The sequence below is a fragment of the Lathamus discolor genome, chromosome 5, assembly GCF_037157495.1.
Source record: "Lathamus discolor isolate bLatDis1 chromosome 5, bLatDis1.hap1, whole genome shotgun sequence".
Lineage (NCBI taxonomy): Eukaryota > Metazoa > Chordata > Aves > Psittaciformes > Psittacidae > Lathamus > Lathamus discolor.
This window is the reverse complement of record NC_088888.1, coordinates 13,238,663-13,310,751: the sequence shown is the minus strand read 5'-3', so window position 1 is coordinate 13,310,751 and position 72,089 is coordinate 13,238,663. Positions and strand designations below refer to the sequence as shown.

Here is a 72,089-nt window from a genome sequence, read left to right as displayed (position 1 = left end):
GAAAAGAGACAGGAAAAAAAGAAGGTCATAAGAGACATGGATTGAAGGCTCTGACTTTCCCCCATTCCCTGGTAGAAGAGTCCCTCAAGAAAATGTTTACCAGAAACAGCATGATGTTCCACAGTACATTTGTTAGTAATGAACAGGGGCATTAACAAAGAGACATTTGGCCTTGGCCAGATCATGTCTAAGCACTATCTTTATATCTACATTGGTTTTGAGAGAGGGAAGTGGAGAGGGGCACAGTCAGGGAGAAGAGCTTGGCAGAGCTCTGGAGACAGAGTCCCCACATGCCCCATGCTTCTGGTTTCAGCGGCACCACAGCCCCTACGTGGCTCCTGATGCCTGTCCCCATCAAGACCAGCTCTTGCTCATGGCACAGGATGTCATCTCACAAAATCTCTGCTTTTGGTATCAAGGTATTTTTGTCTTTCTAGGTCAAAGGCACATTGGAGGTTAGGCTCCCTGACTGTGCACCAGACGCCAAGCCCCCAGGTAGGACATGCAGTGCCAGCATTTTTGGGAACAGGTAACTTACCAGGGACTGAAGTTTGTGCCAGACTTATCCCCCAGCACAAACCACTTCCAGCACTCCCTGCTCCATTATACAACCTGGGAAAAGGTCTGTAGAGGGTCACCTTCATATGTGGTGCAGCAACAGGCAACTGAAACAGAGCTTTTCTCTTTTTTGTTCCAAATGCTGAATGCCTTGGGCTTTTTGGCATCATGACCCGTTGTAAGCAGCCATTTGAGTTACTTGGTTAGGCAATATGTTACTCCAGCCACGTACTTCTCAAGGAGAAAACTGTAATTAAGCCAAAACAAGTAAGTTTTACAGCAGTTTTACTGCTCTGTGAACCTATCTTATTTAAGGTAGAGGCTATTTAGGAAATATTTGTCTTTAAATGGAGAAATAAATAAATTCAAGCACATGTCTCTTCAATGCAAATATTGTTTCTATAGAAGACGGGAACCATCTCCAAATATTAGCCTCCATTTCCTGAAGACAGTGCAACTTTAGCATAATAATGGCTACACACATAGGCAGGAAATGTTTCTTCTCTGATTTGGAGTTAATCCTGTGCTTACTCCCATTCCTCAGCCTAACCCGTGTGCACACAAAAGGATTAACCTGTCAACCCACACCCATGGATGTGTGCGGGAAAAGAGCTGTATTCACACTGAGATCTGTTTTGCAGTGAGGTCATGGTTTTGTAGGAAAGGCAGAACATCCCACATGTTGACAGAGCTCTGCCTGTCATCCCTCCTGGTTCACCTAGTTCGTTGAGCCCAGCTGCAGCCAAAAAACATAAATGAATAAGTTAATGCAGTGAAGACCGGGAAGGATGCATCACCCATCCCTTCAGCCATGCATCATTCACACATTTTCAAAGGTGAGTGAATGGAACAAACCTATGTCCTCCTTCTGCCACTTGATTAAGCAGAATAAATACAGTGGATTGCCATAATGGAAACAAAATAGCACCTGCTTTTGAAATCAACCCCAGGAGATATAAACAACTGTTAAGCTAAATACACCGATCACATCGCACTCATCTGAATAAAATCTTGACTAATTTTTCCCCCTGTTTATGCAGCTGCCACCCCTTTCTCAAGCTCTTCCGTCCTGCTGGCAGGACTCAGGTGTCAGGAAGCCTACCAGGAGGATGCTTTTGACACCTCTCCAGCTGTAGAATGGGACCTATTTAAGGTTCTCTGGCCTTACACCTAAATAGTGTGTATGGCAGTGGTGGGGAAGCAGCACCTCAACACTTGAGCAGATCAGAATTTACTGCATGTGTGCCTTGCAAGTTGTCTCCTGGAGTACTGGCATAAATCAAGAGTAATTCATAGAATCCCAGACTGATTTGTGTTGGAAGGGACCTTAAAGCTCATCCAGTTCCAACCCCCTGCCATAGGCAAGGACACCTTCCACTAGACCAGGTTCCACCAAGCCCCTGTGTCCAACCTGGCCTTGAACACTGCCAGGGATGGGACAGGCAAAGCTTCTCTCGACAACCTGTTCTTCTTACAGCAACCTGTCAATTCCAGGCTCTTGCTGTACACCCTGGAGCAGTCTGCACAGGCAGAGAGCACTAGGAGGTAGAATAATGACTAATACTTTTAACAGACATAGGAAGGCAATGGATGACTGTTGCACCTTCCCCTCAACCATCCTTTCATTCATTCAGGAAGGCTGAGCTACAGCCTGCCCCTACAGTTTGCTTCATGCATTTAGCCTTACTGAAGTTTAGGACTAGCAACTTCATTCTCACTTTCCCCTCACCGGATTGTTGTGAAGGAGTTGAAAGAAAGCAAATTAAAAAACAACCCCAAAGATCTAATTAGGCGCATGGTGCATAGGGCCCAGGCAAAGACTCAAGAGGAATTTTTCTCATAAACTGGGTTATTCATCTTGTTATAACCAGATTATTTGCAAAACAAGGCTGTGTGAAGGCAAGTTTAGACTCTGGCAGGGAGAGCACAGTTGTGCAGAGACCTCCAGTGACGACTTGGCAGCTACAATAGGAGGTGAATAAGACTTCAGTACCTACAGGCTTTGCTGACCTCTCTGGACTGCAAGTTCCCTCATAAAATAGAAATGTCAGAACTTATTTGTATTTACTAAAGGCTGCAGGAGAAGTGCCCTTGTTTGGTCTCATGTTTTATTTAATTCAGAATGCCCTTTCCAACAGCAAAACGGTAATCTTTCACAGCTAGAGCTGTGAGACCTAATTAATAGCCTTGCTTTCAAATGTGTGAATAACTATGTACATGTCAGGTATAAGATGAGGCATGATCATTTTAGTACATTGCTAAAAGCATTTGGTGCTTACATCTGAAATGATCAACTGTTTATTGAACAGCCCAAAGAAGCAGGACAGATAGTCAAAAGCCCTCACCACTCTCTGGCTCAGCTTTTGTACTACCCTATGTGCCACTGCATGCACAACAAAAGCCCTGCCCTAAAGCTGCTATGGGAAATAGCAAGGATGGTAACAGCAGCAGAGCAGACAGAGCAGTGGCGGCTCCTGCAGAACTGACCCTGCAGCTGGGTCAGGGCAGGCACATGTGGGTGCTGGGCAGCCAGGATCTGAAAGTGCTCCTACCACAGCCCACAGTGAGTGCAGGGGCAGTGCTGAAGGTAACATGTTCATATTTGAAATGCAATGTCACTTTGAAGCTCCTTCACTAGAATGTCAAATTAAATTACAGCTCTGGGAAAATCCCTGCTTTGTAATTTACCAGGATGCCTAAAGGGACAAAACAGACAAATAATAAAGCACTTTTACCAAATTAAACACAATATTCTAACATCTCCTTTTCTTCTTTCCTTTTGTTGTTTTGTTTTAAGGGCATAGCTGTAAGATCTGTGGCTCTGAACATCCCTTTCTCTTCTTTACTCTGAGCAGAAAGACTGAAGTCAGTCTACTACAGCCTAGCCAGTTTCTCTAGGATGTATCCACAGCTTCCCAAGTCAAGGCTGTTATTTATTCTTTCCCCACTCAAAAATCTTGCAACTTCTGCAACATCCTCCAGTAAAAGGTAGCAACATTCTGCACACAAAACGTCTCTTTTAATTCCATATTTATTAACATTGGCTTAGCTGGGGAAAGCAATAAAACCCCACTGAAAATGAGACAGGATGTAAGCCATATGAAAGGAAAGAATCACTGCAAAAGAGTAGAGGAAAGCCATTTCCCTTATGCAGGTCAGACCAAAAAGTGATGGTCTAAAACTGCAGGAAGAAAGAAAGAAGCCAACTCTGAAGCTAAAGCCTTTTAAAGCCAAAGCATCATTGCAAGGATAGCAGCAGGAGGCTGCATCAGAACTCAAGGGCAGGTAAAACAATTGCTTTTCAAAGGTGGTCCTAAAACGCTAATCCCAGGCATGGGACAGGCAGGACATGACAAGTCAGAGTCCCTTCCACCTCCTTTCTTCTGATTTCTCTAACAGCTGCACTGAAATCAGTCATACTGGCTAAGGATCAGGCTTAAAAAGCTCTAAAACAACACTCCCCTAACTTCTCTGATGTGTAAAACCTCAGCCCGAAGCTCTGCTTCAGGCTTTGTTGTTCCTGTTACATCCACCCTGCACAGAACCCAAATTCTCACTCCAGCCCAAGGGCAGGTCCCACTTCTCTTATGTAAGCAAGAGAACAAGTCAGCTGCACCAGTGAGTGAGCAAAACCCACTTAACACTTCCCATTATGATACCCACCTGCTAGCGGTTTATGCCAGAACTGATAGCCTGCTATGACATTTTCCTAAACTAGAGTTTTCCTGCAGTAAAAATACCCCAGTGATGGCTCAGCATCACTTCCCCAAAGACTAAAGTATCTGCTTCAACACTACTGTACATCTGATATTCCGAAACTGTTTAAAACAGCCTCTTGAGAACTGAGTTCTGTAGGAATGTAGGGGGCTGTGCTCCTTCAGATTACAACACTCTGCAGCAGAGATGCTCCCAGCTGTGTGTGCCGCGCTCCGACACCAATCATGGACCTACAAGGCAGAGGCAAGAGCAGTTTCTGAAAAGGAAATGCAAATGTTGCAGCTTTCAAAGAGCCTGAAAGAGAATTCTTCATCTCAACTTCCTCTCCCAGCCCTTCCTCCTCGTCCCCTTGCTTTAAAATAAACAAATAGAGAAAAGCCTGAAACAGTGACTCAGTGCTAAACTGCGCTGTTTGTTTGCTGTTCCCTCTCCTTTCTAAGAGATGAGATGAGTGCTCAGTGATGGTGAGCCTCAGAAAGACTCAGCTGTGCTTATTTACTGATGAACAAATCTGGCAGCTCCACCACACTACTGCATGAAGAGATGTTCACCTTACATTACATCTGAACTCCGGAGAAAGGAAAGTTTAACCATAGTTCTGTGCTCACACAGAAGTGGCTATGTAGTCCAGTGTTTCAACAGCTCCTGAACACAAAACAGTGGTCCTGGATCTGGCCACTGCTGTTCAACCTATGGGGCATTCCAGCCTATGTGGTCCTACTCTTCTACCATCATTTCTCATGCTGGACATAGAAGAGTCATACAATGTGTATCACTTCCTATTTTGCTAGCTAAACATACAACTGGGGAAGCTCAAGAAAACACAGATTCCTTGGTTTAAGTCTTTGTTGAAAATGGCAACCGATCATTTAGCACCTGGGACAAAGAATTCAGGTGCCAGACTTTTATACTTCTCCAGAAATTCTAGTTTATTTCATGCTGATAGAGAGTACCAGTCACTAAATAGCAGCATTTACAAGATGGGTTTGAAGACCCATCTAGGGAAATTTTGGCCATGCTGTATATGCAAACCAGCATCTCCACAGCTGAATCACTAAACAACACTTCTTCATTTTTTAAAGAGTGACTATAGTAGTAATTACAGTCACTATGAATGCAGTTGGTGTCTGCAACAGAAAAAACCCTCCACTGGCAGGATGTTCCCCAACACCATCACTCTCAGCAGATTGCTGAAAATGCCACCCCATTTCCTCCTCAGTTCAGCAGTTACTTACACTTCTTGTATTCTTTTTCCCCAGTAACCCCAACAGTGCATTGCTGCAAAGGGTGCTGTAGAGAAGACGACTTGCCTTAGGGCAGCTTCACTGCTCATGGAGGAATATCAGCCATCCAGGTGGCTCAGTAGTGATATCAGTGGCAACAGCCCAGGCAGTCATTTGTCCATTCTAGCAGCCTGAAATAGAACTAGTTGTGACTTGGGATGCTCACAGAAATGGCAAGTTTCTGCTGATGGAAGAAAAGAATAATGCGTGATGGCTTGCTTCTCTTACTCATGAGTGACTACACACAATAACGAGGATGGCGCTCTTGGAAAAACGGCTTCAAGAGCCATAGAAGCTTGTAGTATGAGCATGAGTCTGCCTTTGATAGATCATCCAGGAGTAAAATAGACTAGGTATTCTTTAAAAGGACGTTGCTATGAAGCTGAGCATAGGACTGTTCATAGTATATTTGCCTGGGATACAATGAAAACTCAATACATGTTACATGCATAATATACACAGATAGACATTTACAAGCATATACTCACACATATATACCAACAAAACTGTATTCTATCACATACAGAAAGACTATCAGAACCAGGCAGAGTTAATGATGAGAAGAATAAATACTTCCAAGTTAATCATCTTTATATGTACAAGCACAGCAGCTGCAGACTCATTGGGCCACTGTAGAGGGATCCAGATGTTCCTCCTTCACAGAGTGAGGTGTGGGGGGACTGGAAGCAAACATCCGACAGGCTGTGATCACCAGCCAGTACATGATCACTACGTGTCAGCCCCGAAATCCTTTGCTACATTGCAATCCTTTACTTTGAGCAAATGCGTGGCAGAAAGGCAGTGAGGGTTAATCTAAGGGCTGCTGTGCCCTAAAAATTGCAACCCACTGTCTATTCTTACTCAGTCCTCAGTAACTGTAGTACTGTTGATCGCACTGCGCTTTAAGACTTGTGATTACACATAAAAAAAAACCTTATCTACTTGTCAAGTAACTCTATTTGATCTAGAAATCCCTAAGAGACCATGAAGGAAACCTCCATTCATGTTTTCTTTCTATACCACACTGATTTTACAAGAATGGTTTTAAAGCACTTCCAGGTCCAAAAACGCAGCTCCTATTCTCTGCTAGCTTTTATAATTCTAAATAATGCAGGATTTCCTATTTTGGTAGATACTTTAACCCCTTCTTGCTGAGGGAAATTCTGCAAATCTTGCTCTATGAAACAGGCAGTATCAGCAGGACTGGTTAGAGTTTCTCACTGACTGAAGGTCTCACTGGACATAAAAGAGAGAATGGAAGAACCCCTACGCTACCTACAGACAAAGTCTCAATATAGGTGCAAGGTAAAATGGGAAGTGAAAAATGGGAGCAGGGGGAAGTAATCAAGTTTCTTATGCTTAAAATAATGGGAGACAACAAGATGATTACCCAGTGGAACATGTTCACCCATTCCAGTGGTAGATCCATGTGTTATGTCTCAGTTCAGTAAGTGCCACAGTGAAGTACAAGGCACAGAAGATGGCCAAGGATACTTTTCAAGTATTCAATATGTAAAGATCATTAGGGAGCTCAGAGGAGTCATTGGAGAACATTTTGAAGGGTAAACTCATACCTGTCACATCTTTTACTGTCCGGCAAATCTATATACGAAATACTGGCAGCCTCTGCTCAATTCTTAGCCTACTTCAGCTTTTATTTCACTCTATGCTGCCTTTACCTGAGAGGTTTGGTTTAACTAAGGCCAGACCCCTCAAGCTCTCAGGCTATGTAAGGCACACTCATGCTGTCTTTCTGTGTGTGTCTGCTTTATCAGGACCTCTGGCTGCCAATTCTGCAATGAGGGCAGACCCCCTTGCTGGCACAGACAGAGTACTCATTGATGGCCAGGTCTTGTCACATTTGCTCAGCCTGATTAGTACATTGCTCTGCCAGTACCCTCACCAAACCCAAGAGGAATAGGGAAGAACTAGTAATAGAAGGCAGCAGAATTTGGCTCTAAAGAGGAGGCATACTTTGAAACAAGTGGTTTGTCACGTCTTCCATCAGACTAATCACTATACAAAGTCATCTACAAAGAAGGAACAGGCCAGCAGCAAACGAAGAACTGTTTCAAAACAGCAGAGATTAGAAAATAAATCAGGAAGTCTTGGGAAAAACTCTGCCTCCCTTATAGGGAATAAAAGGGGGAAAAAATGACAGTGCCTCATTTTCATTGAACAGATATCCTGTGTGCACGTCAGATGTAATTCTAGCTTGACTTTCCATCCCACATCATGCCGTTACAAGAAAGATCTATCACATACCGGTGCCACCTCACCCCTAGCTGAATCTGAGTGTACAGGTGCCCTGAAACGTTGAACTTCCACAATCAGTGCTGCTGATATTGCTATTTTACTCTTCTGGTCATCTATGACCCACTTATAAACCTTCCTGATAGCCAGCACTTCCAGCACCTTCTACATGTACACTATTTTTAGAAAGCACACTTTATACTTACACTTACATCTGTCATCAGGAGATCTATGGCCAACATCTTATTTATGCTACTGTACTTTGACACATTGTCAGGCCTGCATTTCAACTGAAGTTTGATGCTAATGCTGAAGGTCATGTCTTTGGTAGCATTTGGACAGACAGGCTGTGAACACCGAACCCACCCAGCTTCAAGTGCACTGTCTGGGGAAGGAGTCACTGCTATATTGCCACCTTCCCAGCACCAAAAGGACAGGTAAAGGAATAGACCAAGATCCCTCTTTTAAACAGTGAAATGTGGTGGGAAGGGCTGGAGCATGCTTTGAAAGAACCAGAACTGACCTTGGGTAGCCCTTGAACAGTTAGTGAGGACTGACCGGTCAGGAAGCTGTCTTTTTAATTAAAAGCATGTTTTAAAAATCCCAGAGCAAAAAATAAAACAAGCCTAAGGAAAAGTTACACAAAATTCATCAGTTTTAAGTAGAACATTTTCCTTTCAACAGAAAGTGCGGTCCTTCCCAGAAGTCTCACAAGAGGTGGAGGGGGCCACTCATCACAGCTTAGTGAGAGGCACAGATTCGACTTTCCTTCAAGTAAGACTGGTGCTATGTGGCTATCCATTGTTACTTGTACAATTCAGAGAGGATCTGTGCTCCTCCTTTAATGTTTTGCCTTAAGATTGATGTATAAGGCTAGGTGCCAGAAGGTTGTACAGAAAACCAAGAGGGGTCTTTCATTTGCTTCATCCCTGTAAGCAAAGCTGAGTGCTGCTTTGAGACAAAGAGATGCCTCCAGGAATGAGTTATGCCCTTGCTAGGAAAAATACGGTGTGCTGAGAGCAAACCCGGCTCCTGGCATGTCTGTCACAGCTATCACCTTCTTAGCCAAGAAAGCCCCAAATTCCTCCCGCGGTGTGATACATCCTTCATCCTGCGGCCACCACAGTGACAGCGCTGCCTTACCCCCTTTCTGAGGCCAGTGCAATATGTGACTGCTGCCCCATAAAACATGCAGACAAACCAGAGATATGTGAGCTCTGATGGGAAGACTTTATGCCCTTTGGGGTGAAGAGGAGCTCTTCCTACTCCTGGTTTGAGCATAATAGCTTGTGCCAGGCTATGCAGGCTGACTTCAGCTGAAGGGCTGGTTATCACAAAGCCTCTTGCCCCCACTTGCTAAGGACGTATGTTCTTACTTATAACTTCTCATGCTCTAATTTCCCTCCCAGTGAATATGAGATCAGCAACGCATTTGCTGAGCTATGTAACAGGATTGACACAATCAGATCTCCCCGGGATAGAAAGTGGAAACAGAAGTCACCTGAGCAGTGGACATACATGGGGACTGTAAACCCTGATGAAAACAGGCAAGTCAGCTTGCTTTGAGCATTAACCAGAATAGTGAGGACACAAAATTCCTACCGAGTCCATGGCCTGGCTGCATTTTAAATGAAACTGTATGTCTTCACTGAAACCGAACCCCCAGAAAGCAAAATGTTTTCAACGTGGATAATCTGTGTCTCCTGTACGAGTCTTCTGTTCATGACTCCTACTGCAGTATGGCCACTGAGGAGGGGGAGGATTACAGAAAATACCACAAAGTACATTATCTGTGTTGTTGCTTTTGGAGGAGGGAAAAGGCTAGTCTTTCACAGCTCCTTGTAGGTGTCACAGCCCCTTGTTTCAGGATCATCTGTCTGCTAGAGAGAACTGGAAAACCAGATCTCATATTTTCATGAAGAGCTAAAGCATCTCCTGGAGGAAAGACAACTGCTTGCATCTTCACAGATGGGCAGATGAGCCCAGGAGCTGCTCCAAGAACAGGAGAGCTGTCATTCTACGTTACAGACTACCAAGAGCACTAGCTGGACCTGATTTAGGGTGAGCCCGATATTTCCAGGGGCAGGCAGGGACTCCAGGTGTGCCCAGGCCATTGGAGTCTTTCTTAGGGCCTTTTTTAGGGAGCCCCAGTGCATTTACTAACAGAACTCTGACCTACTCTACACCAAAAGACAGAAGTCAAGCAGGTCCTGGGACAAGCCTGGACCCGGGACAAGGAGTGCAAGCACAGGTTAGCCAGTCCCAGGAGCCTCCTGTGACACATGGGGTGGCCAGAGCCACATACTTGGCTGCAAAGCAATTATAGCATTAGCCCCATTCCCAGGGGAGGAAAAAGAGGCAGAAAATGATGTTAAGAGCAGCCACCCTAGATCAGACCAGGCACCCATCTAATTTTCTTTGGTACCCCTTATGTTTTTGAGCTTTGGAATTGTAGGGCAGCAATAAACCTGCCCACAGGATTCTAAACCATACTGATAATTCCAATTAGAACTAGCAGGCTTAGAAATCAGTGCAGAAAGGACACCAAGAACTGCCTATACAAGACTAGTTCTGTTGCATTGCCCAGGATTTCATAAGTTCTGTAAAAACATACAGAATTAATGCCTGTTCATTTCTATGCTTTTTTAAAAATTGCTCTGTCCCGAGTGTAGAAACAAGTAGACAGCGTAACTCTAACCAACAGCATAAATCACAGCGCTGCTGCTGTCTGGCCATCAGTGCATTCGGCTGAAGGGAAGTGGCAAGATTTGCCTCTGAACAATTGGCCATTTTTCTGGTTGTTGCTGTTGAGCCCTCAGCTCCCCCTCGGATGACAGGCATTGGAAACTATCACGCCCAGGACCTTGCAGCCTGGGAGCTAATGCGCGTGGCTGCTCTCCTGGTAGGGAATCTGACAGCTGCGGGATTACACCATGATCTTCGTGGAAATCGCCCCATGTAAAAATAAGGGTGTTTCATCCAGTTTTTGGAAACAATGCAGCCCGTTTTAGCCATGACGACTGTTTGGATGGCTGAGAAGGTTTCTTGTGTCAGGCCTGTGGGTGGAAGTGTGGGCAGAGGTGGGATTACAGGGTATTGTTTCCATTGTTCCTGCCTGCAGCATAACCTCATCGTGGACATCCCCTCGTGCCTGGATGCTTGGCAGAGCAGCATCCCATATGGATCTCAGTTCAATCTCTCTGTGATGCTGATTAAATACAGCAAGTATGTGTGCTGGATCAAACCGCTTCTTCTTTGCTCCAGGTGGCTAGTCTTCATCAAAATCTATTCCCACCCCAAATTTAGAGTCAGCATCTGCACACAGCAAACCACGTCCATCCTCCACAAACATACCTCAAGCATTCAGCTCCCTGGGGACAGCTTTTCCCCATTTTCTAAAGGACAAAATGTTCAGGTGCCAGTAGACCAGCGGAAGATTAAGGAATGCATAAAATCGGTGTTAAATATCACCAAAACTGTTGCCCCTGCCCTTTCCATAGCATCCAGCACTGCAACGGCTGCATCGTCCCTCAAAGCGTTTTGCAGGCAGGAGAAATTCATGTTATTATAGCATCAGGCAGGTTCCCACGAATTATTGCCCTTTTATGACACAATGCAAATGACATCATTACATTTTCACAGATTCCTTTGTCTGTTTTGAAAGGCCAAACCACAAAAATACTCACTTGGAAGAGATGTCATGGGAGAGAAGGGCAAAATCTGCCTGCCTGGTTTAAAGCCTGGGTTTCCCTGGAGCTGGAAACTCTTTTTGAAGTGGAATTGCATCATGCTAGAAAACAAACACCAGGGGATTCAAACGCCAAGACAAAGGATTGTCAAATGGAGGTCTCTTTGTGAATCCCATAAACATCAAAGTGGGCAAAAGTTATTGTCCTCTCCTGCTGTACGGCATTTCATAGCTTTATTGCATCCCCAAACATCTACCAAAAGGCACTGAGGCTAAAAAGTCAAAACCTCAGAAAGTTCTTTGGAGGGAGAGATGAATCTTATCTACTATAACAGAGTCCTTAATTATATGACGTTATGCTATTTTTTCCTAGCCTCTGTTGCGCTCAGTAAGGAGCTATTGAGGAAATCTTCCTCTTCTCCCCATGCTGTGTCCCATATCTCAGCTACCGCATGCTGTGACAGTTTGCCTGCACCAGGTCTCTCCACTGAGATTCAGGAGGACGCAGATACCCAAGGAGATCTCTGCCCTTCAGTTACAGAGGGTCAGCCCATGACACTCAGCTAGCAAGGTCTTCACAGCAGGCTCTGCAGATGCTTTCTGGCAGTGCAGGGCAAAGGCTTAGCTCCATTTCAGATCCACGCTCCAGTGCTCAGGTCCTTCCTCCCTGCTCTTCCCCAGCCTCTTTCTAGAGCAGGTTTATTTATCTTCAGCCTCTCACTTGCTGACTCCTCGCTTATCTTGGCTCCTTTTCCAGTCTCAGTTTTGCCTCAACATGTCTGACTCCCTCCAATTCCTCCAAGTTCACCATTCCTGTGTCACTGTCCTTGCTCCACTGCATACCAGTCTCAACGCTTTCCCTGCCAGGTACTTGTCGCACACTACCTCCCCCAGCCTTCCTAGAGGAATTCTTTTCCTGCCCCACTTAGCCTGTAGCTTTGGTTTATAAAAAGAGAAATTAAAAAGCGTTATTTTAGAGTGGGTTTGAGAACCTTTTCTTGGGTAATATGGCAGGCACAGCTCAAAATAGCCTTCCCTCTATCCTCAAAGGTTCACATGGGGGATATCCTGTAAGCTGGCATACCTTCAAGTCACTACCAATAATAGGTGCAATGTATTCCCCTTCCCGTGGTGCTGCACATGGCCAGGCGTGATGGGTCTGCCTTCAACACAGGAGGCTGATCCAAGTCCAGCCTTTGCCAGACCAGAAGGGTTCTTATTTTATCATCACCAGCCAATACTCCCACTGACAGCAAGAGCTGCAGAACGAGCCCACAGGAGCTGCACAGAGCTCTGACAGGCATAATCAGCATCCCTCAGAGCACAGTGCTCTGCACTGCAATGCATATCCCAACCAATGCAAGGTCCATGATAGGTGAATGCTTACCATTTGAGGAATCTATCCCCACACAAAACTTGAGCATTTTCTAATCTGATTATATGGTATATCTCATCCCAGAAACCTATGAAATATTGGCTTTCCAACTAATCACTTTTAACCATCTCTGTTGCTGTGAAGCAGATGTGAAGGCATCTGGCTCGACTATGCAAGCCCCCTCATCAGCTTTGAATTTACAGACACAACATAAAAGCAGCAGTGGAAGATTAAAAGGAGCATATCACTGCAGACAACAGAATTTCCTCTAAGTGACCAGATCACATCCTTTTCTTTCTCCTACCACTCAGCTTCCTCATGCAGACAGAGCAAAATAAACCCCTCATCTCTCCAAGCACCAGTCTCATTTGCTTCTGGATTTGGCAGAATATGTAACCCCACAAGCAAACAGTCCACGCTTCCCCCCCCTGCCCCTCCAAGACTGATTTTGTCAGTTTGACTTTCAAAGCCCCATATATCCTCCCTGTAGTCTAGATTGTCTTGGGAAAAATATTTTCTTTTTGAGAAACTCATATAAGCATCTACAAAGCATCTCTGTTGCAGTGCTCTCTTGCCAAGTTACCCACAGAGAACCTGACAGCTTGCAGGTTGCCAGCTGCCCTAGATCCTCTGTTCATGGTGCTGACTAGCATCATTTTGTTATTTCCTTGTCGTCTACTTCATGTCTTGGGCTATATCGTCTCAGATTGTGGGGTTTCTTGTGGGGGGAAACGGGTTTCATCCACACAGCACCCAGCACTGCTATGGTATCAGAAAGAAGCAGGCACTGACGCTAGATCTCCCCAGGTTTTGCATGGAAAACACTATAAGGGAACATTGCAACTGTTCGTTACTGCAAAGTGACACTTCTCCATCAATATATTTCAGATTTTATGTTCAGTTCCATCTGAGAGCTCACTGACACGGAGGAGCAGGTAACAAACCGCTACCTTCTTAATCTCTAACAATGCAGTGGAGCCGCCTGGCTCCCAGGAGAGAGCATTATGCGAAGCAGCTCCCACCTTACCTGAGCTTTGCTGTCAGAGCTGTGTGCTGACACTGCACCTGCTGCTTCTCAAAAGTGGTAGAGGAAATCTTATAATATACCCAGCTATTACATTACAACCCATGCGGCATGTAGCAAAGAACTGCACAAAGCCCCCAGCGACAGATTGCTAAGTTATAAATAGGTGCAGGACCTACATAACTGGAGTGACTTGTAGCTGCAGAGCAGGCCTCCAAATTAATGACATTTATGAAGTTTCTTGTTACAGCTGGCTTGCTGGCTGCTGAATAACTGGTTCTGCTTCCCTTCAGCAGGGAAAGTGAGCTGGTAACAGGCACATCCAGTCAAGGCAACCTGGTGGAACATGTGCAAAGAGAGTTGAAGGCATACAGGTGGGGGAAATGACTTTATGCAAAACTCTCCACTTCCAGGGCGTGTTACATTCACACACAGCCTGTATGCAATGCCAAGGCTTGTATTATTTATCCACACAAAGCCATGAAAATGAGATAGTCTCAAGGACAATGTGAACAGAGGAGTTTGACCTATTTACTCTCTCCAATTCTCATCTCATCTGCTTGCCCAAATGGTTCTGACTTCTCCTCATAAGTTATTTAATTAAAAATAGTGATTTCTCCATGGCTTCTTAACCGTGTTTACACCAGAAATGCCCACGACCCATGTTCAGGGCATGCGTTCCCTAAATCACTGCTTTAGCCTCAGCTTGGTGCCCCCCTTCAAACTTCCATTGTACATTTGTCACCCCCCGCATGATGGCTGGGCTGGGAGAACAAACCCATCCTGTGTCTGATGGGGCATATTGGCCAGGAAGCCACCTACTCTAATCCACTGGCCTGTTTTCACGTGAAGATTTGTTATAGACTGGGCAACAATAACATAGATTCACAGAATGGTTAGGGTTGGAAAGGACCTTAAGATCATCCAGTTCCAACCCCCTGCCATGGACAGGGACACCTCACACTAAACCGTGTCACCCAAGGCTCTCCCCAGCCTGGGGACTTTTTCTTTTCTGCCAGAATAACAAAACCAGAACATTGCTGTAAGTACCAATATTGTCACGTTTCAGAGTTTATAATCCACTAAAATAGGGATTAGTTTAAGAACTGCTCCCAGTAGCCTGCAGGCTCCAACACAGCGCAGTATGGTATGCGAACTGAACTTTCCTTGAGCACACTCTCTCCTCAAACAGCACACAGTGACTAAACTAGATTAACCCTCCATTGAAAACAAACAAACAAAACCCAAAACACAACTAAAAAACCCCACTGAACTAACTTAAACCAGCTTGTGTTTGCTGTGAGACAACAGCAAGCCAGCAGATGGCTATGACAGATTAGCCGAGGAGAGGCAATCTGCACTTCTCCAAAGCTAATGTAATACGGATTCATATTTTGGCTGAGGTTTTAACACCTTCCTAACTCCAGGAGTTTGTAAGAGCATTTTCCCTCCATGGGACACATCCTTTGAAGCCAGTTCTCTGACTGAGGGAAATAGACCTTTATTCTGTCATAGTACTGGGAAGTCTTGGATAGGATTCAGTCACATTATGCTGTGTCTATACACATTTATCTTTCTGGCTGTGATCCATATCTTTATATTCTTACCCTGAAACACCGATTGTCAAAATAGCATGCCAAATATACTCTGGTTTCTAAGAAAGTCTTTCTTAGGTATTTGATTTTGCACATGTTACGTAGGACTATAAATGGCTGAATGGTAGAGATTTCCCATATGCCATAGATATGGGCACTGAAAAAGGCCAGGACATTTTTATTGGGTATTTTGAGTTGCCTACCAATTCTGGCTGTGTCCAGCAGGCTGTGTGAGAGGAGACAGTGCAGAACTTGGATTGCACTTAGTGAGAGTGCAGGGAAGAGCCATGCTGTGGGTATGCTTGACCAAACCAGCCCAGGAGCTGAGCATCCCAAGTACATCAAGCCAACACTCTACAGGTTTTCAGAAAAGCTTCGATGCCCACTGGAGAGCTGACAGGCTAGAGCTTGCAGTGTTAATAGCTTGACTAAAAATACAGCCCTTCCCCACCCCCCAGGAATGCAGAAAGCATGGCATAAACTTAGGACTTTTGATTTCTAATAAAGTCAGAAGGTGTTTTATCTATAAAAACCACCTGATCTCATGATAGTTTTCAAAGTCTTCTGGCAGTTCCAAACTGTTACTGAAGTGATTTAGATTAGGTTTAGATTAGGTTTCATACAGAATGTAAGAACAGAAATACACACACAAGCCTCAAGCCTTTCCACAGAAATAGCACCCGCAGTGTCCCGTGATACATACCATCCCTCAGCAGCCCCAGCTCATTCAATTCCTGCAATATACAACAAAATCGCTGGTGATCTGAGAGTGGAAACTGGGAAAATTTCGCACAGAGCAATTATTGGGAAGGTTAGGATGGGGCAGATAGAGTTTTGCATCGCACCTTTCCCCACAGCATTGCCTCACGGCAGCCAACCACATCCTGCAGTGGCTGGTCTTTTCGCTTCCCATAGCCCACTGGAAAGCAGCTCTGGGTATGCAGCTGTTGGGTATACATTTAATTGGCAAAATACCTTTTAGCCTGCTCGATGTAAGGCATAAAGCAACATTTTAGATACTGGGATTAGAAAATGTGACCCTACTTCCCATTCTGCCACTCATCTGCTGTATAAAGTTGGTGATTTGGCTTCCATGCTGGTGACATTTCTGTCCTCTTTTAAAATCCCTGAATTGCTGAGAAAAGTAGACAATGAGAGGTAATGAGTTGCTAACTGGAACTAATGCCAGAAAGAAGTAAATATTTCTTTCATTACTATTTGCCCTGTTGCTTTTAAGTCAACGTCATCTCACACATCTTGATTAAGATGTAAAAAGGCTGAAGTGAAACTGTTGTTTAATCTGCAGCTAATATATTTAGTGGGAAAAACCCAGCTCTTTTGGGAGTCATTGCTGCTAACATGTCGTTGCAATCTTAAGCAGATAGGCCCCAGTGAACAGTATACCTCAAAAGTACAAATCTGTAATCATTTTGGCCTCAGGCAATGCCGGCTAAGAAATTTGGTAGCAAGAGCTGACAGAAGATGTCGTGCTGCTCTGTGTAGGGAGGACAACTAAAAATAAAGCAATATCAAAGCTGCAATGACTGCGTCATGCTCTTTGCACATTATTTTGATATTTCAGTGCGCTGGAAGTGAGGCTTATACATTATAAATGTTATTGGGAGCAGCATGTAAATATCACAAGACAGAAACAGGTTATTAGAGAGAAAGGAAGGAATAAAGAAGACAGAAAAAAAAGATCTGTGACAGCCTGGGGAAAACGGTAAGATCTGTTCTTAGCTACAACTGTGTATACAGAGAGGTTTTAATTGGAAGAAGTAGCTTTTTCTGTCAAATACTGTGCTATGTTGTCATTGACATCGCTGCAACAAATACAAATATGAGTCAATGCTCTGAAATAATACAGGACAGATTAATGAGTCATTATCTCCTACAGACCTCCACATCATGTGAGCGAACAAAGGCAACGAGCTCCTGAAGAATCCCTCTCTAATACATGAGAAAGCTGTAGCATTACAACCAGGATTTCAGCACGAGGATCTTGTTTTGGAGGTGTCAAACTGCTAGAACAAACACACACCCATATTTCTGAAGTTATCGACAACAATTTAAACCATTTCCTGACTCAAAAAGGCTGTATCTTGACTCGATCTGGCAGATAACAAGGAAACACAAGACCAAAACAGAAACCAAGTGGTTACATTTTGGTACATGCAAGTGCTTGGGCTGTTCATTTTGAACATCACAACTGTACAGCCCAAACCACGGATATAACTCCACTTCCTGCCACTGTACACAGCTGAAAATATTTGACAGTGAGATGGCGAAAAAAAGATACATAAAAACATGAGTTATCGTTAGTTAAGAGCATTTTACCAAATAACCTAGAAATGAAGATTCCACATTCCCTCAAAAAAACATTCAATAGTTTTAAAAGCCTTTGGCTTAAAGAGAAGTGAGCAACTGTACACTTGAAGCAGTATAAAAACTCCAAGCTGTAACACATAGCCAAGTGAGGAAGCTGTTAACTGGTAATACAGATTTAAACAGAAGACTATAGACAATTGAAAAATGAAACTGAATTTAGCACTAAATAAGGAGGATTGGGATTTTCCGAGGATGCTAAGAACAGAAAATGATACAGAAACAGCAGAGTTATCAGTAGTACCAGGGAAAATACAGCAGTAGTCGATAGATATTTCTCTGCTACAGAAAAACATTGGCTTGTTTCATTTAGTGATGAAATAACCTGTGTTATAAAATAACAGGAAAAGGTTTAACAAAAGCTTACACGGATTCAGGTTTTAAAGAGAGCTGTCCCAGGGGTTTATATCACTGAAGCTGAACTTTCAAACCTTTAAGTGTTAGGGAAGCTCCAGGAGAGTACAAGAATACATGTAGTACCAGAGCAGTCCAATTTTGGCCAAGACAAGAGGATAACTGGTGTAAGACTTCATACAGAGGTAATACAGTTTTTACCCTTTTGCAATAGTTTGCTTCTAGACCAGATAACACCACCACATATCCATACGGCGCAAGTCAAGCAGCTTTTAATCTAGACAGCACTCAGATCTTCAGCTGCAGTAGTAACTGAGAGAGCACTTCCAAACACAGGTGGGGTTTTGTGGGTTTCTGTAGGAAGCAGTCCTCACCCAGTATTATTTACTATCTTCTGTCAGTGACCACATAGCACAAGCAAAATCACTCTTGATCCAGGGTTACAAATGACAGAAAGGTCTAAAGAACAGTAAGGAGGACAGGCACTGATGCTTGGTGACCTGAATCGCTGGTGAGTCAAGTACAAGGAAACAGCTCCCACTCCAGAACACCAAAGGAAGGAACCAAGGCCACACTCACCAAGGAACCAGCAACTGTTAAAAAAGGCTTATGTTTATGGCAACTGTCAATCCACTGTGACCTACCGTGATCAGTATATTTAAAGCATGCAACTAGGGGAATATCAAGAAGCCAAACAACCTCTCATTTGGCTCTGTTGCAACTACTGCTGTGCTCCATTATGGTATCCACATGCTTAGAAAGCAGCTGAAAAACTGTAGAGGGATCAGTGAATATTGAAAACAGTTAATGGATGAAGGGTGTACACAGTTCAGCCTATTCAATTTAGGGAAGAGAACATTACAAATGTTTTTATCACAGTTGAATCAACAACTTGCACAACTGCCATAACTAATGGCTCTTACATCCAGCAACCAAAAATATAACCAGAATCAAGTGACAGAAGATGCAGCTAGGCAAATTCACCCTAGAAATAGAACACAAAGCAAAAGTGGAATAACTGATAATTTGGATTATGTATCCCATAGTTTGTGATGGATATTCCCTCATCAAAAGTCTTAAATTAAGAAGAAAAATAACCAAAAAGAGGTCACCTGAAAGCTATGCTCCAGATTGGCTCTACAGTGGACTTTGTGTTATAGTTACCTCTGGGGAATTGTCCTGACCTTTGCCAGACAAGAGCTAATCACTTACATCCATATATATTCTCCAAGCAATTCTGCTTGTAACCCGAAAGTTAAAAAATGAAATCAATATAATGCCTCAAAACATATCCTTTTAATCCATTTCTGAGGCTACTGTGCTACCCCACGGCCTCACAGTAGCTCCATATGGATATATATCTTTGCACATCTGCTATGCTAATTGCTGAAAGAGCAGTTTCTTGGAAGCAGCAGACATCAACATTAGGATTCAATACTTGGCTCAACTCCTCAGCAACAATATCTGAAAAGGCCAGGGTAAAAAGGAAAAGGTGAACTGACATGTATCATAAAATGCCCTTTCTCCCAGTCTCCAATGTTTTGAGATCAAGTGGGGCAGGTTTCTGAAAGCACGATGGGCTGCTCCCTCTGAAGACAAGGGGCAGCCGTGGGGTCCTGGTGAAACTTAAGCCCGTGGCCAGCAGTTGTACTGTGCCATGACCAGTAGAGCTGGTCCCAGCACCCTCTGAGCTGTCCTGTCTTGCTTCCCCACACCTCCATGCCCTGATGCTGGGTGCTTGTGGTAGCTTTCCTATCCATTTCCCCTGCTCTTACAGGTTTTAACTGCCAAAACAGCCACTGCCCACCTCCCCACTGCTCCCTATAAGGGTATAATAGAGCATCTAAACTGATAGACCCATTTTGAACCCTAAAACCATCCCGTTTTGCTCTGGTGCTGACAGACAAAGCATGAAGGAAGAGCATTCCACTTTGATTGTGGATTTTCCCAGGAAAATGATTTTTAAACACAATCTTTAAGCACTAGGTATCACAGGAACAGCAAGCTGTGCACCTGAAAGCCAGGCTCTATATTAACCTGTTTGTTGTAGCCTGGCCACACTTAATCTGTTCAATCCATCAGAAACGGTAACATCAGGGAAATTAAGGCAATAAAACTTCCTTCTTTCTGTTCCTGAGATAGGCTGTGGTTTGTGCTGAGACATCTCATTTCCTCCAGAGGGAATCTAGCATGCCAAAGCCCAAACTGGCTTTACTGTGCCAGTCTATCAAACTCAGGCCTGCTCCCTAACAAATCTCTAAGATAGGATATCTTCTTTTCTTTGGTACCTGAAAGAGAGACCTAAAGCTCACCTGAGACATAAAACACACTCAGGGCATTTCTGACAGTTAAAGGTAAGCCCAGGGTTGCTGGGATTGATGCTCTGCCTCCTCCTCAGCTCTGATGAGCCAAACACTTGGCTCTCCAGCCAGCTGAACTCATCCTGTTGTACAGTGCTCAGATCTTTCCCCAGGGTGAACAGCAGAGGAAGAACTGCTGCCTGCTGGTGAGAACTGGGGCTCCCTAAACTCACGCTGGGATAAAGGAGCCGAGGGAAAACTCCAGGAGCCTCCTGCCAGCTGCATCACTCACTCATAGCATTTCCCCAGATAAGCCATTAACGCTTTGTGTCTCACTTTAGTCATCTCTGAAATACAAGTAGAAGGTACTGTAAGGCACAATGAAAAGCATACATCAAAATGCCTAAGGTTCTCTGATGTGCAAGTTAACTGAGCAAAATACACCCCCAGTTTGCCCCTAACTGTCCACACAATGCTATGCCCAATTCAAGGGCTCTCAGAGAGAAGTTACTGCAGAATTCTTTCACCACTGACTGCCTCAGTGACTGTAGTGTCAGTAAGTCAAGCATGAAATATGCAAGCAAGTATCTTGGAGACAACAGTCTCTTTAAAACATCAACAGCAAAGCAGGTCATGATAAAGACCACAGGAAGATAAATCTTCATTAAAAGGGTTGTTCTACATCAAAAAGGCAGAGATAAGTGGCCTGGCAGAGAGGTAAGAGGAAAGATCATGCCATTCTCTGAAAGATAAGCATGAGACAAAGTAAAAAGCTCTGGGACTGCCCATAAGACTACAGCCTGAATTCTGAAGGAACCGAGGCTTGCAAATGTCTTTATTAATGTCTCTGATCTACCATATTCCTCAGTGCAATGACGAAAAGAACAATTTCATTTTGAAGCTTGAGAAAATAGTGTAGATGTTCATCAAAACTTATCCATAATTGCTACTGTCTTTAACTGTGGTTATTCTAACGAATGGTGAATAAACTACTTTGCAGAAGGAAAAGAGCACATTTCAGGCGGACTGACCCTGAGAAAGGTACTTTGAAATGAGGATAATTCAGCAATTCCAGACAGGCAATGCCTGGATTTAGGTTAGAGTCAAGAACCAGCATACACACAAAAAGAAAATGAATAAGTGAGCATCTCTCCTTCAAAGGTTCCACAAGGGAATTGCCAAGACAGTGTTCCAGCTGTCATTCCACTAGTAAGGATTTGTCCATGGCAAATTTGTCCATAGCTCTTTGTCCATGGCAGCCTCATGTCCCAGCCACAGTTTGCACCTCTTGGTCTGATTCTCTACTGACCTCAGCATTTGTCTTTGTGTTGCTGCAAAAAAACAGGACAATAACGCTCCTGTATAACTGTAATCAGTTAAATAATAAATAAAATTGTCAGGATTATTTCTTGCCTCTAAAGGGATAATTGGAGATCTTAAACAACAAGGCTCAGCTGGCAGGAAAAGCAATTTAGTGAGGAAGACTCTAATTGCTTTATTTCTACATGTTGAAGGGAGAGCAGTGTCTTTGGAGGCAGTCTAAGAAGTGTTCACTGATACATGTATGACTCACTGCTACTGTAGGTCATGTATGGACAGTCTGAATGTCAAGGGTAAAGGTTTCATGTTTACACCTACCCTACTGCATAAAAAGCTCCTTGAACAGTGTAAACAAATGGGAAGGGACAGTGTGCAAGTGACTGCTGATCTCTTCTTGCCCTATCAATTCAAGATGTTACATCATGGGCTTTTTCTTTCTTGGTAAATACATATACCTGCGTATTTTATGTGACCAAGTATGCTGTTTCTTCTTAGCATGTTGAATGACTGCCATTCAATCACCAGGGAGATTTACCATGGCAGACCAGGCAGACAGCTCTGTAGCCTGAAGAGAAAGACTCTCATCTGAAGCTTGGGATTCCAGTTCTCATCTTACAGTGATGCTTCTGTTGTGATTTTGGAAACGAGGAAGAGCTCTATTATTTTCTAATAGACTTTGAAGCCCTACATAACAAAAGATGACCACAAGCAGAACTTTTCTCCAAGTGTTTGTGGAGGCCCTCTCCCTGTTCTTGGTGCAGAACCAGAACAGCCACTCCCATATTTGATATCCATTAAATATCCTCTGGTAGTTCAAGTGAATTAAGTGCCAGTTTGGGCAAATGGCAAATACAGCAGTCAGAAGAAAGGGAAAAAAAAATGAAGCATTCATCTTTATATAAAGCTTCATTTAACATCCTTTGAAATCAACGTAAACCCTTGCATTGACGTCAGTGAGCTTTCAGTCAGACTCATACCACTGTAAATGCAAATTCAAGCTTTCCAGTAGTAGAACTCGTGTAATAAAACACATTTTTGATGTATTGAACAGCGCAATCAGACTTCCCTTTGATCATCCACAGCAATCATCTTCTGCGGGTTTTAAAGTGTGTTACAAAGGGAGGCGAGCATCATCAGCCTCAATTTACAAGCGACAAAGAAGAGGCAGAAGGAGACGAAATGATTAGCAAAGGCTGCCTAATACATCAGTACAGAGGTGAGATTATAGCACATGCTTCCCAACACCAAACCGGGCTCTTATCTAATAAGTCAAACTGATAGAGGACGCAGTTTGTTACCAAGATATCAAAACAATTCTTCCTCTTTATCTTCCTAGGCAGAGCTTTCAGAAAGCATGAGCTCAAAAAGCTTCAGGCACAACTCCCAGTCAATTTGGAGGTTAAAAAAACCCCAGCCAACCAAGCGAAAAAAGACACCCCCAGAAGTCATAAACAATAATGAAATGGTTCAAAGTCCCTATAAAAACCTCATGTGACCTCTGCAGGATTCAAAATCAGGCTCAGGTCCACTGGGAAATTTCACATATGAGGCTTGCATTTAACCCAGCGAAGGCTCATGGGAGCTATTATTTGTGTATCTCCTGGTTCCTTTCTCCTCCTGATAAGACGACTTCTGCCAGGGCATACCACTGCGTCCCTTCTTGCTGAATGGGCCATCTCCGTGCCTCATCATAGATTCTCCCGAGAGGAGGTGGGCCTCCCATTCCAGTCACCAGCCACTGTAGGGTAGCCGCAGCCCCAGCTCCCATGCAGAGGTTAACCAGAAGTCAGAGAGGGCAACAGCTATGTGCATATTAGAGCCCTACCCAGCTGCGGGGTCTTCCACAGTTGCTCCTCTATGGGCTTGCCTTCATGATGCTCGTACCTTTTGGGCACCTAAAACCTGCTATTGAGCCAGTCCGCGATGGCACTGTGCAGCACCCCAGCCCTCAAAGATGGAGGGGTGGGAAAGAAACAAGAAAGAAACGTGAAAATTCGGTTTCGGTTGAAATTTTTCACATTGCTGTGGTCAGGTATAACCCCATCTGCTGACCCTCCAGAGCACAGGTGTAAAAGGGGGAAAGTCTGATCAACTTGCGTTGGGTCAAAGCAATCACAGAATTATTCAGTCTTCAACCAAAAATAAATCAGGTTCATTCAGACAAAGCACCTGCCTAATATCTTGCACAATTTCCCCTTCTCAAAACCTGCCTTGCACCACTGACAGTGATTTCCAAGTAGTTTGTTTTCCCTAAATTTCAATGGACAGCGTGAAGACAGCAACATCAGATTGCTTGCCAGAAGCCCTCATCATTCACACAAGGAAAAGCCTGATTAATTAATCAGTTTTTAAGCACAGAGGAGGAAAGGCAAGTGGAGATACAGAGCCACTCCAAAGGAGACTCTGTAAGGAGATGCTATTTTGGATATAAAAGATAGGCTCGCAGCACAGCGTTCAAAGTCAGAAGGGCTTAAAAACTGTCTTCTATTCCTGTTAGCAGAGCAGTCACAGTTAGGAGCCCACTGCTCCCTGTGCATCAGCAGCAAGCCTATTTCTGTCAGCTGCCAAGTGTTAATACATACAGAATCACAGTGCACCGCCTATAAACAGGCAGACAGTACCAGAGAGCCGGGGACACAAACAGTGGGAAACACCATGCGCTCTGCTACCCGACCCATGCATTCGGAGGTGCCTCCACAAGTCAGATCCGAAGCTGACAGATAAATGTTCCCTTGAATACGCCTGTGCACATCAATGTGACATCCTGTGGCAGGTTCAGTTAGTCTCAAGACCTCGCTCTTACCTATGCATCCCCCATGTAGTACCACAACTTGTGTCCTTCCCCCCTTTCCCACCCCAGGAGAACAGCAGTGCACGTCACATCCCCTTGTAATATTTCACACATACACCCAGAACACTAGTGCATTTTTCTCTGTCATAGGACATATAACACAGGCAAGCTACTGTTCCAGACCCCTCTGCTGTTATGTTTTATCTTACCTTGTCTTACATATTACCCATTCATCTGAAGGGCCACAAGCAGTAGCTTTCCTCTGTGTCAGAAGAAAAAACCTTCCTTTAGGTTTTTGAGATGTGCCTTGCCCCAGATGGGGTCTCAGGTGGCTTGGAGACCTGGCTGAAATACATGAGGATCCTTTATGCAGATGGAATTTAAGATAGCACAGCATGGTTAACTAGGTCTTTCTGTAGAGGCTGTTGAGATGCAGCTGGTGAACTAACAAAGTCTGGGGAGCAGGGCTGTGTCCCTTTCTCTCTGGGTGGTGGTGACAGGGCCTGTTCACACCTCACAGATGGACAGTTTTTCCATTAAATATAAATGGCATCTGTATTTATTTGCAGCAGCATATTCATAAGAGCTGCCTGAGGCAATAGTAGGACTGTGTCTCCACAGAATTTACTAACCGTACACAACATTCTTCTCCTGGGACTCACTAACGGGGCTGGGGACAGACAGGGCTGAGACCCCAGTTCTTGACGGCTAGGTGGGAAAAGGAGCTTTTCCTACTTGAAAGGCTCAGGAATTGCTGCCATAATGTGCTGTGATTTAAGGCTAGGAAAAACTGCATCCCCTCAGTAAATGTACTTGGACTAGATTCTATGTATGCAAACACAGAAAACCCTTACTCATTCTTATGTCACTAATCCACATACCTCACAATTTGCACAGGGTGGGGGGGAGGAGAAGAAAATCAGCACACTGCTGCTTGCCAGCCAAAATATAACACTGATTTCTCACTGCTCAGATTTCATTCACTTTTTACAAGACAACAGCAGAGTATTTACTAATACACACAAAGCCACACACAGATCCCCGCAGGTATTTATTGCCTTTGCTCTTCTATACCTACTATATATAACTAGATGTCTAGGCAGAGGCACGGCATTTTTTGGCATGCTATATATTAATGGCAGCAGTGAAATGAAAGTATGCCAGTGGCTGTTATTTGGGGGCACCATCCCTCTAATTCCTGTACGGTTGAAGCTCAAACATTTTACAGATCAGCATTTAATCTCTTAATGTTTTTTCAAGGCAAGTCAGTCTTTCTCTGCATCCTTGTGCCTTCTCCGCTCTTGGAAGACAGCACAGTCATTATCTCCTTCCTCTGCTTTTCCATCCTTTCCTCTACCCACGAACACTTCAGCAGCATTGAGTAATTCTGTCACTGCTTCATCACAGCTGCCTCCTCATCCCCTGTGAGAGTGCACCTTTAAATAAGAGCAAATAATGAAAGAGCATCTTTGAGGAGGCGAAGGAGCCTGAACGCACAGAGCATAGTGTCGCTTGACCAGTAGGAATGAGCTCACACACTGAGCCCCGCACGTCCCAGCACAGGTCAGATCGACTGAGTCAGACTCAGGGACTTGGTAAGCTTCCACTTCATGAAGCAATGGATGTGCTTTAATCACCCATTGGCAGTACCCAAAAGAGCATCCGCATAAGCGGAAAAAGAGAATTAATTAGTTACTGAACCTATCCCAGGAACCACATTACCCTCAGACTTAATGATCTCATCTGCTGGTGGCTGGCTTTGGGGTTCTTAACAACCTCTGATTCTCCTGGTCCTCTCTCCCTGGGAACGCTGCCTTTTGTCATACACAGGCACATAACAGTTAAGGCCAAACGGTAACATCCACTCTGCTCAGTTATTGCTCCACAAGTACACCATCAAGTTATGAAGAGTCCCAGTACCCGCAAATCTGTCTTGTTCCTCCTTAACGGGGCTCTGCAAGACTTTACTACAGACAGCAAGAGAGAACTGAACAAACATATCCACTGAACAAGCCACACCAGAATCATTTACCAAACTGTTTCTACATGTTTTTGCGCCTAGAAATTTTGCTACCAAGTACCTTGTGGAAAGAAAAAGATGATGTCCTGACCTTACTGCCCCAGCAAGCTGTGTCTGGTAGGAGAGTCTCCCTGCCTCTTCAGCAGGGAGCATCCAACCAAATTCTGCTCTAGTGATCTCCCTCAAACAGCATCGATCTCACCCTACCCAGCAGTGGGAAATGGCCCATACCATCAGTCCTGATAGGTCCTGTTCACAGCAGCACTTCCACACAATGTGGACATCACCATACTCATGCCAAGGAGCCGCAGGCAACCGCAGCATTTCAGTTAGTAACCACACTGCTCTGCTGCCAAGAACAGAAAGATCTCCTCCCTGCAAGGAAAGGGGAAGCGGAACACGAGGATTCCTCAGCTCTGCGGTCATGCTCTGTTGTAGCCCTCCAGGAAAACACAGTATAAGCTCAGGGGAGCTTCAGCCTGCATGTTTACCTGTTTAGTCTCTGCAAAGCTGGGGAAAATGTGGATTCGGGATGAAAGCTTGCAGGAACATGACCAGTGCTCACAGCTCTGCCTAGCCACAGCCACAACCTCTTCTTTTGGAAGAGAATCATAGAATGGTTTGGGTTGGAAGGGACCTACAAAGCTCATCCAGTCCAACTGGCCTGCAATGAGCAGGGACATTTCAACTAGATCAGGTTGCCCAGAACCACATCCAGCCTGGCCTTGAATATCTCCAAGAGTCATTCTGGAGACCCTCCTGGGAAAACAGCTCATTGTTCCCTGTAAATAGGCCACCGGTGTCTAATCAAAGCCCAAACGCTTGTGAATAGCCCATATCTTTCTGTTAGGTAACTCTAAGACAGCTGTTTCACCACAGCTTCTGCTTTAGCCACCTCTGTCAGAGCACACATGGAAATTGTCACCAAGTTCCATGAGTTTCAGCCGTTCTACAAGTCACACTCTCCAGCAATTACTGCCATTTTATGACTTTTAATTGCGATGTTTTGATCCTATTACATCTAATTAAATATGATTTTATGAGGAGTCTGTACTTCGCACCAGTCACTGGCTGCTTAGTTTTATGTGACATCCAGTATTTAATGCATTTTAATTCCCATTTAATTTCTGCTTTACTCCAAGTTCATGCCACATTTATAATGAAAGGCTGGATTCCCATATGCCCTTGGGACTCCCAGCCTGTAGGCTTGGGGAAAGCAGCCTCCTGAGAACAGAGAGGCACATCTCGCCATCCTTGTGTCACTGAGGTTCAGGTCAGGAATGTCTGCCAGCTTGCCACATGAGCACATGGCAACACAGACTTCAGTAACTCAGCACCGGCACTTCAGACGTGCATGAAACAGTACCTCACCTCCCCTGAGCACCTCCCTTTCCAAGGGAAAGCATCAGGAATGTCAGGATCTCTTGGGAAAACGTATGTTAGAATGAACTAGGTCAGTTATCCCAGTATTTGGTGCAGACATTTTCAGGCAAGGTGAGTATGTCCCGGACTCCGGACTGTTTCCAAGTCACTTTCTAAGCACTGCATAAGAATTTCATCAACCCGTTATTTCCTCTGATGGAAATTCTCATTTCCAACTGTCTGTTTCTACCCTTTCCCATCAGTTAGAAAATGCTACTTCTTGTGCAATCCCAGTCCTAACCTATGTCCTCTTAACCAAGCCCACCCTTCATGATCAACCAGGGACAGATGAGGACAGAGGCCCATGGTAAGCTTATTATCCAAAAAGCTACTTCTTTATTTAAATGTCTTAAATGTGCTTAGTTCAAGTTATTCAATCCAACTCTTTCTCACCCCTACTGTTATGCCACCCAGAAACATGATTCAGCCCTGGCTGCCAGCAATTACTATGGCCCAAGTTTGCTTCAGGATTTATGAAACTATAGATTCTGGCAGCAGATTTGTTTGTTATTTTTATGGAACATTTATAGACTGCAAATGATGACTGAGGGTGAGAGTGCAAGAGTGGTACTGCTGAAGAACTTCCTCCAGGTTGGCAGTAGCACAATATCACTTTACAATAAATAAAAGGAAAGGTAGCTCAGTTTCCCTGCCCACGCACACAGACCAAGAACAACAACGCCTTTAAATCAAAACTCTGCAGGCTGATCCAACACTCATTAAACTGCTTACATTTATATATATACACGTATAAAAAGCAGCATATTTTAACGGAGGACTGTAGGTTCCAACTTACAGTTGGATTTTACTGATGTTGAAATCCATTCGTATCTAACTGTGAGGGTGGTGAGGCCCTGTCACAGGCTGCCCAGAGAAGTGGTGAATGCTCCATCCCTGGCAGTGTTCAAGGCCAGGGTGGACAGAGCCTTGGGTGACGTGGTCTAGTGTGAAGTGTCCCTGCCCGTGGCAGGGAGTGGGAACTGGATGATCCTTTCCAACCCAAACCATTTCATGATTCTATGAACTGACTCATTTCATATATGTCACAGACATCTCAGCTTTTGGAAACTACCTGGCTGGCCTGGGTATGATAAGTGACCTAATACAGATGGACTTACCCCATCATCCTTCTGTTGAACCACTCGAAGCTACACAGTTAACACTCAGACTCAAAGCCAAATTAGTTTCTCAAGACCACGACGTGCATTAAGAAGCGGGGTGATAAGAAGAACATGGTGCTTCAGAAATTGAGTGTCAGGTCAGAGTAGCTCAGAAGCAAGGAACGAGGTTTCTTTCTTTCCAATTTAGAAGTTAAGTTATTCACTGGGATTTCAAATGCTGGTGTTGCTATCAGGATTACAATGCAGATATAAAAACCTCCACACAATTAAGGTAAAAAATGTTGTAAAGTACATTAATAAAATAGCTGCATTAAATAATTATCCCCTTATTGGCATTCAAAAAGAAATGCTTTAAAGGATTACTGAACGAGCTTGAAATACAAATGGTCGATCAGCCAGCTCGTATGCGGTGAGGATGACAGAAAGCAGACTAGCTAATTGGTTGTGGAGGGTTATTCAACCTCAGGGTCAGTTAAGGAGAAGATGATGAAGGAGCAAAGCTGAGCAAGAGCAAAATTAACAGCATGAACTACCAGTAGAGAGAAAAACATGCTGTCGGTGGATTGAGGTGGGTTGGATTGGACTATGTTCACCATCATCCAAGAAATCAGGGACTAAGTAACCAAGGGACAAAAAGCTGGTGCTAAACATGACAAGGCTTAGAAATCTGGGTTTATAAGTAGCCACTTCCAAATAGGTGCATAGATTCTGGCTTGAGCTCCCAAAATCAGTGAGTAATTTTACAAGCATGGGTACAGAGAGGCAGACTTGTTTTGTAATCACTCCAATGTTGCGGGTTTGATAACCAGACTGGAATTTGAACTTTCAACGGGTTTTTTCTGGGTTAAAGTGGGGCTGCTAAGGAAGAAGAATGACCACCTTTTCTGGGAAATACTGCATTCTGTCTGGAACAGGGCAACTGAGAGGTCAAAACTTCGTAAGGAGGGGAATCTACAGGGGAAAAAAGAAAAATTATATTTTTCTTCAAAATTTCATCTCTGAGTTTCCATTTACAGAACACAGCTACAGCCTGAGCAGAAGAGCAACAGGAGCTGTGCAGAAGGAGCATTAAAGCTTCCTTTAGCAAAGGAAGAGGCAGAATTCACTTCTGAGATCAGCAGTTTGAGAGGGTTCCACTTTGCTTCATTTTGCAAGCTCTGGGGACTTCAGTCCTCAGGTAGTAAGAAGTAAAATAAGATACAGGTTTGCAAACTCATCAGTCACCTGGACTTTGATATAGGATGTGGAAGCACCAGACTGTCTTTCTAGCTACATCACTTCCCACCACCGAGTCTCATTGAGGTGAGAAACCATGTCTCTTGGACGGAGCCTTTGGTGACATGGTTTAGTGTGAGGCATCCCTGCCCATAGCAGGGGGTTGCAACTGGATGGATGATGTTAAGGTCCTTTCCAACCCAAACCATTCTGTGGTTCTCCTGGGGAGCTGAGGATGCCCATGCTCCCTTCGCTGGGTCACCAGCACAAGAGGTGTCCCACATCCTCCATCTTCCTGGTTCCTGAACTCATGTTTGCTCAGCTATGCCATACTGAATACTGGGCAAGTGCTAACTGGGGTCTTCAAGAAACCACACACGTCTTTCCTGAGGCTGCTGTTCAATGTTCACATACAGAAAATGCCACGGCACAAACATTGTGTGTGTCTTAATTTACCCAAACTGCTAATTGCAAGGATGCTTTTGAGGAAATCAGATTGCTAATGCTGTGTTCACAGGTCTGTAAACACTTTGGTAAAGGCTTTTGAAAAAATGCCACAAACTGCTATAAAGGAGATCCAAGTTTCATCCACATGAAACTGAAACTGTACAAACAAGACACAAAACTCTGAAATTTACATCTTAACAGGGAAGTGTTGCTGGAAAATTACTTTAAATGATACCTTTTACCTCATCAGTGGAATTATCTGTACGAAATGAAACAAATGTCCCTGGCAGCTATCCTGCAAACACGCAGATGCTTTCTAAAGGAGTAAGAGGTAAATTACCAACTAAAGAATATGTATCTGAGTTATCAAGATAATAAAATCCCTTTTGGGCGTACTTTGCTTGCCTCTAACTCGACCTTAGATAGCAGCTTCTCCACAGGACTGTTTTCATCATAATTACGAACCATTTTCCTCTTTTCAGAACATTTTTAGTTGATTTTCTTATATTGTATTGCATGTCTTTGTACCAGCTTTTACCGCTTGATCTCTTTTATCACAGAGAAACCAACGTGTTGCTTGCTTGCTTTCACAATTTTCTTGACTATGTTAAACAAGCCTCCTTTAATGCAGCATTAATCATCCCTAATGAATACCTAAACCCTTTTGCTGCCTCTCTGCATGGGATAATTGTGCACAAAGGCACGGGGGGTCATACAGCTGGAAAGATGACAGGAACGATTTTCCCCCAAGTTGAATTAAATGCTCTGAATTATGAAGCTATGTGTTGCCTTTAGCAACATGGTATTCAGGAGTACCTTGATTTCTTACTAGCATCTTGCAATATGAGGAATACGCTTTCACCCAAGCTCAGAACAAGCGCAACTCTTGAAGCACAAGGCTGTTGGCATGGCCGAGCACTAGGAAAGAGCTGAACAAGTCAATCATGAGCAATCAATTGGCTTTCAAGCACACGAACTTTGATACTCCCTACATCATGAATTGCTCTTTGGCAAATCAAAGCACTACATTGACTTCAGTTGTGTAATACTCTTTCACAAACATACTAATGTTCCTGCTCTCATTAATAAGCATTCCTATCCCCTGACCACATGTAGCACCAAGTGCTCTTCATGTGCTCTTGGGGTGAATCCAGAGAAGTGCACCAGCATTTACTCCTTAGGCCACAGCTCCTCTTTGACAGCCTCCAACCTTACTACTTCTATCCAAGCTTCCTGTGAGGAGCCCTGAGATGTAAATCATTTCCTCCATCATTTTACAGGCAAAAATGCTGAGGATGAGCATATAAATGTCTGCCTGCCTGGAAAGAGGACCAGAAACCAGGAAACCATCCCTGACATAGTTGTCGTGGCATTGCTCCAGCCACAGCACCAACCTCAGCAGCATGGTTTGCTCTTGATGTTAGCTTAGACTCAACAGTTTCCAGGGGTCCCATCTGGGCTGGAGCCTCATGTGGAGACCTAACACTGAATGGCCAGCCCAAACACATGCCCAGAGAACATAGCAAAGGAGGAGTTGCACTTCCTAAGGCTACAGACTAAAGCCCTAATAAGGCCTTTTCCTGCTTCTTTCAGCCCATCAAGTGAAGGCTTTTCCCAGTAAAGATAGCTGAGTGCTTCTAGTCCGAGTGTTCCAAAGGGGATCAGGCAAACAAACATTAGGAAGGAAGAAAAGAAAGAAGAGAAACACTGGCATAGGGTATGTTGTTGGAAACTGCCATGCAGAAAGAAAGATCCACTTCCCTCTAAGTCCAGCAGGCTGAAGAGACTGAAGTAGTAGCTTGGGAAAGCTTTAAACTTTGGGGGTCCTCTATAAGTCAATATTTTTTAAGACCTCTCATGAGTGTAAGAATACATCATTATTCTCTTTATAGAGAATTTCACCGTTACGGTAAGACCCAGCTCACGGATACGTGTCTATTTGGTCCTGCCTCTGCAGCCACATAGTCAATACATTGTCAACCCTCCAGGCAAGACACAGAAGTCTTGCAAGTTTTATCAGCCACTGATACAGATCTTCCTTTGTCAGCCATAACCCCAGTAAAGCCTGGATTTGCAGTAGCATGAGCAGGAGGAGTCCATGCTGCAGAACGAACAGCCTGAAGACAATACAAAGAGTACAGGAGCATCTTTCTGTGGTCTCTCTCTCACTAGGGCCAGGCCGGACCCTTCTACCTGGCTCCAACCATGAGTGAACTCTTGGATTCATCTGGAAGAGCAGGAGACACATTAAAGGATGTCAGCACAATGACTGATATCATTAAAAGGCCTGTGTTACACTCATGATGCGGGTAGTGGAGGTGCTGCGCACCAGTGGTCCCACCAGTGACCCACAACGACCACAGGGAAGCACCTCCACAGCCTGAATGTGCTTCAAAGTCTGTAAATCAAACAAAGCAAAGCTCCTCTCTCTGCTCACATTTACTACTTGGGACTATTATCCACCAGGAAATATTGACATTCCTTATTGGAAGAAATGCCATAATTTCAAAACCTGCCTGAACTGAGTCATTTATAAAAACAGTTCACTTACAGATGACCCAAAAGCTGTGACAAAAGTCAAAGCATTTCTTTCCAACAACAATTTGATTTCACTTCAGATACGCATTCAGAAGATGAAGTCCTTGTTTGGGGTGAGCAGTTGAATGATTTCATGGCTAAAATGCTTAAAGTGACGCACTCTGACCTTATCAAAAGGGTTTCTTTCTGGTTGTTTTCTAAACAAAAACCTTATTAGGATTATGCCTTCCCTGCAATGCCTTGATGTTAATGAAATTAATCATTTTCCTAATGACAACTAAATTATTTTCATTTTCCCAATACATAAAATCAAAACATCTCATTCTTAAATTCTCAAGTCTGTTCAAGTTAAAAGAGAATTACCTAAGAATGCAACAGACATAGAGTAAATCAGCTTCAGATGAGTGCAAAAGGGTGCTTGACACCCACCCAGCATGGAAAATTTTAGCCCCAAATAGCTCAAGTTCAGCCAAGTTATAAGGAACTGAAACCTGAGCCTTCTCACAGTCAGTGCAAGGAAACCACAGTGAGACTAACAGAGCCAGCAGGGCAATGACAAAGTGCCCAGGTCACCTTCATGAGGCAACAGAATATAACCTTCATGGTGAAAAGGCTGCAGGGGGTTTAAAGGTGGGTAAAGCTGCCAATGGGCTGGACGTCCAGCCTCATCTCCCAGCATTAGGATGCCACTGGACCCCACCGGCACCAGGATGAAGCTAGCACCCCTGAGGAGCTGAGGACTCAGAAGGATCTCAAACCCTTGGAGGGGCACACAATGCCTCTGTTGTCTTCTGCAGGTATCTTACATCAACCCAGCCCTTCCTGCCACCCAGAGTGGGGACTAAAGTGGACTTTTGGACATGTAGAACCCCCCGTGTCACTGTTAGCAGCTCTCTGAGTCAGGCCAATAATGCCTGAAGGAAAATTGTTGTTTTGCTCCAGCCCAGTTCCCAGGACCCATCTCTTTCCCTAGTCAGCAGCTCACCTCAAGAGGTCCGGCTACCCACCGCCAGAGGTGGTGTTCCTGATTCCTCACCACTCAGCAGAGAGCCATCACCATCACTCAAACCGAGCCAAGGAGGGATGCACTCTAGCACTCAGTTTTCCCTGTGTTTCATCCTCTGCTTGTGGGCATCTGCCACATGTGGTCCTTTTCACCAACATGGTTATGCCTTTTCCACCCTACAACAATCTTTAAAAGCCTGATTTATTTTACCTTAAAGGTGAAAAATGAAGCAAAGTGAAATACCATCTCCAGCTGAAACAGAAAGGCAAGGCATCATTATGCTGTGGGTATAACCCATGTGCTGGGAGTGCTACTGAAGGCATCTGGCAAACAGGAACATGGAGCAGGAGAGGTTAAGGAAGAAAAATACCATAGTATATTTCCTTGGGATCTTCGGATGATGCAGAAATCCTTTTGCCCAGTTTCTCCATACATGACCCTTACACTCTGACAGATGGCACTAAGTCACGGCTCCTCTGCTTCCTCATGTACCATTTGCGGTCACCCTAGCGAAAGCAAGGCAAAGGTAGCAGGAGCTTATTTCCTTATTCCCCAGTGGTTTATCTAGCCGTATCTCAGGAATTCAGCTGGGAGGGACGTGAGGTCTGGTGTACCCTGAATTGGATGGCTTGCAAGAAGCAGCTCTTTGTAAGGGGGTAAATAGAAAAGGGCTCTGCAGAAGCCTGCTTTGAACCAGGCTGCGGCACTCCCACCAGGTCCCCATAAGGGTGTGCTGTAAGATGCTGCTGTCTGGCCATTCAGCCTTCAAAGCCAATAGGATACACACAGTTAAAATGAAAAGAACAGAGATGGAGAAAACATTCCTAGCTTTCAAAGTGTCCCAAAACCAAATCTCCTGCCTGCACAACACTTGGTGATCTGCATACCATATGGGTGCAGAAGACTAAATCCTTATTTAGCAGCCAAAACAGTAGTACCAACACACCTGCACTTGCCCTGTCTCTGTGATCCCTGTCTTTGCACAACTTTCCTCCATCCTCTAACACCAGGCAGGCAGCACTTTGCATCCCATGATGCAGTGGCTGCCCCAAGCAGGAATATCACCCCAGCTTTGGCTTTCTTGTCCATGCCTGTGCATCCTTGTGCCCTGGGTCATCTCTGCCACCAAAAGGCAGCCCAGCAAAGTGGAACTCCCTTCAGGGCTGTGCTGGAAGCTTGTCTTTTCCAAATACGTCGAAAACAGAAGGCCAGGGCTGGATGCAGGTTTGCTGAGATCAGGGCTATTCTGGTGCAGACAGGCTATGTGCTGCTGATAGGGAGGATTAATGAGCCAGGCTGCTCATCTGTTGCAATTAGAAACAACACTACAACTATTTTGGTGCTATTTCTCTGCAGAGAACTCAAAACAGTTTATCAGCCCATTCTGCATCTCCATGTAATCATGGCTTTGTTAAAGATAGGACAGTAAACTGCCATATGAATGCACTGCTCTTCATTTAGAACCACAGTACAGAGGACCATTTGCTAATGCTCATACAGCAGTACAAAGGGGTTTAGTGAATGGCACTTAATAAGACTTCAGTGTTTTCAGTGTATATAGGACACCTGGACACAATAAGGATCTGATTTGCTCCAGCTACAAGGAGAAGAGCCTCAGCACCTGAAACAAATCATCACATTTATCAGCAGCTAGTGGAAGCTATAAGAAATGGCTTTGTGACATTGGTAAAGCAAGAGAAGTTCTAGCTCCTGGGCTCTGCTCCTCACTCCAGTGCACAAGCATGGACATCCCTCTCATCTGCCCCAGCTGCAAAATGGGATGGACAACACCCATGTAAAGGATGAGGTCTTGCCTCCTGCTTCCACAGTGTCATTTACAAATGTGGGTGATACATAGGGGCAGAGAGAACTCCCAAAGAAGCCCAATCCTGTCTTATAGCAAACATACTATGTTTCGTACAGATGCTATAGAGCTGTAAACATTTTGTCTGCCTAGATTCCCTGACACAGGTTCCATATCTGTGATTGTGTACCAAATCCTCAATACGCAATAAAACAGCTGGAACACAGCTGGACTCCACACCATGACCTGCTGGTCACTGCAGCCCTCACCACTGCAGGGTCACAGCTGAAAACCAAGGAAGGTTTGGAGAAAGAGCACAAACTGTCCATATGCTGCTCAGCAGCTGTTTGCATCCCCCTGGAAACAGGTACCTACAAACTGCTATTGGTAGCTGTGAGAGTTTGGTCTCAGGAGCTGAAGTATTACAAGGCAGAGCAAAGCAATGTGAGGCAGATGCACAGCACTGCATTGGACATGGATGCCTTGAGAAGAGCTTTCAGATGGATGCTAGCAGGGCAAAGCTTTGTCAGACCTTGTTCAGACCTCTGAAAACCCAAACAGCTGCAGGCAAGCTCCTCACCCAGCTGCCTATCTCTCATGTTTTTCACACCAGCATCTTCTTCCAACACCCCAGTGGATTTAACAAATGACAAACATGCTCCCACAGAAGCTGCTGCTTATGCCTCTGGCTACATGCTTTGTATCTGTACACGACCAGGACCAGAAACGCCTTATAAATCCAGTGTCTCTCTACTCAGAGCCCACAAACTTCTGTCCATCCTTATAGCAACTTACTACTCTGCTCTACAATGTGATCTTCTTCAAACGCTCCACTGGTGTCTGCCAGAAGTGCAACTTGATATGAAAAGCCCAAGTGCCAGACAGCTCCTTCATCTCTCCATGACAAATAAATCTTCAGGATAAATTCAGGCTCTCCAGTGTCACCTCTTATATATAGACAATCAAAGGAGCTAAGGTACAGAAGTGTGAAGACAAGGCATACTAGTCACGTTACACTTAACCTCTCGTTTAGTGCTTTTATCTATCAGAACTGGTTTGTTACATGTTTTAACCTTACTCCCTGTTTCATGTTAGGGTTTTTCAAGTGTTTCTGCATTGCGCTGAACTCTCCCCTCCCAGATACAGCAGTCCTTATCCCCTGGAATAAGATTTCAGGTTATTTTAGCTTGCCACTTAGATGAACCCAGACCTGAGGCAGGAGCTCACAGGCTCACTACTGACAGACTCACACCAAAGCTGAACAACCAGGCATCTCACGGTGGAAGATTGAAGCCAGACTGGATCCAGCCAAACTGAACATGAGCTCAGACAGCTTCTGAGGCAAGGGACACATCTCTGCACACTCCAGGATACTGGCTCCATAAAGGCACTAAGAGCAGATCAGTCTCTGAACCAGCAGCAGCATTTCTGTCTGCACACTGGGCAAATCCTTGTGCACCAGCCTCCCACCCTGGGCAGCACCAACCACACACCCAAGTGCTACCCACAGGTGAAAGCAATACCCAATTTGTCATCCCAGCAGCATCCCTTGTTTCTAGAACAAGGTGGCTGCAACCTTTCAAGCAGGAACTGCTGCAGGAGAAGGTCTTGGGTCTGGCCTACCTAGCAGAGATGCTGCCTGGATAATACCTGAATCAAACCAGAAGCCCATCAGAGTCACTGAAAACATTCATCCCAGTGGAGTACACCTTGAAAATGACTGGATTTAAATTGCTTTTCTCTAGTCTATGGAAGTGCAGGGTTGGGAAAGATGCAGAAGACAGCTAAAGCAAGACAAGAAAGGAGGCTGCTCCTCCATATGCTGCTCCACTGGGACAAGAGTCTAGTAGACTGGAGATAGCAGAAGAAACAGCTCAACAAAAGCAGCACCTGATTGAGCAGAGATTAACAGTGCACCCAGCAGTGGGAGGATGCTGGGGGCTGGCAGTACCCAGGACCACTCCTGGGAACACCTCCCTTTGCTGCACGCTCAGGGGGAAAACCAATGGCTCTATTTATCAGCTACTGATGTCAGGCTGTGCTGAAACCACTCGAAACCTCCGCACCACCAACCTCCTCTGCGCTACCTACAGGAGCAGCAGGCAAACACGCCACAGGAAAGCAGATACCTGCTAATGAGACAGCCATCAGCCACTCGTTATCTTTGATCACCTCCTTAATTCAGCCCAGAGACAGCATGCTTTATTTTTGTCCTCCCTCCTGAATCAGCATCTCCAGTTCCCAGAGGCTTCCCTGCTGCTAGGAGCCAGCTCCACCATGGGCTAAGGGGGACCTGAGGCCAAAACGCTCCTACAAGTGTGCTCAGCACTTTCACACACCCCCTGTGGCTCCTGTCTCAGCCTCACTGGCTCCTGTGTGTGCTTTTGAACACATCTCCCTACAACAAGTCAGTGGCAGATCCTGTAACCATAAGGTAACTACACACTTCCTACACGATTGCTTCATCTTGAAACACTCCTGGCCTATATCTGTCAAGCGGGTAGAGAAGGGACCTTTGATTCGTGCTTCCCTGAAGGATGTTAGCACATTTGTGAAAGGCAAAGTCATAGGAAACCTCAGAAAATCAACTGACTGCACAGAAAGGAGGATTTGGTTCAATCCCTGGTGTGACCCAGAAGGATAAAGCATATGTGACACTGAGCACAGAAAGTTAAACTCATGATCTGAAAGTCCAACCTTAAAATTGACCTGCAAGATCAATGAATTGACCAGCTTTAGCTTTAACAGAGATTTACAGCGAGCATTAGCACTCTCACACACTGACAGTTTACCATTTGGTTGAGGACCCAGTTTGTAAAGAGAAGGAAATCCCCAGCCAGAAGCAATACTTGCTCCAAACACCCTGATACACTTTGCAAGCTGCATCTCCGGGACCTGCTCACAAGACCCAGGTCTTGATGGAAATGCTGTCAGAAACAAGCAACCACTCAGGGCCTGCTCCAAGCTCCCAAAGGGGACAAGTGGAAAACAAGTTATGAGGTAATCCATGCTCCAGGACTGTACCTATTGCAGCACACCTCACGCACAGTGCTGACACTGCGCGGGGAAAAGCAGGTCCTGTCCATGCTGACACCCATGTGCGCACATCAAGGGCTATGGAATGATCTTCCCAGTCTGGGCTTTGATTTAACAGTGCCTCACCTTGGAGAGGCTGCGAATGCACTGCAGCCAGCAGTAAGTGCAAGGGATCAGTGACCAAGCCTCAATTCTGACCTTGAAGTCAGAAATAACCTTTCTGGAGGCTTCTGACACCAATATCTGCTTAAGCCCCTTCACAACTGTGGCACTCACCCTTTCAGCCTTGCTTCCTCCTAGAAATGAGGGCAAATCTATTTTTCTTTCTCCCTGACTAGGAGCGTGATGCTCAGACAGGGGCTTTCTACTGATAACTTGCAGCACACTGTTATCAGGTACCCAACAAGGAGGTATCCCCAACACACATGTACACAAACAGGGCTCCCAGGTCTCATACAAACCTCGACTGAGTTTCTCCTGCCCTCAGGCATAAAGATGTCAAGTGATCCATCACGAACTTCAGTAAATTCTGCCTCAAAAGCATTGCCTTCAGTAGGACATAACCCTCCCAAGTTCCTCTCCTCCAGCCCAGCTCCAGTCCCTCCAAGGGAACAGGTCTGCACAAAGGAGGGTTTCATACAGCCCACCTCTGCTACTGACAGACCCCACAGCAAACTCCACTCACACCCTCACATCGCCCTTGTTCACACTGCCATTGTTCATGACACTGGAGAATAAAACCAGGCACTACTTCTCACCATGACAAGTACAAAAGCTGACAGGGTTTCTGCAGCAGGGAGCAAGGCTTCCAAACTCCCTATCTATGCATGCAGCACCAGCGCTGCTCAGCCCTACCAAGGCAAACGCATCAGATCCTCCCCTATTGGTAACTTACTCAAGGCTGCGAGGGTTTTACTTCGGCTTAAATGAGAACCAAACACAAGAACTTACATAGCTATGAACTTGATCCTGATCCAAGGCAGCGTGTGGTGGCTGAGGCTGAACCAGAGGACGCTCTGAGTCACATTGGTGTGGCAGTTCCTTACTCCTGCTGGAGATGCTCACATCAGGCCATTTAGCACAGGAACAAGAAAACAGTAATAATAGGAAAAACTGTCCTCCTTTGTTTTTACAAATAACCTGTTTTCCTGGTAGAGGTTATGGCCATGAACACAGGCTGCAAAGACCAACTTTTCATCCATCCCTCAGCCCTGCTGCAACTACTTTTACTTCTCTGTTAAGAAACAGAGGTTTTCTAACCTCCTCAAACAATCTGCACCTGCAGTTCATGGGGAGCAGCTGAAAGAGGTTGGGTCCTAATGAAAGTAAAGGGGAAAAGAGAAGGAGACCATCTTCGCTAAGGGACATCATCCTTCCTCCTGGAGCACCAAGGCTCCCAGACAGCAACTTCCCTGTCCAGCCACTCAGCCTCAGGAGCTGTCATAGCCCAAGAGGTTTTACCACCGGGCACCATTTTGCCAAGTGCATCTCAACAAAAGGACCAACACTGATCGTATTAAAAAGCAATTAAAAAAATCAATTCCAGTAGAAAAATAATTTAATAAAGGGATAAGTTTCAAGAAAATATCTGTATAGTAACAACATTTTAAGTAAAATGTCCACAAAAATATACATGTCTAGTGTGATCATACATAAGTTTTCCAGCAAGTCCTGTTTTAAACTTGGTTCACCCATCTAAGTTTCCATCTAGGAAAAACCTTCACTGCTACCAGATTTCCTGGGATATATCAGTTTGCACAAACAGAGTGATACGAGAAATGTTTTCTAAGTGACTTTAGGCTCACATAAATAAACTTTAGAGTTGGTAACAGTCCAGAAGAGATCAGGTTATACCATACCATGAAAATAAAGTAAATACAAGGAAAGCAAAAGTCAGGTGCCTTGGGGACACTGTCAGGCAGAAACATCAGCCCTACAACATGCACCACACAACACTGACACAGCTGGAAAAGGAGGGGGATGAAGGAAAGATGGGCAAGAGAAAGGGGAAAATCCCAGGAGAAGGAATTGTGGAACTGCCAGGGAAAAGCACACATGAGACCAACGGATTTCTAGAAACCAGACAGGGTTGTAACAGAAGATAAGCTAATTGCAGGAATATGAACAGGAATCGGTGGAGAAAGTTTATTTCTTATTTTTCAAAATGGCTACTGAGCTGTAGAAATAACACATCTGTCCCAGCGTCCCTCACCAATAGTGCTGATTCAGCTGAACAGCTCCAAAACTGATGCACTTCCAGGAGAGAAAAATCCGGTTACAGAAAATTAAGGATGCAGGAGTACAGGAGGAAATAAAGAGAACACATTCCACCAGCAGAGGACAGGAACAAAACAGGGAAGAGGAGATGCCAAACAAGAGATGCCAGTTCTGTCAAAGCGAGATGTACACTGCAACAAAAAAATACAACAGAACAAAGTCCATCCCATGGAAAGAAAATGGAAAACTGCTAAAGAAATAAAAAGACACACATTTTCCAAAAGATTTTTTGTTTGTTTTATAATCAAAATTTTGGGGTTTTTTTACATAGACAACTGAAACACACCAATATTTTGTGCGAAAAATAGTTTTAAATAAACTTTGCTCGTTCTTTGTACATTCCGATATACATATGTAACAAGGTTTATGGCACTGTAACCAGGATCAAAATCATATAAAGGAACGAAATAATTGCTCTTATTTATCCTTTCCGAACCAAGCTGCTGCCATTGCACTAGTAGACTTCAAAAATTATTAGTAGGCAGCCAACAGTATCTGGTTTGAACACTCAAAACAAACCCCAAATTATTATTGCACAAGAAGCCAGTGAAGGCATATGGCATAGAATGATCAAAGTCCCCTTACTGTTAAAACCTTACACCCCAAAATAGAAAAATAGAACTGGAACATGAAACACGCCAAATAGATTTCTCTTTATTTTGTCTTTAGGTTGAGTCAGGAGTGTGAAAAAAGTGCCTTGCAGACTTTTGAAGCTGCTCCAATTTCCTTTGCATCGGTGAGCGTTTTGCTAGGTTATCTTTAGCAAAGCCTTTGCAGAACGAAGGCCCTTCTGTTTCAGGGAGGGGTTTTATTTCTGCTTTGTTTTGGCTGTTTGTGTTTCGTCTTCAACTTAGGTTTCTTCAGTCTATGAACCTGCACAGACTACTTAGCCATAAACTCTACAAGTAGCTGGAGAGGAGGGAAAAATAAAAAGGGGGGGGGGGAAGCCCAGTATTTCTTCATCTTGTTTTGATTTTAAAAAGTACTCCTTTTTGCTCCAAAACCTCCCTGCTCTGCCAGCATCTGGGAAGGAAATCACAAGAGCATCCCAAACACGGCCAAGTTCTTGGATCTTTAAAAACCTTTCCTTACAAAAAAAAAAGGTTTTTATTCACAAAAAGTTTGCCACAAAACCCCCCTTTGAAAGCTAAAAAGAAAAACCCACCTCCCACCCATCACTGCCCCAAATCAGGTGAAGAACAGGTTAAGCCCCTTCCTTGACCGCATCCTCGCCGTCACACCACGGTCTCTACGCCAATCAGCTTTGGTGTGAGGATGCGCGGTGTGACACCGTTGTTTAGGTCTTCTTCAAACTCCAGTAACTGCCCCATAAAGTTAAGGTTTGGGGAAATGATTGGTCGTTTGCCTTTCACAAATTTATAGGCATCCGTCATGGTCATGCGCGTGTGCTTCATTAAGTACGCGATAACAATGGTGGCAGAGCGGGAGACACCGGCCTGGCAGTGGATGAGGAGGCCTTTTCCACACTGATGAGCTTCCTCTGGAAATGAGAAAGACAGGAGAAAGTAAGATTTCTGCCAGCTTCTAAGGGAGGAAAAAGCTCAGTGCAATTAAGAGTAACTTAATGTGAAAAGCCCCTGTATTTATTTGATTACAAGCACAGCACTGTCCCCTTCCCCTCCAGTCCATCTTCCTTTGAGACTTCAGAGTTACTGCGCATGAAACACTGGAAGTCCTCACACTCCCTTTTATCTCTTTATTAGGCAGACTGCACATTGACAGACACTGCTGAGCTGACAGGGAGCATGAGCAGCTCAACATAGGTCAAAGCCTATGATGCGTCAGCTCAGGCTCAGTCTCCACCTCGGTCACAATGCCACTGTGTTACTTGGACACTACCTTTTAAAAAATGGAGTGTTTTCAGATTCAATTCCTAACAATACCTGTTTCAAAGCCCTATTGTTCTTTGAGTCTTTTGCAAAGCTACTCTTGAAGCAGCCTCAGTGGGACACTCTACTGTGGTGTCTCTGCAAAAGCAGGAGCTGGCTACACACAATCATGCTATTCACCATGATACATCACATAGAGGGATGCAGCCTGGGCAGGATAAGGGAGGACAGAGCCTCTGGAACCATGTGCTAATAGGACACAAGGAGGAGAGTTACTACCACACCATCCTCATCTTCCACAGCTTGCTTTTGGTATCTCCCCCAGGAGATAAAACTTTCAGGATGCTTCACTTCAATCTATTTGTTTTGCTTTAATCTGCAGGAGAAGCATGAATTTAGTCTGCAAGTTCTGGCATGAATCCAACCCCACCAAGAGTATGGCTCATCCTGAACCCCACACGCTCAACCTGTATGGTGAAAGCATAAATGAAGCCAACTTCCCTCTAGAGAGTTTTACCAGTTACTATTTCAGAAAGCTGAAACTCTCTAACGCATTTTGACACACTTTCCCAAAGAGTTTTTGATGATTTCATTTCCTATGGCTTTAATTTCAGCTAAACCTGGGTTTGGTTGTGGTTGTTTCAAGACATATTTAAAGAAACATAGGCCATGGATGTGCAGTTTAAACATTTCCAAATCTTCTCAAATGCAATTTAAAGCTTACCCTGAGGAAGGGAAAGCTTTGACTAGTTACTTCCCCAGCTGGCTCGATCTGCTATGGAGGAAACCTCTCAATGGAGAAATATTTGTTTATTAAAAACACAGACAGACCCTCAAGCTGGAATTATTAAAATGGAAAGTAAAATGGGTTTTGAAACACTTTCCAAACCTTTACAGAGCAAGGCTGCTTTCTCTGCCCTTGGTAAGGTCATAAGCCAAACACTATCTTCTAGTGGTTTCAAGAGCTCTAACCCTGCAGTTCATAGGACCCCAAAAGGACCTCCACAGAGCTTTAGTTTCTTTATGTAAGCTTAGCCTATTGCATCTCCCCATCTTGTTGAATTCAAAGTTTAAGGTTTTCCTGGATTTCTTTACCCAGCTTTTCTTCCCAAAGGATCAAAGTGAGGTTCCCTCTCCCCTGCCCTCAGAGAAGGCTTCTCTTCACCCAAAATGGGGTGTTCACCTTCCCACGCACACAGCAATCAGCAGTCTGGGGAGCTGACAGCACTACTGGTAGAGCCAGGGTTGTGTTAAGAACACTAGGAAGATTTGGTTTTATGTCGAGATCCTTTGGTCCTCTACACTGTAGAGGACAAGCCCAAGGGCTCCTGGTAGAAGCTCTCAGTGGTAAGACTCAAGCTTTAGTGCTGCACCCCATCTGAGCTGCAGTGTCAGCAGTGATTTGCCTTGTCACCTTCACTGAAGTAGGTAGCATGGCTACAGACTGTGTGCATCGGCGCACAGTGAGCCCCTGCCAACCCAAATTCAGACAGAAATGTGGCAAGCTGTCTGCTTGAGACCAGAGAGCCCATGCCAAGGCATATGGCAGGGACAGATGGGCTCAGAAGAATATGCTGAGCTTGGACATCTTGCCCTGGGAACTAGTCCCACAGCTGGGGCACAATCCTTGCTGAGCCCAACAGCACAAACAGGCTTGAGTTTCAGGAGCACTGTACCCACATGCTGACCCAAGTGCCTTAAACACAGGGCAAGGCAGAAAACAGCCCTGCACTCACTTCAGCATGGGGTCAGCCAAGGACCTAAGCTGTGATACAGCACAGAAGCACACTTCCTTAGTTTAGTCCTCCAACATCAAGCCTGAAGTATTGGTAAAGAGGTTAGCGAAGCCTCAGCACAAGGAAATAAAATTATGTATCAGTGCATATACATCTCCCCAGCTCATGTATTTCAGAAAACCTCTCAGGACACATACTTGTGCTGGGGAAGCACAAGTGGACACTGATTTACTGCAAAAGCTGTGCCTACAAAGACATGGAGAGGGACAAGGGAAGGTCCCCAAAAGCTTTCAGTATCACGACCTGATGTCCTTAGTGACCGGCCTTGCTTAAAGAGGTCACCTGGCTTTAGCCTAGATGACCAACCAGAGATCAATGAACCCCTAAAGATGGCAAGGGTTGTGCTGTGTGGATCGCAGTGAGGTTCAGAGCAACACGGGTAACGCTGCTGGGTCATTTCTTCAGCAGCCTCCCCAGTTTGCTGTGGACTCATGAGTTCTGTGGTGAACTTCCTTACACAGCCTAAAGGGTTTAGGGGTTTATTAATACAAGTTTTCATCACAATCCACTCACACACACACACTGAAGTCATAAATCTAATGGTAGAACAAGTGAAGTGTGAAAGTTTGTCAGTTTTTTCATGTGATAAGTTAGGAAAGACTCAGCCATCGTTAAGAACAGTTACTATGAAAAATTGGCTAGAAGCCACTGTTGGAACTAGGAATGCAAAGGAATCAAGAAAAGGGGATGACAAATGTGCCAGGTCTCGGGTTTTTCCTGAATTTGGCAGCCTGGAGGCAGGCATCACTATTGATGATGTACCCCCAGACTACTTAACTGGATACGCCAGAGATGAGGAGGAGAAATACAAGGTGCTGCTCAGCATTTCTGACAACCTAAACAAAAGCAAATCTGGCCTCACAGAGCCTTCAGGGTAGTCAGCAAAGCACAAAATTCATTCTAGATCCTTACAACAGGTAAAAAAGAAATCACCAAGAGTATTTCCAGTGAAGGGTAATTACCAATGAACTCGAAAGCCTCTTCAAAATACTGCCTGAGATTCTGCTTGTTGCTGTCAGTGGCTGGGAGCCGCTTGTAGTTGAACATGCCTTTCTCATAGTGGTACAGGGGCAGGTGGGTGGTCACATTGATTACGTAGCCGATGTTCATCCTCTGCATCTTCTCCAAGTCCTGAGCATCGTGCTCGTTTCCGAGGAAGAGGAAGGGCAGGATGGGGGTGAGCTCAGCATTCTCGATGTCCGGCGTGGTGGGGATGGACTGAGGTAGCGTGGGGGGCACGGCGGATGCACCGACCCCGCCTCCCCCCTCCGGGCACTCTTGGAGCTGGAGGGAGTTGTCGCAGAGGTTTTCGTGGTTCTGCCTGAAACCGCTGAGTCCTCCTGGGGAGAGAGACCAAGCAGATATATTGGTTACACACCCGAGGTCAGCGGCACTTTGGAGACACCTTTCTTCAGAGCAAAGGACTGGAGCTGGCATTATTGTCCCTATCACGGTGACTGCTCAGAGCATGGCTGCCAGCAATAAGGGTGCCATGAATCAATGGCACACATTGTTCTCCCCGCCATGAGGCTCATGATGGCAAGGAAGAGGCAAACACACCTTTGTGCAATATCAGACAGGACCTGGGGGAATGGTTTTAAGCTGACAGAGGAGAGATTTAGGTTAAGGACTCTTCATCAGGGACTGTAGCGATAGGACAAGGGGTGATGGGTTCAAACTGAAACGGGGGAAGTTCAGGTTAGATATAAGGAAGAAGTTCTTTAGTGTGAGGGTGGTGAGGCACTGGTACAAGTTGTCCAAAGAAGTGGTGAATGCTCCATCCCTGGCAGTGTTCAAGGCCAGGTTGGACAGAGCCTTGGGTGACATGGTCTAGTGCGAGCGTTCCTGTCCCTGGCAAAGGGTTGGAACTGGATGATCTTAAGGTCCTTTCCAACCCAAACCATTCTATGACTCTACGATCAGTGTGCTGAGGCTGCCCCACCTACGAGCCTGTGGGAGAGGCAAGGGGACAGGACAAAAGGCATTTTTCCAAGAAGGAAATAATCAAAACCACAAGCAAACAGGCTAGCATCACACCAAAGTAGCACAGTGAGCCATCTGGGACAGGCTTCAGCTTTCTCTGTCCATAGCAGACCTGCCTGCCAGGAGCAGCCCTGCAGGGCATTCCCAAATGGGGTTGGAACTAGATGATCTTAAGGTCCGTTACAACCCAAACCCATTCTGTGATTCTATGATAGGTGGGTACAGCTCACACCAGCATCGCTCCAGGGAACAGCACATAGGCATTTGTGCAGGAGAACAAAAGAAAACCTCTTCTCCCAACCCAACAGCACCTGAGGTGCTCACTTCACATGCGCTAAACAGCTCTCCTTTTTCTGCTCTGGTTGCCTGAAAATATCTAGCGAGAGTTATTTTTAGGGCACTAATATGGATTGAGAAATGGACCTGAGCAGGAAGGGAGAAGTCGCTTTACTCTTTTGGCTCGTGCTTCCCTGGCTCTATTGCACATCTTGCTGTCTTTTTTAAGCAGTATTTCACCCGCCTTCCTTTTGCCAGCTCGGCAGAGCTGGAACACCAGGACCAGACCTTCTTTCTGCACCTCATTCTGCGATTACATCAGGCTCCCCACCTGCCCGGTTCCCATAGCGATCGCACAGAGCACACAATGACATCAGCTGGCATGACATCAGCTCTTTGAGCACAAACAATACAAGAAGAACTACTCTGTGTAAGGCCTTTTTGGTAGGAGGAGAGTTCCTGGGAGCCGCTGATGTAATGCTAACAGGTGGCTCCTCCAGCAAAAAAAGGCGGAAAGAGGAGAAACACAGTGATATATCCAGCCCCCCCTCCCTCCTCGCCCACAAAAGTGCACGTTTCTGCTGTACCAGGATACTTGGAGTCCTGCTCCGCATCGGGATGGGCCAAGTGTTCAGGCTGAATTGCACTTTGTTAAACGCAAGCCAAAAACACACAACCCAGGAGGGGGGAGAGCTACGCTGAAGTTACTCGAAAGAGCTACACTAGCCAAAATAAATGTGAATGTCACCACCCCAATGTTACTTTAAAGTAAATAAATAAAGAAAGGGTTATTTGTGTTTTCCAGGCTCTTTCATAGTGATTTAGCAAAGGACTATTTTGAAACAGAGCAAGACTTGCTGTCTCAAGGACTCTTGACTCAGACACAGCAAAAGGCTTTGATGTCTATGTTTTGAGTGCTGCATCTCACTGTGTCCACATACCTGCCCATAAGGTGGGCATCTTGATGCTCTGTGCAGTACTCAGTGGGCACCAGGCACCCAGGCTAAGTTACAACCAAGCCCCTCTAACGCTGCTCTTCTTCATATGCTGTTTGTAACTCGCTTTCCCAGAAATCCTCGAATTGCCCACAAAATGCAGAGTACATCCCCCGTCTTAAAAGCATGCTTGTCTTCAGCTGTTCCTGCTGTTTACAACACACAGCAAACAGATCTGCTTTAAAGATCTGCACTCACAAAGTTGTTGTTACAACAGGGGAGATAACAGAGAGAAGAGCAAGGATGAGAATCTGAGCTCCACTGCCAACTGCATCAACTATTTTTGATGGGGTCTGAAAAGTCTTCTTAGTCCACTCAAGAAAACAAACAAGTCTATGGTCCTCAAGCTGAAGATGTCTAAAGTCTCATCCAAACCAACAGCCCCAGCCTAGAGCCTGGGCTACAGACTAAACCTAACCCACACTCCCATCCTTCTGCATGTGTAAGCAACCCATTCAGCTTAAATATTGTGGTTTAAACAACCACCAGAGCATGACAGGATTCCCAAGAAAACCCCTGAAAAATAAGTTGCTTTAGTGAAACCAGAGACAATATTCACTTTCCATCTCTTCAGCAGCCTTCTAGGAGTAAGTGGCCACAGGCAGAGGTAGGATCCCACTGGTTCATCACTCAGGTGTGGGCACACTAGTGGTGTAGCAGACACCATCCTGTTTTGCCAGCTGCCTTGGAAGACACAACAGAGCTAGGGAGTCCAGAGCAAGCTCCTTCCTCACCACCTATGTCCTCCCTTCAGGGCCTCTGCCTGCCCTGCTGGCCAGAAGACACCTTTACTCCTGTCACCAACATTTCCTCAGTGTGAGCTTTGGTCCAGTGTATGAGAATAGGGAGGAGAGGACAAGAGACCATTACATCGTGCAGAGTTATTTCAAGCAGTATTTAAAGTACCATACCCAAGCAACTCTCAGCATGTCCCTGGAACAACACATTACTGGGGACATGATTGCTAACCTGAGCCAGCTCAGACACACGAGAAAGGGAGGACAAGGGACATGAATACTGGTACCCAGTGAGAGGATGCAGCAAGATACAGTCACAGGGAAGCTGAACTCTAAAGCCGACAGCAGGATCTTAGCTTGGACCTGAACTGCCATACGAGTCACGCAAGTCCCAAACCAGGGTCCAGACATCTCGTGAGTGCCGTTCCCTTAATCCACTCCACCATCCTCACCACACACAATCTTTGCTGCTAGCTGTAAATACAGTGCACAGGGTATTCCAGTGCATCTGTATTCCCTTGTCAAGCACTTCTTATTTTGGCATTTAAAAGTCTTCATGCAGTGGAGGAGAGGAGGTGGAAGGGAAGAGGCTGTACCTGGAGAGGAGGCCAACACGTAGCTACTGCAAGCCTGGTCTAAGAGTCAATTCATTGAACTCAATAGGACCAAAACGTATCACTGCTATTGACAGCAACTCCAGATCACAAGGAAGCTCAAGACAGACATTGAGTTGCTGGAGTGGGTCCAGAGAAGGGCAACAAAGCTGGTGAAGGGCATGGAGCACAAGTGTGATGAGGAACAGCTGAGGGATGTGGGGACCCTTAGTGACATGATTTAGTGGTGGACCTGGGCAGTACTGGGGTAGAGGTTGGGCCTGATGATCTTAAAGGACTTTTCCAACCCAGCTGATCTTACAATGCAGAGACTCCACTCTGTTGTAACAGAAGCTGTTTCATGGTTGAACTTGCTCAAGCCTTCCCAAACCAGGGACATGAAAGAAGCATTACAGGGGTCTGTAACAGGGAGTGTGGAGAAGCACAACCTGGCAAAAGCCTCCAACTAACACAGAAGTAAGCTATGCTTTAAAAGCAGTTTTTCGGCTGCTATTTGCATCTGCAAGTTTTGAAGTCTTGGACAATCCGAAGTCTGCTGTCGCTTGGTGTTTTGGCAGGGCAGGATGCATCATACACAGGCAGCATAAGCAGAGCAGCAATATAATACATCCACCAGGAAAAACCATCAGCATACATAGCAGTACAGCTTGAGCAACAGCCATGAAGCCTAGATTCAGCTCTGGCAGCTTACCTAGTTGTTATTTTATCACTGAAGGTGGCTACAATGTCCACTTCTACAGAATGTTGCACTTTAAACATACCACACAGCTTTAATAATCAAAGAACAGCAAAAAGGCTGATGGCCAGGCCAGTGTGACACAGCCTACACTTGGATGCAGGTTAACATCAAGTGCTTTTGTGCACACTCTGCTGCAAAACAGCTGCTGGGCAGGCTTACAAGTGGAGGCTGAACCTACTCAAATCCTAATGAAGATGGACATGCAAGGATGCCCAGCACTCTGGGGAACTCAAGGTATTTGTTCCATAAAGAAATGACTCAATGAAGCAGGACACTTCATGTGGCAGATGGCTTTGCCTATGTAGCAAAACACAACAGAAGACAGAGAGCTCTTGCTTGCCACTGATGTGAAACAGATATTTTTGCAGTTATCACTGCATGACATCTTCTAGCATCCTGCCCTGCCAAAACAGCAAGTGACAGCAGACTCCAGGTTGTCCGAGACCTCGAAACTTGTAGGAAGTTTCAAGTCAGCACTGCACATGCTCCAGCTATTCACACTTGTTTGTTGAAGCTCTCTGCAGCCATCTGCCCATAAATATCTCTCTTAATGCTCCTCAAAATCCCCCGCTGAACAGCACCCAAGCAGCAGCTGGGCACAGATCTCCCAGCTCCAAAGCCACGCAGGAGCCCAGGGCTCACATCCGTGCTACAAGGCCAGGTGAGCAGATGAACAGGAGCCAAAGCAGCTCCGAACAAATAGAACAAGACAAGCAGCATGGTGCTTGCACAAAACCCATGCCAAACATGGTGTCTGTCATCTGCTGTCAGAAAGAGGGCAAACAGAATGCAGAACTGACACAAAAAGTATGGCAGGAACTAGGCAACCAGCTTTTACAAGGGACCATGACCTTGCGATAGAAACAGTCATCTTTGAAGAAAGCAAGAAGAACAAAGCTTACCTACACAGGTATTATACAAGTGTGGTTTTTTTTGTTGCGATTTTTTCCTTGTTTTTAATAGAATATTGAGAATTACAGTACAAGGAGTACAGTACCACCTGCCTCTCCTCTGTATCTTCTTTGGCACCTCTTTCAACCATCACTGCTGCTCTGTGGCGGTGTGACTACAACCAAACAGGATGTGGGTTTACAGTATGTTTTGGTAGATCTGCAATATGTTTCCTACCTGGAAACAGGCTCTAACCCCACAGTAAAGGGAGTGACTTTGTTCCCTTCTGTGAGAGCGCTCTAGTGAGGCAGTTACCATGCAATACCCTCACCATAAAGCAATACCTTTGCATTACCTCATCGGCACGGCCACACTTTGTTCTGAGCGCGGCAGGTACCGGGTGTTCCCACTACAATTGCAAACAGGAACATATTTTTAATACATGACGGGCTGCAGATGTGGGATCCACGTTTAGACAGAACACGTGGTCCCGGGAGACAAACAGACCTTTTATACCGCTTTCAAAGCTGTCCAGGCGGATTTCTGGATCCACTCATCCTCGATTACAATACCACAAAGCCAGCTGGAAAAAAATAAAACCAACACACACACACACATGCATATGCGCAGCGAGAGCAGAAATTGCAGGATGCTGTGAAGCATAAGCAGAAGAGACGTTTGGTCTGTAACTTCCCCTCCTCTTGCACTGCCGGGGTCTCACAGCGGGAGCAGCAGAGAATTCAGGACACTGGGGTTCTGGCCACCAAAAGCTCCACTCAGGAAAAGCCAAGAGTTAAAAGACCCACTCAGCATGAACCCTGTCAGTACCAACAGCAAACTGAGCCCCTAAGGCTGTGTTTGAGTGTTTGAGGTCGACATGTTACAGTGAGCATTTGGGGCGCAGGACAGAGTTATCAGACAATTGGTGCATATCTGTTTAAGATGACGCTTTGAATTTGTGCAAGTACAGCCTGTTCCTTTAAACCTGTGACCTCATTTATTTACATTACTGCAGAAAAGCACTGCCAGAAGCAACAGCTGATGACAGTCTCATGTATTTTTCCACTAAGACAACAATTAAACTGCTCCTGTGTTATTAATGAACAGATGACTTTGTGTCAAGTTGATTCAAAGTGCAGGATGCCTCGAGATTAAGCAAACGTGACTCCAGCATGTAAAAATAGAGGCTAGGTACTGCCCACATGCTTTGACCACCAAGGTGCTGTGCCTTCCCTTAGCCTGGCAGGACAGTCCAGGGCCTGCAGGCACCCTCCTGCTGTGCATTATCAGTGCCCAGAGGTCCTGCTGCAGGGTGGCACACTGGTGCTGAGCCACCACTGCTTTAATGCCAGCATTCGGCCTGCTCCTGTACTATGGGCGAGGGAAAGTAGAACCAAGTGAGATGCACTTAACCTCTGAGCACCGTGTCTGCTTATCTTTTTTCCTTGCCATCACGTATTCCTCCCCTTTGGCTCGGGCTAGAGTCTCCACTGGCTTCAGCAGGTAGGCAGCATTGCTTTCCTTGTGCTGACCTTCACGCAGCAGGTTTATGGAGGGTGAGGCTGGCTGAACTTATTTGGAGGCAATGACTTGTCCCCAGGTCACACATCTGTGGTAGGAGCACTTTCCCATGCAAGGTGAAGCAGTGAGCTCCAGCACAGAGATGCCCCAAGGGACACTGCTCCCTTCCAATACGGGCAGGTTTGAAGCACCACTGCTTGCTTCCCTCCACCAATGGAAAAGGAGCTGTACAGGCTGAAGCAGCATTCACCCAACATACACCAAATCCACTCCCAGGATATGGGGCATCCACCCAGACCACCTCTTCATACCACTGACCAACATAACCAACACCACTGAGCAACACTGACCAACACCAAACAGAAGTTTATGGCTCTGCACAACAAACCTTGTATCTCAGCCAAAACCAAATCAAAGACTCACTACCTTATCTCCAACACCACCAGATAACATGGAAAGAGTAAAAAGCAGAAGAAAAGCACCTAATACTCCCTCTTGAGCAGAGGTAGGACTACTGGGTACTAGGCAGGGACAGCATGGAGGCAGCGGGGCTGTACCCACAGAGCACAAGAGACAAGACCACCTTTCAGTGAAGCACCTTCCCATGGCTGCTGCTGGCACCATCTGGGGATCATCCTCTGCTCATCCTGAGGTACCAAAAGAAGAGATGCTCAAATTCCCTGAACAACCCAAGACAGCTTCTTTCCTTGTTCAAGCAGGGCTTTGCTTCCCACACCTCTTCTAAAGCAACGGGGCTTATCCAAGGAGCTCGCTGTAGAAGTGTTCCTACTCTCCAAGGCAGATGTCCTTCTCACCACAGCTGTCACTGAGCAGTGCCCAGGGCTTGCCCACACTGCCATAGGAAGCTCTGCATGGTTGAAAATATTGTATTTGGCCCATACAATGGGAAGCTGAGCTGAGAAGGGCAACTTCCTTCTGTCAATAGAGGTGAGGACCTATTGGGCAACACTCACCCAGGTGACATCAGGAGTTGCTCCTTTGATTTCAAGGAAATTGTGGTTTGGTGGTTCTTGTTTGCTCGGATTTAGAACACTGGAAGGAGATTTATGAGAGGTTAAGCCCACAGCAGAACATCCTCTGCAGTACAAGGAGACCACAGTGACACCAGGACTGCTTTACACAGTACCATTCCTGCTGCTAAAGAAAGGGAGCAGAGGGAGGAAGGAACAAATTAAATCCATCCTTCTACAACATAAACCTCCATGCTTTCTTCAACAACACACATTACCCCCATTTCCCACAATCAAAGGCATAACTGAAAGTTTTTCTACTTCTACTGCTGCTAGCAAGTAAAACAGGTCTGACTTCCTGGTTCTATGAACGTATTCCTCACCTGTCTGCAGGAGGTTTAAAAGACCCTGCACAGGGCTTCCTTCCCTATTGCCCACACAGCATTCAGCATCAGCCTTGCCACAAAAGATTAAGCTTTAAACAAACATAAAGAAGAAAAAGTAAACATAGCTCACAAAGAACAGCTTCTACCTCGACACACTCAATCTAATCTAAGCTCTCCCTCTAATCAAGCTGCCAACGGCACTTCAAAAACAGGCAAAACCCTGCATTCTACAGAACGTGCAAGGTCAGGTTTTTTTCCATGTGGGAACTATCCCGAGAGCTTGGTTTGTACACAAATTCTGGCCTAGAGGAGTTACAAGCACATCCTTGACACAACTGCTTTGAGGTCCCTGCAGAAGTCAAGTGTGACGCCGGATAAAGAGGCAAGGTTTCCCCTCAGCACTCAGGCACGTGGCCATGCATTTGCATGCTGTTTGTAATGCCATTTCACTAGTGCTCTCACCCCTTGTCACAGAACATCCTCTCGCACTGACCTTTACAGCCCCTTCCCCTGTCAGGCTGTGCCAGAGATGCTGGCTCTACATCAGCTCCCAACCCTTCGCTCTTCTTCCGCAGAGGACCACTACATCACCCAAATTATTTCCAATTAGAAACAAATAATAATTACTTCTTTTTTTTTTTTTTTCCAAACCTGCCACTAAGGAACACTTCCTGAGATTTCTCTCTACTTTTGTGCCTTAAACTTCAGTTTTTCATCAGATCCTAAGTTTTGGACCCATACAAATCACACACGTCCCTTCCCTAGATCACTCACCAATTTTTCCCAAGAGATGCCACCACCTTCTGGACTACTCACCAGCCTCTGGAAGCTGCAGTGAATACTTCTGGACCACATCTGTGAGTTCAAGACAGTGGTTCTAGCCTGTAACTGGAAATTCTCCTATGCTGAGTCTGCCCATTTGAAAGGAAAGGAAAAATAACACCAAAAATATATTCACAGGAAAATAAAGCACACATCAGCATCCTTCAGAGTGCTGCGTTATCACTGGGGAGCAAGTCAGGAAGGTCAAAGGAGAAGGCCCGCTCTCAATTTTGGTACGAGGATTAAGCTATACAAGAATGTAATTAGGAACACGACAACAAACCCCACATCCCAAACACACTATGGTGACAATTCTGCAGCCACAGACGACGACTGGACTTGCCTTCCCTGGAGGGCAAGCGTTTATAGCAGAAACTCAAAATTAGACACGTTACAACTTCTCATAGCAAAAGTATGCATTCCCATGGGGAGGCAGGCTAACATGAAGTCCAATTAAATAATCACTGGAAATGTCAGCATAAACCCTGAAGGAATACATACTTCTACTGTGAAATGCTCCCACTGGAAATCATATTAACAAAAAGGTCATCAAGAAATGCTACAGCTATGTACAAAGGAGCAGGGGAAGCAAGGGGGGAGGGGACAGAAACTATTTTAACGCTATAAAGATACCACAGATGGTCTTACATTGACAGAGAGCTACAGGTCTGCTTTCAGACAGAGGCAGAGCAGACCAGATCTGCCCAAGACACCAGTTTTGTTTGGTTTTTAAATCTATTCCCAGTTCTCTCCCTGCCCATCACCATGTGCATCCCTCAAGCAACTGGAGACAGCCAATAGCCAGTGCAGTGCAAAGGGCTTTGGCTCAGCCTATCCAAGGAGGGAGGATGATCCCAGTAGCGTGTCAGACATGTGTAATCCTGGATGTATAGGAGTGGACGTTTCTGTTTAATTCACGTGTTTTAGAGAACACTGACATTTTCATGGCTCATACTCACCCTTTTAAGGGCAACCTCTTCAGGACACATTACCATTGTTTCTGACAACAAAGAGCAGGCTGCTTTGCTTCCCCTGAGGATGAACACAGGCTCTTTCCCGGTCTAAACTGCTGCCCCTCCACACGAGAAACACCAGCAACATTTGCATTAATATGGAAGGAAAACAGGGTGCTGATACACCACACCAGCGTTTGGGAGTGCCATCCATTCCTGATGGATCTAAGCTTTTAAAATGAAAAGTTCCTATATTTTTGGCTAGAAATAATAGTATCTGGCTCTGATTCGACCCTTTCCAGCAACATATTTCAGAGTACATGAAGAAAACCCAGAGAAAATAAAAGGCGCTGTCTTCACATACCAGCAAATTACTGGAACTAGCATGGTGCCAGCCAAACCCCACTCTGACACAGCCTTCAGGGCCAACCCTGCCATAACTTAAACCCCAATCCTAATGGTCATGGAGGCAAGACCCTAAAAATCCCACAGGGCAAGAGAGCTGACCCAGTTTGCACCCACATACTCCAGAGTCAAGTGAAGAAGAGACACATTTGCAGAATCCAGAGCTAAGTAACTATCAAACAAGTAATGTGTCCAGCCAGATTAAAAGCAGCCCAAGTCTCCTTGCCTCCTCAGGCAAGTTAACACTAACGTTTCCCAGGAAGCATAAACACCATGTTATCCTTCTACAGCAATGCCATGCTGCCTTGCAGGACTGACACAAACACTTATGAACCTAAGATTAACCTCATGTTAAACGATCACATTAAATGGTTTTGCGCTTAAAATATGCCAGCAAATTCTAAGTGGCAACAAAAGGTTTGTTTTTAGTTTCCACCTCCATTATTTTAGCAAAGACCAAGCAGAATTAGAGCCCATCACCAACACAGTACATGTTCACTGCTCTAACAACAGCTTTTCCTTTAAAACATTGTTGGTCAACTGCTTACATAAGGCTTAATATCACACTTCGGCATAATAAACTGAAGACAACCAATTCAACTGCTATGACAGAAGCTTGAAAGTTATCTTCTAGTTTCCAAATCTCTTTAAGCCATTGTCAAAAAATATGTATGTATGATAATTTATGTGTGTACAAGGAGAAACATTTGTTCTTTTTATCACCTTTAGCTAGAAGCAGTTCTCTGTTGCAGTGAGTCAAGTGGGAATTAACCCAGGCATGCTGTACACTTCTTAAAGTTAGATCATAGTAAGAGTTGCAGCCAACATGTTCACATCACTTTATTATTATTCTCTGAATTTATGTTTCCCAATTTCCTTCTTCAAATCCATCATCTTGGAAGCACAGTGATGCACATGTACAAAGCAGCACAGAATCATAGTAGGGGTTACAAGGGTCCTTCATGACAACAGGGACTAAGTGGTACCAAAACCTACGAGGTCCCAGTTGCTTCCCCCAGACTTGCTGGCTCAGGTCTCTCTGCACACACTTCCCCCCGGGACATGCTCTGTGGGGCACCTCTAAAAACGACTGCCAGGAGGTCATAAGCATGTGCCTCTTCTAGACCTTGGTGTATTCACTAGCAGTAGAGCTTTCCTTCAGAACAGAGATAACCTGCTCACCCAAGAAGAGAAAGATACGAAAATAAACCTTAAAAGAACAAAACCCACCTAGAGGCAAAAACCAGAGCCTGCAGTTTATCACTGTAGCAAAAATGGAAAAGAAAGGAGTGCTCCTAAGTCTGTCTTCCACATTCTGCAACAGGCAGTTGTGTTGTTCCCACGGAACACAGTGATGGTGGATGAACCTGGGTCAACCACACTTCACACTGATGGCAACAAGAGGGAGAAGCTCAGTGTAACAAACAGTGCAAAGGACAGAAAAAGAAAACCCAGACGGATTAAAATAACTTACCCATGGCCTCACAGCAAGTCTGCTGTGTGTACTGTCACAGAGCAGAATAACCACTGCATAGCCTTGGCCAGAGCTCCCCTAGCCCCAAGACTGCTCTGCTGTCTAGGCACAGTTATCTCTCTAGCCAGATTACCCTCTTTCTCCGCCACATGGGAGACACGCTTACTTCTCCCATCTCCCCCTCTTCTCCTTCAAGACCTAAAATACTGCTGTACAGTTCCAGAACCACCTTCTGGAGGGACACATGCTCCCGGGGAACCAACAACTCTCAGAGCAGAGGAGGACACATCAAAACCAACTTCCAGTGGGCAGAAATGCTTCCGGACAGGAGGATGCCTTAATCACAGACAGTAACTGAAGAAAGAACTTCCTCTAGCAAAAAGTCACAAGGCAGTAGGGGAAAAACAACTACAAAACCCCAGCTTACATGGTGATAACAAGAACATCAACGAGAGTTTAAGTTTTACAGTGCAGAGGTGTTCAAAAAGTGCTGAAGACAGGTTCAGGTGAGCCCCTAGAAACAAAGCTCCAGCCCAACAACTGCTCACGACAATTCAGCCTTGTGATTGCTGTAGCCAGTGCTCTCCCAGGCCCACCAGACTTCCCAACACGGCTAAGGACCACACATAGCCTCATCTCACATGCAAAGGGGCGATGCATTAGCTCATCTTCATGGATTACCATAGTCTATTTCTTTAAACAGTGTGGCTTCTATCGCCCTGCAAGCCTATACTGACTATTTGAGACATATTTCCCTCCTGGTTAGCTGCTAAACCTGCAAAACAGACAGATGTTAAAACTGTGTACCTGCTGCTTCTATTTATGGCATTTCTTCACTTCAGAGTTGCTTGAATAAATAAACCCCTAATTATAACGTGGCTTTTCACACAGTAAATGGTCATAGCCAGAGACCATAGTGGTCATCAGCCATAGTGGGGCTGATCCCCACTTCAAATGCATCGTAAAGCCAAGGTAATCTCACTACAAACTTCTGTGCTCCTAAGCACAGTAAGAACATCGGCTGCTGCTCTGGAAGGCAAACAACACACACGTATGTCTAGACAAACAGGTCCATCTGTATTAGCTAACACCCAGTTTCCACTCAAACCTCAAATACAGCTTTCTCTACCACCCTGAGCCTCCCAAAAAGGCTGTGCTCACCTTAAGAATAAAAAGCCAGAAGACATACCAGGAAGCAACTCTATAAAGATCTTACTAGTAAAGTGTCTCGCCTCCAGCAGGCATGCACGTGAGGCATCCAGCTAATTAAAATCCCAGCATCTACCTACCCAGAAAATTGCAGGGAATGTCCCTCCAGTTTAAACAGAACTGGGGCCAGATTTTTCTTTACAAGCCTCAGAGAGATTTGCCTAACGTAACAGTTTGCTTCTTGACTCTTTGTTTGATTTCCAAGGGTATGAGAAGCTGAAGAGCTTAAAAAACCCCACAACCAAACACCAAAACAAGCCTTCTTCCCGTTCCTTTTTTTCCAAGGCAGTGCCATTGCCCTCTTCCCTCCAAGGACAGTTGAAATGTGACGGGCACGCCGCAAGCCAGCACTCCCAACTCTCAGATGCCACCATCTGGGAGGAAATACTACATTTTCCATTCTATTACTGTTGAATAGGCAAAGTTTAGAGGTACACTCCTCTGCAGAAGCATCCCTTCAAAAATACAGAAAAGCCTGTGGTCTACAATCACAGTATTGCTCCAGTTTATCTACATGCAAAAGGTGCAGACATACACAACTGATTTTCAAGTGTTACAACCAATGCAATTATTTATTCCAATGGAGAAAGATACTTTTTTAAGCTCTAGCAAAAGGAGCCTGAAAAGTGAAGGTGAAGTCTCAGCCTTAATAGAGCCAGCAGAAGTTTTTTCCCCAGTGACTGATGGGGCCAGATTTCCTCTGCAGCGCAGGGGGAACACACTTTAGTTTGAAGCACATTGGACGCCTCACACGCATTACTTAACACTTAAAAATACACACTTCCCTATTAGAACCATGACCTAATAATTATTCAGTGGAGATCTCTGGTGGAAATAGGCACCAGGCACGTGTTCCGTTGGTCAGCTGGATTTGTTGACCGTTGCGTCAAGTTCTAGTCTCCAATACACTTGTGCACTGTCATCCAGTTAGGGCTTAAAGTAACACCAACACCGTTAAGTTATATAATTACAATCATAATTAACGATTGTCTTTGCAACAGATTATAACCAGGTCAGGTACTTCAGAAGGCAGTATTTTGATTGAACATGGGACAACATAAGCCAGGTATTTATTCCTTTTACAGCTGTCTCAATCTCTTTATAGTTGTTCCAACTTGTGATATGCGCCTTTGGTGTGGTAAGAGATCTGAAGCTATTCTTAGATCGTGGCAGAAAGCATGAAGTGGTTTGCTGGCAGGTCTTATACTCTCTGCTGTAATGAGAGCAAGTCACTTCATTTATTTCCCTGTTAGATGAGCTATGAGAAGACTGAAAGCCAGAGCATAAATAAGCTCCCAGGACCCGGAACAAGAACAGAGAAGCAACCAGTTGTTATCACCATCAGCTAGTTGCTCACTAGCCCCCTGCAGTAGTCTAGCCATTGGTTTAAAGCACATGGCAGGGGGGAAATGTATTATTTGCCTAATTGCAATTTGCACCTCTGCTTTTAAATTTGCTGCTTCCCTGCAGTCAAACACAGAAGCCTTTAAAAACTAACCACAAGACTTCAGCAGGTTCACAAGGCTCCTGCTGATGGGGCTCAGAGGCAGAGGAGGAAGGGAAGGATGAAGACAATACCAGGACACCAGCCAGGGAGACAAAAGCAAATCCTCTTGTGCTAAAAGCTGTTGAAATGCATGGGCACAGATGCTTCAGCTTTTCATTTTTGTTTCATTTGCAGATTCTATTTAACTTGGAAAACAGAGATGCTCAACTCCAAACCTACGCATTTCATTCTAGGAAAAATACTACTTTTCATCTGAATGCAAATGAATTTCCCACTTCCTACTTTTAAATCCAGTGGCAAACTCAAGTACACAAACCCCCAAGGCTCCAACTCACTTTTGCTACGAGCTGGGGTGCTCAGGGAAGGCAGAGACTCCTCACCATTGGGTTTGCAGGAAGGAAACAGACACAAACCCTCTGAGGAGAGCCAGGGCTGCATCACCATACTCTGCCTCCCCAGATTCAGTGACAGCTTTGCTATTGGCCTCAGGCAGAAGGGACGGTGGCCTCACAGCACTGTTTTTTTTTCTCCTTCCCTAATAAAGAAAAGGCACCCACAAAAAGGGAGGCCTTTAAGTTTCACACAATACCACGGTCTTGTATGAAGGTGTGTGGGTATGGGGGAAAACTTGACTTCTTCCTGTTTTGTACACAAACAGACTGAGGAGCAGCAGCTTCATCCTTGACAGCTTAGCCTGCTGCAGCCCATTTAGCAGCACTGTGAAATAGATGTTTGTTTCTTTGTGTATTTAAATAGGGGGTTTATGCTTGCCTCAAGTGCTATTGGCTGTGAACAAAGAAATGAGCAAATCTTTGCTTCTAAGGAGCTTAAATCAGAATTATGGAAATGTTTTATTTATGATAAAAAAAAGCACTCCATGATAAAGGAAACAGCCAGAGACACACAGGATAGGAAGGGAGGAGTACAGGTCTTAACATACCCCCATACCACAGCATACATAAAACCCCAACGCTCCCTTTTCACAGTGCTAGTTTATATACTGGTCTACTACATTAAAAATAAATCAGGCCACCTCTTTTTAACTGAAGCCTAATAAGGTGCCCCATACATACATTTATCTATAGATCACAGCCTGGCCTTTGGAAGCAGCACAGGGTTTCTCTGCTGCTTAAAAAGACACAGGCACCCAAACTCAAAATGCACATGGGGCCACATCGCTCCCCTCAGCATTCTGTAACTCAACCCCTGGCTTTTGTCGATCAGATTCACCCCAAACGGCAACGGGGCTGACAGGCAGCACCAAACATGGAGAAGGTGGCACCAGATCAGGGGGACATAAACTTGGACAGGCAGGCTAGCAACCAGTGTTTGCAAACACAACACAGGGGGGGGATCAGATGGGCTGGCAATAAATTAGGACCAGATTGCAGCGAGTGAGAGAAAGCGCTGGAAATAACAGACAGAGGCAAAGAGGGCTCCCCAGCTACCCCCAGCTTCATTTCGGAGCCTGAACCCAGGCGTGTGCTGAAGCATGATGGAAAAAAACCCTATCTGACAAGTGAAACCAAACAATGAGCACTTCCAGCACTGCTCCTCTGCTTGGAAACTTCACCACAGCCTTCCTAAGTGCTGCTCCGTACTGCACTCAACTCCATCAGAGCCCAGAGTGAGCCCCACTCCAAAAGAGGGGAGAAGGGTTAAGGTGATGGGGATGCTATTCACTCCATGCTTCCAGAGGTAAAGCCTGCTCTGGCCCAGCCAAGAACTACATCCAAAGCAAAGGATTTGGTTGCATTCCCATCCGTATCTGTCAGCAGAACGGTCTGGGGAAGGGATTCCGGCTAAGCAGGCCTTTGAGGCAGATCCTAACATTTCTCAGGGTTGAAAACCAAAAATGGCCCAAGCAATCCCGCAAGGACTCAGTTAAACCCAGTGCTGGGTGGTGGGAGAAGGGGCTGCCCACAGCCTGCCTACAGGCCCAACAGCTCGGTGCTGCCCAACTACTGCTCTGCAGCTCCATCTCAGCCAGGATCTTACTTTAGGAAATAACTGACAGTTTGAGGTCTACACAAGTTCCAGTGTTTTCAGAGAAACACAGAGGAAAAACACCTTCAGAAACTCACTTTTCTAAGGATAGGAAGGTTCACAGACTACAACCATACACCTGGTGGCAAAGGCTGTACAACAGAATGATTATCACCAGAAATGCAGGACTTCAGCGGTAACCTCACTCTGCAAAGCAACTCCTCTCCCTCTTTTGTGGATGAAGGGCACCATCATGACCTGAAAGACTCAATAAGAGCATACTGGGAACCTGTAACAAGTATCAAAGCAAGCCCAGAATGAAAATATACTTACTGGGAGCAAAAAATTACTCAGTGCAATTTTAAGCTTCCACCAGATACACACGCAGAGGAGTATCTCACAGGACCCTTAGCGCCTATAAAGCTATGAGGAACGGGGATAAGCTATCAGCCTCATCCATTCTCCTGCCACATTGTGCAGGCTAGAACAGAAAAACTGAGTGAATTAAATATAGTAAGAGCTAATCAACAAATCATAGAATCACAGATTGGTCTGGGTTGGAAGGGACCTTAACTTCCCATAGTTTCCCAGTGCCAAAGCCAGTCTCTGCCAACCATGCATGCCTCTGAACGGCATAAACACCCAGGGGAAAGGAGATTCAATCTAGAGGGCAGCATTGTTATAAAGAGGAGCTACAGAATAAAGTGAAGAAAGGGAAGTGTCTTTGGATGCTGCCTTAACGGGCTTGTTTCCCCCAAAGCATTAAGGGATAGACCAAACACCACATTAAAACAGGAGCCTTTACAGGAAAACCATATATGCACACATACGTGTAAACACAACACTTTCAGATCACTTTTTAGATTAATTATCTCTCTGTCCATTATTCTGACCCCATACCACCAAAACAAGGCTTGAATATTCCCCAGGTTTTGCTGACTGGTCCATGATGCAATGCCTCAGACCAAGTGGCCTCCTGACTCCTTCCTCCTCCCTTCTACTACTCTCCCACTGTCCATCTCCAGCACCTAGGAGTCCAGTTTTATATGGACTAAAATAAGGTTGCTAAGTAAAGGTCAGTCTGACAAGCTAAAAGAGAAGTATACCCTCCTGGACCTCTGCCCCTTGGGTTATAAATACTCGGAGCAAACACGGGGGGGAAATTCTTTGTCTGCACAGACAGACACCAGGAAGCACGTTTCCTCCTCCTTCCAGTTCCCACCCCCTCTGCTACTCAAGGGCAACAGAGAAAAGCAAGCATCTCCCTGCTACTGGCTCAATGATTTATCCATGGAAAGCATTTGCTTTGCCACTGGTGGCTCAAGGCATGCAGGCCCTTCTAGAGGTAAACACAAGCTTTCAAAGCTCAACCATCAGCAAGGCTGACACCAGAGGACACGCACTGCAAAGGGAACCACTACAAGTGGGCAAAGAGGAAGATTACCTTTTAGGACTAGGGGTTCCTTGCCTTCTCGCTTGAGTGACTCCAGCACTATGTGGAGTGGCTGGGAAGGCATTACCCTGCTTGGCTCATTGGTATTCTCATCATAGACTATGATTTCTTTGGAAAAGATCCTCTTGAAGGAGTCCTTGCCTTCCCGGCAGGAGATCAAGTCCAAGACGGTGATCTTGCCCTGCTGAAGCCTTCTCCGGCTGATCTTGTCAGAACAGTTAATATGGACAGCCCCTTGAATGTGGCTCTTATTATACTCCATGAATGGCCTGCAGTCAATGATGACAGGCCCTTGGCTCTGTTGGTGGCTCTTGCTGCATTTGGTCATCTTCTTCGCCAGGTCATTGGGGTAAATGATTTTGATGCTAGCGAGTTGCTTGGTGGAGGCCGAGACCGGGCTCCCCACACTGCCCAGCGGGCTCAAGCTGCCGGCGTTCTCATTGCTGTTGACCATTTGGTTGGCAGGGCAGGCAGTGGAGGCTCCGGCGCTGCTGGTGCTCGCTTGAGTTTGGGCCTGAGCGTCCTTGTCGTACGTTGCCACAGTGCAGCAGCTGGCACTGCTGCATCCACAACTCAGGGAGCGTGCAGAGCCGTTGGATGAGGGCATATACGTGAGATTAGCAGTCTTTAGGGACACGACAGCTGTGCTGAGCAGACTGGAGTGGCTCTCACTGGCAGAAGAGGCAGATTCAAGATAGCTTGAGTCTAAACAAAGGTTGAGATCCTGAGGTCTCACTGGCCTCGAAAGTGCCACTACTACCCTGTCGTCTAAAGGAGATGGAGGCATGAGGAGGCTGAGCACTAGCAAGTTAAGAAGAACTCAAGATCACCCTGCAAAAGAGAAAAGGGAGGGGGAATGGGAAGAAGAAAAAGGTGATGAAAACAGATCGTGAAGTCACATAAGCCCTCAGGTACAGCAATTTACTTCACCAACACCCCTCATCCACAGGTAACAACCGACCAACCCCTCTGACAGTTACCAGCTCACAGTAGTTGCTAAAAGCCCTTTTCCAATCCTACAGCAAACACTTGAGCTATCTGCATGCGTGCACTCCTAAGCCTGGGCTGTGCAGCTACACCCAGGAGGAGGCATTTGTCTACATGCAGATGGTGCTGAGCTATTCTGAAACCCCAAGCTGCAAGCAAGGCATGCAAGTGATAATGACAGAGAGGCACGTTCTCTTGTTCCCCTGCTTACTGCAAGGGAAGCAACCACAGGGCTGACTACAACTGGGAGAAACACACAGGAGCGGAATGTGTCAGTGGTGACATGCAACTTTTCCACCAAGCTGGAATAAAATTAGCTGGTGAATAAGTTATCTGAGTTGGTTACAAACTTGAAAACATAGAGCTAAACAACACCCAGGAGAAAATGGGAAATTTAGGTTCTGGAGTTCTTTACAGAAAGTAAAGCTTCCATCCGCCTGTTAGAGGTTAATCCAGCCCCAGCTAAGCCCCCAGCTCGAGGAAGGCTGCTCTCCATCAGTCCCAGAGAAACTCGTTCCCTCTTCCCCAGCACATCTCACAGCTTCTAGGAAGAGGGGTTCCCTGCGCCCCAGCAAGGTCACAGCCTGCCCAACCTTTAATAAGAGACAGCACATGGAATTAAAACCCTCTTTTCCACCCGGGCAGGAAGCAGGACGACAAGAGCCACACGACCCAAGAAAGCCCAGGCACTGTCTCCCGTTCCCCGGCAACTTTTGAAGCAGCGGCGGCTCCCGCTGGAAAACACATCCCAGCACCAACTTCCCGAACTCCGCCAAATCCCCAACAGCGGGCGGACACTGGCCGCTGCCCATCCAGCCCCACTGATACGGGGCACGGAGATACCCCATCCCGTCCAGCAACACCCCATAGCGGGGAGGCCCCGAAGCAACCTCCGCTCAAGGGGCAGCGAGAGGCACCGCGACCGGCGGGCTGCGGAGCCTCGAGGGGCCGAGCGGGCAGGTTTCCCATCCCGTTTTCCCCTCGCCCTTCCCGCTGCCTAGAAAACAGATGAACACACACCAGGAGCGCCTCCGCAACTAACACAACTGAACAACCGAGGGGCACATCCCGGCTCCGCTACCGGGCGCAGGGACGCGACGAGCGGCACACGGCGAAACCCAAGTTTCACGCCGGGGCCGCTGGCCCCCGCCGCTCCGCTCGCCCCGTGCCGCACTCACCGGCGGGGCGCGCTGGGGCCCGGTCCGTCGCGGCTGTGGCTGCGGTGGCTGCCGCCGGTGCTGCGCCTGCCGCCCGCCGCCCCGCGCCGCCCGCACCATCCTCCTTACTTTCTCTTTTGCTACCGCGTAAATGTACGGCCCGGAGGAGGGGCGGTGCCTGCCGGTGACGGGCGGAGCCGCCGGCCAATGGCAACGCGGCGACAGGGCGGAGGGGCGGGGCCAGAGGCGTGGCTGTGCCGCCCGGTGATGTCATCGGCAGCCAATGAGGAGCGGCGGCGGCTGGTACCCTGGTTGACAGGCAGCGGCAGCGCCCCCCGCAGGTCGGGGGCGGTTCGAGCGCTGGTGGAGGCGGCGGAGCGGAGGGACCGGTCACCCGGCTCCGCACCGCGGAGCGGCACAAAGCAGCCCCTTCTGCAGAGAAAGCCGCCGGCACCGCGGTCAACCGAGCCGAGCCACCCCCGAGAGCCTCTCCGAGCTCTGACAGAACCACCGCAGGCGCACAGAGCCCGCGGATAGCGTTTACCACAGGCAAAACGTTTTCCACTGACCGCCTTCGAAGCAGGGCAGGGAGAGCAAAGCCCTTGTCCCGGAGTGCAGAGCACTGCAGGACAGAGGACTGTCCCCCCCAACCCTACAATAAGCACTTTGGTGCTGTACAAGTGCTGTCACATCAAGGAGGTTGCTGTTCAGAGGCTTTTCTGAGCCATCCTGTGGCAAAAACAAGCTTACACAGATACCTTCAATAGAAAACAACTTCCACAAATAAGCCTGCACGAGATATTTTGAGTATAGAACAATTAACTTCCCTGCACAGCAGCTCTAAGTCATGGGAAGGGTAGCAGACGCCCCTTACATGCAGCTCGGGAATGGCCAGGTCTGTAAGTCTCCACCTGCCTGACTTCTCCATTGTACAGATGGATGCAGTTGCTCCATGTTACACAAATTCAGATCAAATCCATGCTGCCAGTCCATCCTTGTCTGGCAAAGATCATGAGCTGGTTAGACTGGACTCTCCCAGTGTAAAAACGGAAGCAACGCAGACCTGAGGACAAGATTAGAGACCTGTTACGAGGACAAGTATAAACCCCTTTCATCCTTTCTCTCAGACCTTGACCTGGGTAAAATAATAATGAGGTCTCACCCATGCTATGGATACACTACAAGGCAAAAGGTGAAAATTGATTTTCCAGCCATATGGATTAACTCAGCAAACACTAGGAGAGTACCTGGCAGCAGCAGCGCAAGATTTCTGCACCTCTTCCTTCTCCATTGTGCAATCTATTTGAGCACTTCCTGGTTCAGCAACCACATCCCATCATGTATCAATCCATCAATATCAATTCACCAAGTCAGAGACAGGCAAGTGGCATTGCCAGAATGATGTGTCCCACCATGTCCTGACTGATGGAGGGAATGCCAGAGAGCTTCACCTACAACAGCGAATGCAAACCCTTTGAGCTAAAAGAGGAACAGTGAAGCTAAAGCAGATTAAGATGTTGGCAGGATGATAACAGAGTCTAAATTAGCTTCCAAACATTTTGGTTCTGAGGCATACCTGCAGAATTCATCTTTCAAGTGGGATTTTCAAGCTGTGTCTAACAAACCAATGGGGACTCTTCCAAAAAAAAGTGTAGAATGCAGTAATATCAGCATTCAGCAACTCCGAGTAAAAAGATCCCATGAAAACAGATAGCAAGTTTTCAGAAACATTGAATATTTGATTTTTTTGATGAACAGTTCTAACAAGCATGTTACTAAACAGCAAGTTGGGTCTTTCTCACAGGCATCCCTCAAACTAAATGTTCCCTGCAGGACAGTGCCTCATCCAGCACAAACTGAGGCTTTTGGTTTCCAGTGCTGCAATGCCCCAACAGAGCACCAGTTCTCCTGCATGCTGGAGAGGAAAGGCGAGCCAGGGAAAGGCTCTCATGCAACAGCTTCACCTCCTGCTCCCACTGAGCACGAAGGCAACGACTTGGAGCAAGTCAGTCATGGAGCGGTTTCATCTTCACACCAGTAAAAACCACAGTCTGGAGATACTGCTTTTTGAAAGCTTATAGAATGTAAGTCACCATGATACCCAGCAATAAAGGCAAATCAGGCTTCTCATACCAGTGTGCAATTGCTACAGAACAGGGAGACAGCAAACAGACTGACGAAGAAATGCACTGGTGTCGGACTCTCCCCACAAACATGGTTCATTTCCCTAGAGGTGCCAACATGAGACACCACATTTCCATGCTCTCTATTCCTCTTTGTCCATGGATTGCTGAGGTTGGCACTGGGCTCACTGCAGAGAGAAGGGTTAGCTCATGCTTCTCTCAAAACAGCCCTTTCAAGCCATGCTCGGGCTTAGGGAAGGAGCTCCCCATGGGCTTGTGTTCAATTCACCACCTGAAATGGTCCTCCCAACCAGGAGAGCTGGAAAAGATGTTTCTGTATTTGGGTGTCCTCCCAAAGCTAGATGTGTCCTAAAGCAAACATGTGCTAGAGAACACTTGGAATCATTGATTTAGCCATCTTCTGCTTTCTGACCAAATTTCTCACTACTAACAGTGTGCTGAGGAACTGGTTTGTGACTTGTTTATGGAGGGGCTTGCCTCGCAGAACAGCCGTGCAGAGCTTACCCAAGGCAAGCAGTGCTCCCTTCTGAAGGATACTCAGCCTTTGCCAAGTTTTCTTGCAATACAAAGGGAGGCCAAATGTGATTTTTGTCTCGTATTTGACTTAACTTTCTATTTTTCTAAGAATGTTGACTACAAGTTACTATTCATCCCCGGTTTCAGAGGATTTCCTACAGAACTTTCACTGACTTCATCCTTAATACATTTTATTAGCCTATGACATAAGATTGGCCTTTTTCCTGCTCTCAAAAACCACAGCTCACTGTGATTTCTTTTTTTCCCTGAGCATATTCAATGAACAGCTTTCTAAATGCTTTTGCTTTCTGTGATTTAACACTCGTAAGAGACACGACTTATCTATCCCCTAACAACTAAACTTCTGTTTTCTGAAAAGCATACAGGAATTCTTCCTATGAAAGCTGACAGGTCTCAGTTAAATTCCCATTTCCCACTGGATTTTGACTTCCATTTTCCTCAAATGCTTTTGCCATCAGGGTGCACTTGCTCAGTTATTTGCAGAAAACCACAAGCAGACAAAGAGAAATCATCTCCGAATTGAAGCAAATCCTCACAGTATCCTAATTGCATGAAATCCAATCAAACGCGTTCAACCTCGCAGAAAGGGTAAAGATTGCTGAAAACATGTGCTGAATATTTAACAGATGTGGAAAAGAAGCCATCAACATTCTCGCCAGTAATACAGACATCCTGTAAGTGCTCTCAAACCAGAGTCCCTTGTTATTGAAAGATGTATTTCATGTCGACCATTCTTACCTTCTGCTCTACAATCAGGGACCTTTTCTCCTGTTTAAGATGACAAAAAGATATATATATACATATAGATATATATAGATATCTATATCTATATCTATATCTATATCTATATCTATATCTATATCTATATCATCTATATCTATATAATTACTTTCACCAACACAGCCACGTACAGCAGTCTGAACAGAGGGAAATCAACTGTCCTGAACATCCTTCAAAGTGATGTGTGGAGAAAGGATCTGACCCCATGTATGAGATGGTGTACCACTCCACCATGACCTCCACATGCTCTGGACTAGGCACCCCTGCTGTCAGCACCACCTTATCGTTAGCAGTATTACTTTAATTTTAGGAGCAGAGTAACAACCAAAGGTAGGTGTCGAGCACAACAGCCTGGGGAACAACAATAAAAGACAGTCGTCTGCCCCTCCTGAGAGTGGGATTTAAACAGAGCAAAGAAAGTTCCTGTTTTTACCAGCAGAAATGGGAAGCAGGAGGTTGAACGACTTGCCCAAAGGTACACAACAGCTTACACCATGGAACAGCAAACTGGGAAACCCAGGGAAAGCAAAGGCGCTAACCAGCACGGTGCTTAAATTGCAAACCAGTATCTGGCACTTCAGCAGGTATCACAGGCACTGACTAAAAGCAGATCTCCCTGGGGCCACAATGAACTATCTGTTAACTACTTAATTTTGCCCATTGGTTTTTTTAAGCACTCTTTGATTCTTGGTAGGTTTTAATGCACCACATCAGCCTTCCACTGTGAAACACAAACTTTCCTCTTAGCCGATCCTCTAGTACAAGAGGAAACATAACCCCTTTTAGACAAACTGTTCATCTTCTAAGGAAGGGGGCAGATTTAAAACTGCACAAAATGAGCTTATACGGAAAATGAGATGCGGTAGTAAATACAAAGATGCATCCCTGCACTCCTGCTTGCTTTTTATGGTTCAGTGCCTGCAGGGAAGCTGCTATAAAATAAAAGGTGAGAAATTAAAACGCAGTAGCTATGGCACTGTAACTCCAAGCTAACCCAGGGGAACGGCCTGCGAGCATCCCTGTGACCCTTGTGCCAGCACAGCGTGGGGATGGCTGCGTGCTGGGAGGAGTGGGAAGTGGTTCAACACCTTCAGGACGTGGCGCTCAAGTGAGAAGATGATCTGTGCTCACAGCCTTGTTTATACAATTCCATTAAACAAATGCAGCTACAGATTGACATTTTCATTCCTCTACATGACATTTACCCAGGGCTCAAAAGCAAACATAATTCCCCTTACCTGGCAGTATATGCCACCTTGAAAGCAACAAGGGAATGGTTAAATAAGAGTTTGCTTCAGTAAAGTTGGCTAGCTTTTCAAACCTGCCTGGGTCCAACTTGCTCATTTGTATTTAAGCTTTAAGACACCCCTGGCTGCAGCCCGGCCAGGAACACACATAGACCGTTTGTTTTACAGTCCTTTTATCCTTATGATTTCCCTGTTGGGGAAGCACAGTCACCAGACTCTTTAGGGTTCATGTACCATAGCGAGCAGAACAGACTCCAGTCACAAGAAGTCCTCAGGTGTGCTCCTGGAGCTCCCAAACCACCAGCACACAGCAACACCAGGAGCATGTAGTGATAGAACAAGGGGTAATGGATTTAAACTTACACAAGGGAAGTTCAGGTTGGATATAAGGAAGAAGTTCTTTACTGTAAGGGTGCTGAGGCACCGGCACAGGGTGCCCAGAGAAGCTGTGGCTGCCCCATCCCTGGCAGTGTTCAAGGCCAGCTTGGGCAGGACCTTGGGCAACACGGTCTAGTGTGAGGTGTCCCTGCCCATGGCAGGGGGGTTGGAAATGGATGATCTTCAGGTGCTTTCCAACCCAAACCATTCTGTGATTCTATGTTAAAAGGAAAGGACAAGCAGCACACATGTGCCAGACAGGAGGGGACATGAGGGACAGGAAGGGGAGAAGTAAGAGAGCGTGAAAAGAAAAAGGGAACTTCTTACTGAAGGTCTTTATTCATAAACTGTGTTCAGGCCAGACACGGTCTAACTTCCTTTTCTTAGAGACTGGTGAGATCCTTCACCCTGTCTCTCCTTAGGAGAGCCAAAGGGGAAGACACCAGTGATGGGGAGCAGAGCGAGAAGTCCAGCTGGAGTCACTCCTACAGCTCTGTTCAGCACTTTGGGGTCATAAAGCCTAGTCCCTCCTGGCTTCACAAAGAGATCAGGGAAGGTGAATTACTTATATCAGCTCTATTGGAAAATAAGCACATGAATAATTGCTGCCCTGACAATAACTGTGAGCTGAGAAAGCAGCAGTGCTATTGACAGCCAGCTCGGCCAAACACTGCTCCCATCGCACCCAAACTGCCCTATCGACACATTGAGAGCATGCTGGTACAAGGTCTCCTTCCCAGGGGCAAATATCCGATTGTCCTG

The 72,089-nt window shown here is 45.7% G+C and overlaps 1 protein-coding gene and 1 long non-coding RNA gene across 3 annotated transcripts; both read right to left on the bottom strand.

Annotated features, from left to right (window-relative positions):
• Positions 1–3,571: 3,571 nt before the first annotated feature.
• Positions 3,572–11,599, bottom strand: LOC136016015 (uncharacterized). Its single transcript, XR_010613461.1, has 3 exons — positions 11,498–11,599; positions 5,586–5,689; positions 3,572–4,505 (listed from the first exon to the last, which is right to left on the bottom strand). It is a non-coding gene; the product is annotated as an uncharacterized LOC136016015 (long non-coding RNA).
• A 29,193-nt stretch (positions 11,600–40,792) lies between these two features.
• DUSP10 (dual specificity phosphatase 10) lies at positions 40,793–66,375 on the bottom strand. Of its 2 annotated transcripts, none has more exons than XM_065679830.1 (4): positions 66,263–66,375; positions 64,089–64,928; positions 46,138–46,515; positions 40,793–43,030 (listed from the first exon to the last, which is right to left on the bottom strand). In XM_065679830.1, the coding sequence occupies exons 2-4, from the start codon at positions 64,882–64,884 to the stop codon at positions 42,765–42,767; spliced, it is 1,440 nt and encodes a 479-aa protein (XP_065535902.1). In that variant the 5' UTR covers positions 64,885–64,928; positions 66,263–66,375; the 3' UTR covers positions 40,793–42,764. The 2 variants fall into 2 exon arrangements, with proteins under 2 accessions (XP_065535902.1, XP_065535903.1); XM_065679831.1 differs by lacking the exon at positions 66,263–66,375 and adding an exon at positions 66,105–66,232.
• Between the last annotated feature and the right edge of the window lie 5,714 nt (positions 66,376–72,089).

What these genes read in the sequence shown, in the direction of transcription:
- DUSP10 (XM_065679830.1), bottom strand. Translation starts at nt 64,884, where the DNA reads ATGCCTCCATCTCCTTTAGACGACAGGGTAGTAGTGGCACTTTCGAGG. An exon ending in GGAACCCCTAGTCCTAAAAG is followed by an intron (nt 46,516 to 64,088) that starts GTAATCTTCCTC and finishes CTCTCTCCCCAG; the next exon opens with GAGGACTCAGCGGTTTCAGG. An exon ending in AGAGGCTTTCGAGTTCATTG is followed by an intron (nt 43,031 to 46,137) that starts GTAATTACCCTT and finishes TCTCATTTCCAG; the next exon opens with AGGAAGCTCATCAGTGTGGA.